At 47.7% G+C, this 71,252-nt stretch overlaps 4 protein-coding genes across 6 annotated transcripts; 2 read left to right on the forward strand and 2 right to left on the reverse strand.

Moving 5' to 3' along the window:
• The first annotated feature begins 18,584 nt into the window (after positions 1 to 18,584).
• On the forward strand, positions 18,585 to 45,125 carry LOC144098566 (EF-hand domain-containing protein 1-like). The gene is made up of 10 exons (XM_077631308.1): positions 18,585 to 18,837; positions 28,697 to 28,846; positions 33,842 to 33,976; positions 35,889 to 36,122; positions 37,230 to 37,347; positions 39,023 to 39,234; positions 40,047 to 40,187; positions 41,679 to 41,979; positions 44,840 to 44,910; positions 45,006 to 45,125. The coding sequence occupies exons 1-10, from the start codon at positions 18,604 to 18,606 to the stop codon at positions 45,027 to 45,029; spliced, it is 1,620 nt and encodes a 539-aa protein (XP_077487434.1). The 5' UTR covers positions 18,585 to 18,603; the 3' UTR covers positions 45,030 to 45,125.
• LOC144098570 (uncharacterized) lies at positions 44,578 to 52,139 on the reverse strand. 3 transcript variants are annotated; one of them, XM_077631314.1, is made up of 2 exons: positions 50,886 to 52,139; positions 44,578 to 45,980 (listed from the first exon to the last, which is right to left on the reverse strand). In XM_077631314.1, exon 2 carries the CDS (start codon positions 45,949 to 45,951, stop codon positions 45,472 to 45,474), a length of 480 nt encoding a protein of 159 aa, XP_077487440.1. In that variant the 5' UTR covers positions 45,952 to 45,980; positions 50,886 to 52,139; the 3' UTR covers positions 44,578 to 45,471. The 3 variants fall into 3 exon arrangements, with proteins under 3 accessions (XP_077487440.1, XP_077487438.1, XP_077487437.1); XM_077631312.1 differs by lacking the exon at positions 50,886 to 52,139 and adding an exon at positions 47,965 to 48,807; XM_077631311.1 differs by lacking the exon at positions 50,886 to 52,139 and adding an exon at positions 47,024 to 47,526.
• LOC144098568 (uncharacterized) lies at positions 50,303 to 54,273 on the forward strand. The gene is made up of 2 exons (XM_077631309.1): positions 50,303 to 50,771; positions 52,151 to 54,273. The coding sequence occupies exon 2, from the start codon at positions 52,217 to 52,219 to the stop codon at positions 53,312 to 53,314; it is 1,098 nt and encodes a 365-aa protein (XP_077487435.1). The 5' UTR covers positions 50,303 to 50,771; positions 52,151 to 52,216; the 3' UTR covers positions 53,315 to 54,273.
• Positions 54,274 to 54,422: 149 nt separating this feature from the next.
• Positions 54,423 to 59,720, reverse strand: LOC144098569 (uncharacterized). Its single transcript, XM_077631310.1, has 2 exons — positions 59,582 to 59,720; positions 54,423 to 56,323 (listed from the first exon to the last, which is right to left on the reverse strand). The coding sequence occupies exon 2, from the start codon at positions 56,118 to 56,120 to the stop codon at positions 55,410 to 55,412; it is 711 nt and encodes a 236-aa protein (XP_077487436.1). The 5' UTR covers positions 56,121 to 56,323; positions 59,582 to 59,720; the 3' UTR covers positions 54,423 to 55,409.
• Positions 59,721 to 71,252: the final 11,532 nt, after the last annotated feature.

A 71,252-nucleotide genomic window follows, 5' to 3' on the forward strand; every position in this document is an offset into this window, starting at 1 on the left:
TGCGCCTGTTGCGATCCTGTGTCGACTGCGCCAGTTGCGATCCTGTCTCGACTGCGCCAGTTGAGTTTCCCCTTCCGGTGGCGATGAGAGGAAACTACTTGATGATGAAATCGGGGTTTCTTGATGACCCGGTGGTTCTACTCGCAAACATTCACATTACTCAAGGAAAGGAGAAGGTTAACTATTTATTTACAACATAGGTAAAAAAACGAGAAGAAACAAAGCAAGGAGAAAACTATTTACATGACTAAATCGTGGATCGGACGAATTCGGCCCCCGCTCAACCCAGAGCGCTTGGTTTTAAACCCTCTGTCTCCGCCCTCAGCGGGGACAGCAACCAATAAGATAACAAACGACCCATCTCGCCAATCAGTGGTTAGGGAAAGGAAAATAAGGTCCGCCCACTGATCAGAGATTGGGGAAAAAGTACTGATTAAACATTTGGGAAAGGAGAGGTTGCAATCAAATAGACAAACAACACAAATGCGACTTCCGTTCCCCACGCCACCCACGGCACCACAGACGCTAGAAACATGTGCCGACGAGGCGATGACTCAGGTTGTTGATAGCAACAAAGAGAACACAGTCGTTAAGGGAAGTAGACAGTCGTTACAGGAATAGTGGGTTTCCGGTCACTCGGCTAATACTCAGCCGTATCTCGTGCGCCCCCGAAACCACGTCCACCGTTTAACAACCACATGTCGTCAGCTGTACTTGGTTCGCGTTTTTCCCGGCGGGTCATCCCCGTGACGGCGCGGCGTAAACGAGGACGTCCGCTGCACAAAGGGGAGGCAGGGACGGGACGGGTCCCTTTGTTGGGGACTTCCGACCCCGCTGGCGCGGCCTTCCTTGAGAACACAAGACCAACGAGTTCGAAGAAAGGTCAGCGAACTCCACAAGGTCGCTCTCGTATTCTCTACCACAACATATCGTGAAATATAAATACCTTAATAGCTGTCGCTAAATCTCGAGTTAACCAGTGGTAATCATCCAGTCAATTTTTTGTAGTTGTTTTTAACTTATTGTTTTTGCGCGTCCATTTGTCCTGTCCGGCCAAACTGGCAGCCCTGCAACATACCCACGACGGCATCCGCCGCCCAGTGGAGAGTTAGTTATTCAGCAAAATATACTACGGTGCTTATTTCATTGTACTGAAAGGGAACAAACTGCGACGATTAATTCCCTGTTACTACTCGCTGCTGGGTGCCGACTTCCGTCTCCTGCCTTCGCTTCCCTCACCTCTCATTACTCCTGGTGGCAGTCATTTTCTGTCTCGTTTTATTTTCGAGGCTAGTTTGTAAATCGCGTCAGCGTAGAGTGTCGTAGTCAGAAAACCCTGCTTTCCCATGCTGGACAACGCGAGTGCAATGACTGAAGGGACATGTATTGGACGCGTAGGAGACATATCAGGCACGTCATCCAAATGGGGCTGGAAAGGAGGCAGTCGGTTTTTTTTCTCTTTCTTCTCTCGCTCTGTATGCAGATATGCAGATATTAATATGCAGATTAGTATGCAGATATTAATATCTGATAATTTTGCAAGAACAAAGCTCATTTAAACCTCTCGCAGCCAGTACGTATGTGACTGGTCAGTATACGCACCACCTTTGGCCGAAGTCGGCTGGGGCAGCTGGGGTGTCTCAATGAACCACGAGGCACCAGCGCAGTCAGTGGACTGCCAGCGCCATCTCTCGGTTTGGACATGCAACGTTTAAGACAAGACTGGATTCAATGCGCTGGCGGAACATGAAAGGTGGCGCCACCATGTTAAATAGGCTAAAAGGGGATTTAGAAAATGAGAGCTTGCTGTAAGGGCCAATGTTTCCTGGCATTCCATCTTCTAGAATCAAGCCTCAATCAGCGTCGTTTTTAGAGGTACGGAATCACACTCACGGAATAGAGGAGCGCAGTATGAGAGTCAAACGATATGTGTGCCAGCATCTTAAATCCTGATGGTGCGAACCAAGGAACAAATTAAGTGTAAGAGAAAGAACAAATAAATTTGTCGAAACAAACTGAGGTCAGACAGTATACATAAGGTTTTTCGTTTTCGGGTATATATTTTTTTTTAAATTCGGGTGGAAAGGGGGGGGGGATAATGGGGCGCTATTTTTCAACTTGACATAATAGGGAAGAAATCGGGGTCTTTGTATAAACATTCCGAAAGTCGGGTTTTTTCGGGTTAAATGTACAAACTCTAATGATTTATTCGAGTTTTTTTTCTAATCGGAGGGTAACAATTAGGACTATGTTTCAGGCTGGTAAGCGGGGGAAAATCGGAGTTCTCAAGAAAATATTATGAAAATCGGCGTTTCTTTGCTAATTAATAACTGCTGGCAGTAACTCCTGGATGAGTTTTGGGACACTAAGCATTTTATTCACACAGGCTGGGCATCGACTTTTTACACGTTCTTGTTAACATACAATATCATCTGCAAGCGCAGCATTTCGGTTTCCATACGGGACCTGTCCGGTCTTTGGAGGTATCCCGGCTGAGAGAACATTGTCAACTTCACAGCTGCCACTAGCTATGCATGACACTGCCAACGCGGTATTTGCTTGCCCGGGGCAGCGCACAGTTGCGTCGTGCGACTCGTGCCAATAGCATATGACGCCAACATCTGTATTAGTGGGGCTTGCTTCCAGGAAGTACTGGTAAAAGTCTTCACAAAGCGAGCCTCCATCTTCGATCACGGAAATCGAGAGTGGTCGGCAATCATCAAGCGACCGACTCAGCAGCCGCTTCTGGAACGGATCCAGTACGTATCCCAATTTCTATAACTTATCAACTGGTTTTGGTCTTTGTCTGTCGGCCGTATCTCACATGCCCGCCATCTTGGTGCTGAGTAGTTCTGCGGGAACAGTTGTTTCAGAAATCGGGGAAAAATAGGGTTTTAGGAACATGTTCGTGGTGCGAAGATCGGGTAAAATCGGGTTTTAGACGAAAACATATATTACAACTCCAGAAGATAGTTCACTCTGTAGTCAGCTGTGCAGAATCCAGCGTGTTCTGATTAAATAGCTCACAAAGATTTCAGAAATGAGGAGCTATTTAAAACATGATACAAAAGAAGGCATTTTATCATTGCAGCCATGAAAACAATAGGTAAACTGTGCTTTTTCTGCTGTGTTAATTGTGCTGAGAATGCATGTTTGATTATCTGGTTTATGGGGGTTTAAACGCCCCAAAGCGACTTAGGCTAAGAGGGATGCCGTAGGGAAGGGCTCCGGAAATTTCGACCACCTGGGGTTCTTTAACATGCTCTGACATCGCACATCACACGGGCCTCTAGAATTTCGCCTCCATCGAAATTCGACCGCCGCGGCCGGGATCGAAACCGCGTCCTTCGGGCCAGCAACCGAGAGCAACCAGCAACTGAGCCACCGCGGCGGCGTTTGTGAATAGCTAACTTGTACTTAAATTGACTGGGCGTAGGAAAAAAACGCCACATATATCTGGGCAGCGGCATTCGGTGAACAACTCTATTAATTAAGTAAAAGACCTCCTGTTTCATTTTTGCTTGGCGAGAAAAATTAGCTTATTTTCATAATACACGACGAAGGCAACATGCATAATTGTGGAAATAGTACTGCACAGTTCAGGCAGGCTTTGAAGTAAAAAAAAAAATGACGGTCATTTGCGTAGTTAGTTCGAATACATGCGAATTAGGCGCGCTAGCGCTTCGGCTTTCACTTCGGTTCCGATATCCAGATCCATTGATAAGGGATGGAAGTTGTTCGCATAGCGATAATGGCCATATATACGGAATCGGTCATTACTGCTTACCGCTCAAAAGAGGTAAGAGAATACTTCTACTTCAGGCAGGTAATGACCGCAGATCCGGATCACGAGTAATAGGAAAGTAAGAATGGTGTGAAGCGCATTTGGCAGGTTTTCTCAGATCCTGAATGGCAGTTTACCAATATTCCTCACGAGACCAGTGCACAACTGTATCCTACCGGTACTCACCTACGGGACATAAACGTGGAGGCTAACGAAAAGCGTTCGGCTCAAGTTAAGGACAACGCAGCCAGCTATGGAAGAAAAAAGGGGCAGGTGCATCGTTAAGGGACCGGGAGCGGCCAGAGTGGGTGAGGGAACAAAGCGGGTTAATGACATCCTAGTCGAAAGCAGGAGGAAGAAATGGGCTTGGGCAGGGCATGTAATGGAGTGGATTCCAAGAGAAGGCAAGCGTAGCAGCGGGCGGCAGAAATTAGGTGGGAGGATGAGATTAAGGAGTCTGCGTGGATAGGGGGTCCGCAGCTGGCAAAGGGCGGGGTTAATTGGAGAGACATGGAAGAGGCCTTTGTCCCGCAGTGGGAGTAGCCATGCTGATGATGATGATTGAATCTTGAAGTGAGCTGCGAGGGGTGGAAGCTCTTCCACTTGCTCTAAAGGTCTTTGTGCAGAGGATTGTACGGCTTGGTTTTGAGAGTGCCATGCTGCTTGACCACCGCCCAAAGAGTATTATTCTGTAAAGTCCTGTTATACCATGGACGCCGCAGGGAACGCCTTTCAAGTTACGAGCGCTCAACGAAAATTCTGCGTCTTGGGGTACCCAGTGAGAAGAAACAAGTTGGGTCTTTTAACTCCCGAAAGAGCGCCTTCAGATTATTTTTACTTGCTAGCGTAGAGACCTATATATGCAAAGCAATGCACCAGAAACCAGCACACAAACGTCCTGGTAAGGGTATGAGTAACACATGGGTCCTGTCACAAGACGTTGTGGTGAACCCGCGATGAGCGCGGACAGTTTTTTTTTTATTATTAAGATCATAATGCTGCCGCAGGAGCGCGACCACGCCGTAGCAATTTTTTGGTACAGCACAAAATATCTCTTACAATCCAACGTGGTCGCTCCTAGACTGCAGCATAGGAATTTTAACCAAACGAAGTATCCATGCTCATCACGGCTCCAAAGCTGCGAGTGGTGGCCTGTTTATCCATTGCGGCTTCGAGAAGCCGAGTTTTAGTTTGTTGACGTCACGACACGGTGACGCATTGTCACGTGCGAGCTTTTAAATATCGTGGGTTTAATTTAAGCTATAAAAGGAAACAACGCCAAAGTTAGATACTTTGCAAAACAAATGTTGAAAAGGGCATTTCTCAACATTTTCTGCAACATGTGAATTGAATCTTTGGCGCTAACGTGGACAATACGTACGTTCGGTACTTTACATTTGTTAATGGGCAAATAAGGCTCATTTAAGAACACACCGAGTTGGTCAAGACAAGTGCCTACAGCCATGCACTAGTCGAAACATCGCAGAGTACGTTGTCATTTTTTTGAGCTTGGTGCTAGTTAGCGGAAATAGCCTGTATAGGCGCAGGGTTGACAGGCTGTCTAAACTCGAAGAAGGTGAAAAGTCGCACTTCCGAGCACACTCCACCACAACATACAAGCAGCATTCAGCGCAGCAAGAAAGCGAAACCTTGAGCGTTCCCAGTAGGCTTTCGAGATACTGCTTCTGCGCATGCGCAGTGGCATTTCTTCGTATTGTCCCTTAAAGGCCCTCACAGGATTTGCACTACATAGTGTACCCCAACTTTATGGACGAGCAAGTTGCTTAAAGCCCTTTTAGGGGCTTTATAGCTACAAAGGTACGAGCGCCAAAGTTTTTTGAAACTCATATTCTGGTACATGGCTGCGCTTTCACAGCGAGTTGCGCAGACGTGTACGAAAGTAAAAACCCACATTTTGAAGCAGCAACGCTAACATTGCAATCCTGTCTATTGTACTGAATGGGCAGCAAGACGGGTTTCTTGACAACACAGACTAAGTGAAGAATGAAGAGGGAAGCCACAGGGTGCTTAGCCACCGTTAAGACAAAAGGACCTGCCTTCTCCTTGGCAAAGCGTTTACCACTGGCGGCGTTTAAATAGGGCCTTCACTCTGACGAGGGAGGCCCGTTGAAGGGAAATAGGATTGTTGCTGATTAAAAGCCTCGTAATCAGCCGGATCACCTATTCCCTGCCGTATCACCACATGACAAAGAATGAGAAGGAACAAGCGGACACGCTTATAAGGAAAGCCTTCATAACAGCGCTAAACCTACCAAGAAATACATCAAATGAAAAACTCTTGACGCTGGGCATCCACAATACCTTCGAAGAGCTACGAGAGGCGCAAGCTGGATCGCAACTCACCAGACTCCAGCAGTCGACCACCGGCCGTGCGCTCCTCCGCAGGTTAGGGTATAGCAGCAAAGAAACAGAAGGCAGAGTAGCAAACATACCAGACGAAGTCAGACAAACCATCAGAGTCTGCCCCTTACCGAGAAACATGGACCCAAACCTGCACGGGGCTAGACGAGCCGCTAGGGCAGAGTACGTAGAAAAACACCTAGCTACCAAAGAAAACACGGTGTACACGAATGCAGGCCTGTATCCGTGGAACAGGGACACCAAAGAACATAGAGTTACATCAGTGGTCGTCAACCAGAGCCTAGAGGCGGTCACGTATGTAACAACCAAAAAGTGTTCGGTAACCGAGGGGGAAGAAGTTGCCGTAGCTCTGGCAGTAGCTGAAGGGAACCGACTAAACAAATCACTCACGATTCTGACGGACTCGAAAGCCGCGTGTAGAAGCTACACGGCGGGAAGAATATACAAGGGAGCACTGCAAATCATCCTCCGGGCAGGGCCTCCCAATACATCATTACAACACAAAATTTTCTGGATACCGGGACACGCCGGAGTGGAAGGGAACCTGAGGGCAGACAGTCTAGCTCGCGAGATGACCAACCGAGCAGACACAACGGAGTCACAGGAACATACCACAACGGTAGAACCCACATATGCAGAAATACTAAATTACCACAGAGGAAGGAGACTGACGTACCCTCCACCACACCCGTTGCTGACACAGCACGAGGCAGTGGGATGGCGAAGATTACAAACAGGTACCTTTACAAACCTACACACACTACATAAGATGTATCCAGGACAATACAATGACAAATGCACGTGGTGCGGGGCAACCCCCACGCTATATCATATTACATGGGAATTTAGACACAACTATGCTTTCCTTTAACTAGAAAAGGCCAGTGCGGAACAGTGGGAGGGCCTGCTCACCAGCAGCGAGCTGGCGGTCCAGAGCGGACTCGTGCGGCACGCAAGCGAGGTGGCAAAGCTCAGCGGGGCCCTGAAATGAAGGCACCGACCATTGGAACTCGGAAGATGAAGACGTCCAATCCGCTATACCCAAAGAGACGAAAATAAAGTTTTATTCATTCATTCATTACGGGAAATGTGTTAGAAAGGGGAGCGTGAGCTTGAAAAGCTTGTCCAGGCAGGATGGCTGCTAACAGGATTATACCGGTTAACCTGCAAAACTAGGATAAACAAGTACGCCAGCTCAGAAGAACGAAAATCTTAGGGATGAAGAAATAGCGAACATGAATTTGAAAGACTGTGTGTACAGGCATGTGGTACAAATGGGGTTGACCTAGATAAGCTGGGATAATGCAATTGAGCAGCATTACGGAAAGAAATACGGCGAAGTGACAAGACAGTGCACTGAGAGGGGGTAGAAAGATAACGACACTAAAGGAGAAAGAAATCCTACCTCTCTTACATCGCCATTGCTGCATGCGGTTTTGCATTGCATCTCCCTTTCTCGAATAGCGCAGCCCTTTAGGCCGGTTGGTGAACAATCATTGCAAGGAAAATTTTGCGCAACACTGACGGCACTTCGGAGAGGAAAAAAAAACACTTCTTTTTGTTTTTCCTTTATAAGTCCTGTCTTTTTTGCCCAAAATTTTCTTTGCCTTTCTCGAAAACCCCACTTAAGGAGGACGCCGTAAGCCCAGTATGATTTGGCTGGACGTTAAACCGCGCAGTTCATTGTGCGTAACTATGCACAGTGTACAACATTTATATCGAAGCTGCCTCTCTACGGATGGGTGGTCAAGTGCGGACAAGGACCGCAGTGCACCGATATAGGCCACACCCTTTCGTTTTAATTCCCTTCGTGTCCGAAGGCGCTGACGGCGCGTCACATGTGGCACCCCCCGAGAGAGTTATAAAAACGCAAAAGAACAAAGTAATGCACAAAACGTGACGCGATGTTGCCAGTAAGTTGCATACACGAAAGGGCGACCTGTCGGGCACGTTTCCTCGCTTACCTCACATCGTTATGAATAATGTGAGCGGTACCCCCGCGCTGTTCCCTGCATATTCGATGCGTAGCGTTGAGTGAGCAGAGAAGCCATGTCACATTTTTTGTCTTCTCTTCGCTGAATATGCCGCTCCCTCAGCCGTCTAATGAAGACTTTCTTTTTATATAGGAACGGGTCGTTGGCGTCCCTCGTAGACTCAGTTATTTGGTTTAAAAAATAGTGCTCATTCTTTCGGAGATCTAGATCTGTGTCTCTCATGAACCCATGAATGGCATTTCTGTCGCGATAAATTGACCTAGTGACATGCGTGCGTGAGCGCGCGCGTTTAATGTCGCAACCACCGCACCGCTCGACCTACCGTACGAGATCGGGAGATCAAGATCCTGACTGCGTACGAAACGTCGAGCGGCTGCGGTAATGCAAAGATACCAAATGATTTACCTGTACGGCTATAGGTTTTTACTTCATAATATCACAGAAGGGAAAGGAACATTCCTATGGTGCATGCAGAATCTCGCAAAACTAGGCAAAATGATGAAAACGTAACAGTTCCGCAGCGCCCTATATTAGTGACGTCAGGCTAATACAAACCGTGACTGATGCAGGAGATTACTGCGATTGATAGCTTTTATTTTGAGATAGATTACGCCTAACTGAATATTGAATTCACTCGTAACTCCGTCTTGAAGACAGGAAAACCCGTAGTCGACGCTTCCATATTACAGCCATACCACGCTTATCGCTGATAACTTTAAATGACACGAAAATTACAAAAGAATGCCAAATGTCTCTTCGCAGCAATTTTTTTTTTGAAAGCGAAATTTATTGTCTTAGGGCATCAATGATGGGTGCAGGTGTGATAAATGATCTAAATAAATAGAAAAAGGTTAGCTGTTTTGATGAAGTCTAGTAGAGAACGATGGTACTGTCTTTGCGTCCAGGCAATGTATGAAGAAGGGTTGCTTGGTGAAAGACCTGCTACCATCAGGTGCCGGATCCTTGTAGGCTTGAGAGCTGGGCAGTCCCACAGTAAGTGATGAATGTCGGCCTCAATGTCCTCGTGTTTACAAACCGGACACCCTCGCCGAGGAAACAATCCTCGGTACTGAGGCCACTTCCGAGTGATGGCTGTTGTGAGGGCAACCCCGACCCGGATCCTCCTAAGCGTAACCTCCTCTGCACGGATAAGACCGCGGGGGAGGGTTACCACACACGGAGGGTTGAGAGCACGTGTGCGGCGCCGGACGAGTTCCTTTCTTGATGAAAGGAAATTGCCCAAATGAAGGAGCAATTTCATAATTCAATTTCGTTGTCCACCACGCTGGTATTTTTTTCATCTAACAGATCATGCAGAGAATCGGCCACTCATATATGCTGGTAGTGTAAAAAGCAGGTGACGGTTAACTCAATGACATTATGGCTCGCTAGCATCAAGCTTAAAACTGACTCAGACCTACTATACATTGAACCACAAATGATCACGTATAGCCCCATGAGACAACCGCTTTAACCGAGCGTTTTAGCAGTTTCGTACGAAGTGAAAAGACAGGAAGAGAGAAAGCGACTCTAGGACTCTAGTGCAATGGCAACTACGCGTTGGTTAATTTCCACAATTCTCTCTCTCTCTCTCTCTCTCTCTCTCACACACACACACACACACACACACACACACACACACACACACACACACACACACACACACACACACACACACACACACACACACACACACACACACACACACACACACACACACACACACACACACACACACACACACACACACACACACACACACACACACACACACACACACACACACACACACACACACACACACACACAACTAATTCATAGAGCAGCCAACCGCATGTCTTGTCTGCATTTATAATTTCGAAATAATTCTTGCTGACAAGAAATTCTCATCGTTAGAGATATCGCGGCCGCAGCGAGTACGTTCATTGAAGTGTCCGCCGAGAATACCTACTTCTTTCACAGAAGGAAAACAGGGATGCGTGGTGCACTGCATTTAAATCGAGAGCGTTTGAACCCCGTCCCCCTCTCTTAATTGGAGAGTAACCTCCCCATTGCCTAGCTTGTTGAATAGTTCTTGTGCTATGAACATGGGAGGTGCGGGGTTCGATCCCCAGTGTCCCCGGGTGCCCACCGTCGATACAATGGGTACAAGCTTTCCCCCGTCCTGGTGATCAGCTTATTTATAATGAAATGCTTGGGAAGTAGGTTTTAGACCCCAGCTTCAGAAGACGGAAACACCTCGTACTGTGGAACTTTTTGGCCACACGATGTTCTTGCGTTATAAAAATTCATCGTTATCATTATTATTATCGTCACTCCTGTGCTCTATTTTTTAAAGCTGCAGTTTAACTAGTGTATGCTGTCATCAGAAGTTGGCGCTTCTACAAACGCCCTCATTCTCAATGCAATATCGTGTGCTTTTCGTGCTTAAATAAATCTGTTTTGGCAATTTCATTATTCCACAATCCAACCAAAATTGAGGCTCGAATACGGCATTTCATAATAAATAAAACATACAACCCTCTTAATGGATACGACCTTGACAATAACACACTGACGAGGAAAGTGAATTCAGAACGCTACCAGTGAGGGCGCACACGTACGTGCACAATCGCCCAAGCAAGTCACATGCGTGCCACTGGAAGAGCTGATCCATACAGCTAGAGACGGACACTTGGCGAGAATAAAAATAATGAAAACACAAACAGGTCACGCGTCAGGGGCAACTGAAACCAATGACGCAACAAGATCGAGGTCAAAATGTCCGGCCATGCGCATCCGCGTCACGAACTTGGTGGCGTGTCATGCGGCCACTGCCAAAGACGAAGCCGAATCACCCATGTGTTCCTTTTCGCAATAGACTTGGTACTACCGACGCCCGCATAGAAAAATAAAGAGAGTTCGAAACAGAGCTCCAGTGTTATAACGACTCCTTAAACTGACAAGTCTACCCTTGTAACCCTTTCTCCATCTACCGGCGCCTACAGACGAAGCACGAACACATGACGACTACAATTGTCACTGAAAGGAAACTCTGATCGTCCAAAGCCTAGCACTCCCCTTCGTTTCCGAAGCCTCGACGACAATGAGTTCCCCGGGTCGCGCACATAGGTCATCGCGCACTGTCCAACCGCGCGCAGTCACGACAGTGCGTGTACCGAGGTGCTTCTGCGTTGAGCCGCCAAAAAAAGGGGGGGAACGTTCTTACTTCCCTCGCCCAGTCTCCTGTCCTCCCCTTCTTACCCCGTTCGACCTGGTGCTATGACACACGAAGTTGCTTTGTGGGTGAAGAAAATACGACAAATAGGGTAAGAAACTTTCTAGTCGATTGAAAGGGGTGTGTGTTGGGGGCGGCAGTGGGAGAGGGGAATAGTAAACGATCGCAAGAAGCTAAAAACAGGAAAACATAGATGTTCTGGTACAGAGAAGATAAAATACAAGTAGAAAGCAAGCGGTGGGAATAATAAGGGAAAGAAAAAAAAGGGGGAAGAGGTCCGTGAGAGGAAGAAAGGAGAAAGGAAGATGCACCTCTCGTGAGGCGGGGAGGGTTTCGGGAATGACACGGCATGGAAAAGCATCTGCACACATACACACGCACTGACAAGTAGAGCACACGGGGGCAAAGCACGCACGTAGCCAGAGAGGAGCCGAGTCGTCATGGATACGACGCGTCCAGGCCGGGCCAAACATACGAGCCACAGCGCGCTGCCAAAAAAACGTCCCCCGGCCAGCGACTCACTCGCTCCTCCCGCGCCACCGCGGGAAACAAGGCTGCCGCGCAGCGCGCTCGCTGGTCCGGAAGACTGTGCCGCGCCGGGTGCAGGTCACGTGCCCGCGTGTGGAGAATCCGCCTCCACCGCGTGCGGCATCGACTTTGAGAACGAGTGGGGCTGACCGACAGCTAGAGTGCCGTCGACGCGCGTATTTGGCCGAAGTTGTGCGGGAACAGTTGAAAAAAGACGCGATATGCTCGACGTACGAAAAGCAGTGCAGTTACTCCGGGAGTCTTCAGCGTTTTGTGCTTCATCTCTGCCTTAAAGTTCGCTGCTCTTATTCAACGCGTCGTTCTCTACGTTCGGGTAGGGGCAACGTAACTATGTAACTTTTATCGGCTACTAAAAACCTTTTCAGGATGCAGAGGCACTCATTGAGAGAAAACAACAGTGATAAGAGAAGAAAGAGCACCATGTCCCAGTTTTAGCGCGTCTCAGCTGAATGAAGCTTTCCAGGGCACCCCCGACAAATTCTGAATCTCTGCGAGTCTCCCGCTCTAGGGACTTTCAGCGTTCTTCGACCACGGCTGTTGATCGGAAAGTGACGTCCGCTTGATCCAACGTAGACGTCATTCTGCACGAGCTTGACCCTGTGGTGCCGATCATACGCTGCGGCAGCTCGACTGAAGTGCGAACTGTACCGTCAGCACGAATATGGAGGCAAGACTTACGGACAGGCTACCCATGCTGCCGGGCTACTCCTTGCCGGTAGTGGTAAGTACTAGCGTGTTTTCCAAACTACGACACTCGTTGTATTAGTATTATTGCGCATTTCAAGTTCCTACTGTCTGCTAATATGAAACCAAACGCTGTATGTTTTCAATTCATTTTCTAGCATTAATTTCCCGAATTTTTCGTGCGGCCTTAATTTCGCGCGAATACCAACGCGCACTGCAAGGACGAGAAAAAAAAACCTTCCCATTGCTCCGTCAAAGCGCACTTTGCTGTGAGACAGTACTGTTCAATTGTGAAGCCAACTCAATGGGTGTGCGACCGCGCCATATCATTGTTGAAGCGACGCATGCAGTCAATCGTTACAAAGCATAAGCACTTTGCTGACAACGAAAGATTCCAAGAGCCTTGATGTTTTGCACAAGAGTTATCCAAAAAGCCTGCCACCGGTGACGGATGCCTCTAACACCCAAAATAAGCAACGCGGGGAAAACGAATTTAGTTGGCTGCAATATTAGTGGAAAAATAGGCACGCGAGCACTTCGACTATTCTTTTCCCTGACGTAAATGTCAGCCTGTGCTTGACGTAAAAACTGCTAGAGCCCCAGACGCGAAATTCAGAGATCGTGGGTTCGAATCCCGCTTGCGGAAAGTGGTTCTTTTTTCTTCTGTTTTCTAATAAATTTTCTTTACAATAATTACCCTATAATTATCCAACTGATGAACACCACAAAATAAAAAAAACATGCCGAATGCCCTTTATATATATAGAAGATAAGGGAAGGGACAAGAGATGATCGTTATGACATACATGAAGGAAGCCAACAGCCACCGAAACCATGGGGTATAGGGCACGTTGTTTTAGGTGCTCATCAATGAGAGATTAATTGGGTAATTATTTAATATACATAATAATTAGAGTATTTTGTGGAGGTCGTTGCTAGCTCATGTTGAGCTGCATCAAACTTTTTTTCTCCATCTTCGTTTTGCGCCGCAGCTATATTTATCAACTGTTTACTCCTACGCAAGAACGCTCGTGTCCGAGATTTTATTTATTTTTTACCATTTATAAGCACCCCTTGTCCTCATATCAGGACAGCGCATATCAGGACGCGAGTGCAACCATTAGCATGAGCTACCAAGGGAAGCTCTCCTCGCAGTCGAGATTCGAGAGCCGTGTCAGCTTTAAGCAACCAAGAAAGAAAGCACTATCTCGCGGCCTCTGTAACTATGCAAGAAGCTGGTCGGGGACGTACAAGTGCATCATGGCCGGCCGAGTTTAAAAATAAGCGCAAAACACGCCAGATGCCGCTCAATGAAGACTCTCGGGACGATTCACGTTCTCCGTGAAATATCTGACGTTTTGTCACAGCGACGGACACGCTGTTTGGCTGCTCAAAGGTTAGTTTCATATAAGAATTTTTGTCGCCATAAATTTCTGCCCTGACCTCCTTCGGTGTGTCTCGACTGTTGTCTGGTCCCGAGATTTCATTACTGACACTGCAGTTTCTTCGTAGAAATTTTGGCTGTGTAATGTTGAGTCATTGGTTGTTCTTGAGCAAGATGGAATTTTGGGCGCGCGCATTTTATTAATTGTTTTCTTCTCAGTGACACGAAGAAAGTTTTGTGATGGTCATCACAAAGTCAACGGTATTGTTTCATAGACAGGCAGATACTTCTATTCAACTGCTTCTAAAAGCGACGACTTGCCCGGGCGGTCGACACGCTCGCCCTGTGTTTCTCAGTCGAATAGAAGTATTCTACTAGGGCTACTATTATGGCCATCTGAATAATCGTCTTGAAACCGGTTATTCAAGAAGTTATTCTTATTCCTTTCTTTCCGAACGAACACATTCACCTGTGTACGGCGTTTATAAAATAATGAAATTCCAGATCAATTCTTTTCTTTCTGTTTAAGTCTAATTTCGCATTTGGCAGCAAACTGCATGCTTCCTTTAATGGCGCTTTTCTCTTCTGATATCCGATGTTTAGCCCCCGGAAGCTAGTGCAAACAAGACATTGCTATCATGAATAGAAAACAAACTTTTTCGCTTCTCTGCTTGTCTCCGCAGTTCACGAGTTACGGTGACTGATCTTGGCTACAGGGCCCCAAAATTGCTGTGGTAATGCAAACTTGGGCCTTATTTGTACAAATCTCAAACCCTCGAATTATATTGGGGAGTGTGGGCTCAGGTTTAACATCCTTCGTTTATAATCATGAAATGCGCAGCCAGTGAGATTCGAGCCATGCTTAATAATGAGCTCTCCCACAGTCTGCCAATTCTTCCAGAGTCTCGCAAAGCATTGCCCTAGAATGTTTCGTCACAAGTGTTAAGGTCAAGCTCTTGCAGGCAGCGTGTCGAGGTTCCGTAACCCAGCACTGCGCGCCAGTAATCATTAATTAGATAAGGAAAAAACTCGCAGGGCGGTTACGACTGTGTAACACGAGATTCAGTGATAGCTGTTTGTGCGTTTAGTTTTGGGGACATATTCCAGGCTCACTGGTGTAGTGGTCAAGTGATGCACCCCTGCACTGCCAGGCGGCTGTTCCAAACGGAGCCACCCGCAGGCTTATGCGACCCAGGATGACCGGCGGCGCAACCGGTGGATGCTAACGCACCCACCGGTTACGCCGACGGTGGACGACTGCGACGTGAAACTCAGGAACGGGCGCCTAACAGCTATCGCTGTAAAAGCTATCTAATGTCAATAGCTCTGGATCAAAACTACAAAATTTGATTGCCAGAGCGGAGTGCTGCGGGTTGAACCCCAGACGCGCAGCTTTGGGAAGTTAAACCCCGCATACCATACTATACCATATCATTCTACACCATTCTACCCCATGTCGTACCTTATTGTTATATACCGTTCTCTACCATGCCCTACCGTGCCCTACCATACTATACCATACCATACCATACCATACCATACCATACCGTTCCATGCCATTCTACACCATTCTAAACCATGTCGTACCATATCGTTATATACCGTACCCTACCGTGCCCTACCTCACCATAACGAACCATACCATACTATTCTACACCGTTCTACCCCATGTCGTACCATAATGTTATATACCATACCATACGATACCATACCATACCATACCATACCGTTCCATACCATTCTACACCATGTCGTACCATATGGTTATAAACCGCACCCTACCATGCCCTACCGTGCCCTACCTCACCATACCTAACCATACAATACCATACTATTCTACACCATTCTACCCCATGTCGTGCCATATCGTTATATACCGTACCCTACCGTGCCCTACCGTGCCCTATCTTGCCATACCATACCATACTGTTCCATACCATTCTAGACCATGTCGTACCATATCGTTATATACCGTATCCTACCGTGCCCTACCTCACCATACCGAACCACACCGTTCCATACCATACCGACTGGTACCGATCGTACCGTGCTGTACTGTACCATAGCGGTGTTCTCGGAAGACAAATGCTTGCATAGCGAATCACACGATGTATGTCGAAAGAAGAAAACGATAACGACACATGAGTCGCCGCAATGAAAACACGATGATGGGAATGAACGTAGAATGAACATTGACGATAAATAGCAACCTTTCATGCACTTCTAATTATTTTACGGCCTGTTTTACTGTAAGCTACGAGATAAGTCGCGTTTTAGTGTTATTTTTTTTCATCACTATATGGCCTTCAAACCACACTGCCAAGTGCAAGGTATCACGGGGTCGCTAAAATCGCAGCAACTCTGCGTACGGGTCTCTTTCTATATATGAACTGGGATATTGAAATCTCGGGCGCTCCGTCTTGCACCCTCGTGTCCGCGGCGCCGTTCGGCGAGTATTGAAGTGTGCAGCCGGCCGCAACCGTAAGACGCACCAAGGAATCTTAAAATAGAGCGGGTCCTCGTACCTCGAGCGAGCTGCCCACGCGCGATCTTTGCGAAGCTGGCATCACTGCTTGGAGAATCGATGCGTCCTAATTTGGAGCGGCGCCCACACGAATCTCGGCTCGGACCATGCGCGCGTTATCTCGCTCGCGCCGGCGCCGAACACGACGCCGGTGGTGCTGCGTTTATTCCGGCCTCTCGCGATTATTATGAGACGACGCTTCCCAGCGAAGCGTGCCTAGATTCCCTCTTTCCCTGTCACTGCGTTTGCGTCGCCTCCCTTTCGGCGTGTGCGGTGCATTCGATCCCAGAGTGACCCACATGCCTGCTCAGCTGAGGAAAGGCGTCCGGGTCACAGGCACTGCTCGGGTGTGTAGTGGTGCTTACTGCTTAATGCGCGTTGGAAGATTGGGGTCGGCGCCTGCGACAACGCGCACTCTTTGCCTGCTTCCCTCGTTTGCGATAATATGCCACAGTGCGCGAGTCAAATCAAAATCAAGAAAAAATACAAAAAGAATGCTCATAAGGAGCGGATGAACGAAGAAAGAAGTGATTTGCATAGTTAGGAGAAAACGCCTTGAATGATCCAGGATAACTCGCAGCATGGCAATAATTGGCACTGTTGTCTTTCCTGGTTTTTAACGCGATAGCGGTAAAGCTCCCGCTGTGCACAAATTCCGGCTTTGTCGACGTCGTGGCCGGCGTTGTGAGCGATAAATAGAGTGACGTAGGGTGGCCCAGGCGCCCACCCCCGAAACAACCTAGGTGGGCTAGGTAGGTCACGTGACCTTGCGGCGTCATCAAGGCCTGCCCACCAGATAGTGAGCAACTGCCCGCAATGGCAGTTAAATTAATGATTGATCGCGAGAGGTTGCTCGGAAAGAGCCACTTGGGTCGCACAAAACCCACCGGTGGCAGCACCTGCCATCTAAGGGTATACTGGCGCATGGCTTTATCACTGCACCACTGTGCCAGGAGTGGTATGATGACTCCCAGCGACATGTGAATGTAAACTTAAAAATGACCAATTCCGCATATATGGGAATTAACTCATTAACTTTATTGCGTCACACCCGTAAGGCGGAGCTTAAGTGCCCCGTCCAATTTTCTTTCGCAAAAATAAAATTGCCCCTTAAACATGTATTTCATAGTAACGTGAGGCGTTACTATAACTCTCCTATTTTTATTGTTCTAAATGACTGTTCCCAGGTCTAGGTCATTCCCGGCCCGATCCCCTCATTTTGTTCTGTTCCTGTGCAAGTTTTCTGAAAAGAACAATGAACATAAAAGAGGCGGAACACGAAGGACAAACGCGACTCAGTTGCGTTCGTGTTTCCGTCCAATTTATCTTTGTGCCTCATTCACATTAACGTCAGGCAAAACGCTAAGGCGCCCGTGTGCTGTGCGATGTCAGTGCACGTTAAAGATCCCAGGTGGTCGAAATTATTCCGGAGCCCTCCACTACGGCACCTCTTTCTTCCTTTCTACTTTCACCCCCTTTTTTTATCCCTTCCTTTACGGTGCGGTTCAGGTGTCCAACGATATATGAAACAGATACTGCGCCATTTCCTCCCCCCCCCCCAAAAAAAAACAAAACAAAACAAATAATTAGCTATTTTCCTTTCACGATCCGAATCAGCGGTCACTATCTGCCCTAAGTAGACGAATTCCCTTACTACTTCCAGCACCTCGCTACCAACTGTGAACTGCTGTTCCCTATTGTTAGACTGTTTAATATTACTGTTGAATAGCTAGAAAAACTAAGAATAGGGTGGAGCACATATGGCAGATTCTCTCAGGTCATGAATAGCAGGTTACCAATATCCCTCAAGATAAAAGTGTACAACAGCTGTATCTTACCAGTACTCACCTACTGGGCAGAAACGTGGAGGCTAACGAAAAGGGTTCAGCTTAAGTTCAGGAACGTTGAGAGACCCGAAGCGGGCAGAGTAGGTGAGGGAACAAAAGTGAGGCTACGCACTAGTCTCCATACCTACGAATAACCGGACATTGCCTGGCTAAACTTCCCGCGCCTTTCCTCTTCTCTAATCCGCAGAAGGACCGCTATCCGTTGTGCCACACGTTCGACTACCGGAGCGGCCAGCCCATGGCCCGATCACTGCCGAAGTCCGTCTCTCCGCTGCACCGAGCGCAGCAACCGGTGCAACCTGTCGACACACGGCAGTCGAGGCCGCCGTCCGAGGTCCACAATGGCGTCGTAGCGGGGAGCGGGCACACGTCCGAGGGATCCCACAGCAACGAAGAGGACCCGTACAGACACCGGCGAAGGAGGCCCACCAAGGACAACTTCCTCCCGAACTTCGCCCTCAACGACAAGAAGGTGCGCACCGCCAGTTTTCTGTCCTTGAACGGAATGCGTGTGGTATAGGCATTTTCGATATGCTGGGGCAGCAGCCACCTCGTTAAATTTAGTCTGTTGGCAAGAGTCAGTCTAACAGGTCTCACTTGCTCTCTGTAAACACGTAAACAGCGTTAATTGCCCAATCTTCAGTGCCATAACTATCACCATGATCTACCCAAACGTACTCGTGTAGGCATAGATATGAAGCTTTATTGTGAGAATTGTTAAAAATGTCAGCCGGAACAACATTCCCATCTATGGCTAATTCTCAATAGAATAGAGGAGAAAGAAAGAATGACGAAAATTGAGAGACTGGAAGTGTCAGGCAATGGCCACATAACACAACGGGCTACGCAAGTGGTATCCGAGACATGTCGCACAAATGGACGCACTCATCAAGTACACACATGCGCATCGCGCCAATCTTTCATAAACGGTCAAAAGGCAGGCGTGCAGGCTGTGATCTCACTCGCGATGTTCAAAGAAATGAGAGAATGTGCGAATGCATTGCAGCCTTGCGCACATCATATTTTGTGTGGAGCACAAAAGAATAAAGACACACAGGCAAGATGAACACAAACTCGATAAAATTGTGGCAGTACAGACATAAAGCGCAAAACTGGGAGGCAACAAGCAAACGAAGGGTACAGGACGCAGCACTTTTTTCAACTTGTTTTGTTTCAAAGTCCATATAAATGAACTGATTTTGTCGAAGAGCTTGGCTACGACTTCAAAAGTTCGCGGATAAAGTCTTAATTATTTCAAAGACCATGTGCACTGCCAGTATGAACCCCGTGGTCATAAAGTCCTACTGCAGCTTTCGTCAGGCACTGAGATCTTGTAAAGAGAGGAGCAGCTTTTCTGACTTCCGAGAACGCGCATGGCAGGTTTTTTTTTTTTTTTCTCCCCTTAGAAAAAGATGCTCTCCGAGCTCAGGGGTGCCGATTAGGTAAAGCAGGGCTCACGCGTCATGATACAGTATCTATCACCGAATGCTTGATTGAAAGCGTGAAAAACCGCAAATTTTAGGAACTGGGACAGGAGTGCTCAAAGTGGTTGGAGATAAAGGTGGTTGCCCTGATTATATACCTCGATGACATTTCGCTCAGAATATTTACGAACGAGCGAACGCTCATGTAGCGCTTTTTAGCTCCAAGTAAATTGTCTAGTTTTTGTACCATCACTGGTGGGAGGGTGCAGAAAGGGGGGGGGGTGTTAATAAAGCTAGATGGTAAAGCATAAGGACAAGTAAGTTGCTTATGTCTATTCTGTCCAAATCACATTCGCTAAAAAAATACATTGGCCAGACAAGACGCTGTCTGAACGACCGGATTTGTGAGCACAGTTGCAGTGTGCATTCAACTGAATCCGGCCATAATCACAGAACGCAGGTAGTCTAATAGCTCACAAGAATACACTCTGCACAGACAAAAATCGGATGTACGCTCTAAGAGACAAGAAAGGCAATCTAGTTACCAATATGAACCAGATAGTTGAACTGGTGAAAAAACTCTACACGGATACACAGAGTAGCCGAAATAATCATGGCGTTAAGGAAGAAGGCAGTAGTGCGTAGAAAGTGAACCTCTCGCAAGTTCTTGAAATACAGCTTCGGGCCTGCCAAAGCCAGTAGTAGTTAGCTTCAAACCTTCACTTGCAGCGCCCGGCAGATAGGCGCACAGCAAAGGGATAACAAGAGGCTGCACAGTCATGAATACATAAGAACGAGTAATATTTAAAAAAAAAATATATATATATATATATTTGTTTTGCAGTGGGTGTAATTAGGCTGATAATAATGACGACTGCATTGGCATTAACTTTCATTTATGAAGATAAAATCTCTTGATAAATGCTTGCACGGTTGTTGCCAGAAGCTTTGTTGAAGCGGCAATAATAAACCCTTTGCTTGAAGCTTGTGAGAGAACCCTCTACGACAACACAAAATATGGATGATATTTTTGTCCGCTTAGGCAGACCAGTGATCCCGCTTTTTTTTTTTTGACGCGCTTCTTGCCTGACATTATAAACACCAGAAATATTTCGTTGGAGGAAGCATCTTTGTTGAGAAAGAATCCATAATTGCAACGAGGGTCACCAAATAACCATTTTGAGAAGATAAACATTTTGTTAAGCAGCTCTTTTAAGAAAATAAAGGCAAATATACATCAATGATCAACCACTTTATGCATTAACTAACATACGCATGCACACAGACGACTGTGTGCTTTATTATACAAATAAACCAAATTTAGATCATGGCCTACCCAGTAAGTATCTCTCAAGCTTATGGTAGTGGTGAGCTGCATGGCAAATGAGTATTAGTTTATTCAAATTGCTTAAAAAGAGTTCCTAAATATAGATACTTGGGTCTTACATTCACACAAGATATGTCGTGGTATAAACACATCGATCTGACCTCTAATAAAAACTCGGATACTTGCGCCGCCCTTTGCATGTTGTTCCACCAGATGCCAGGTCACATGCATGCAAAACCCTAATCACCCGCATCTTAAAATACGGCTGCCTCCTTTGGGATCCAGTTTGTGGATGTAAACAAATTGGAAAGGGTTGAAAAAAAAAACGGCTGTCCATTCTATATGTTTAAGGGGGGTTTAACGCCTCAAAGCGACTAAGGCTATGAGAGACGCTGTAGAGAAGGGCTCCGGGAATTTCGACCACCTAGGGTTCTTTAACGTGCACTGACATCGCACAGTACACGGGCCTCTAGAATTTTCCCTCCATCGAAATTCGACCACCGCGGCCGGGATCGAACCCGCGTCTTTCAGGTCAGCAGCCGAGCGCCATAACCACTCAGCCACCGCGGCTGCTGTCCATTTTATATATCACGCATTTGACAGAAAGTTTTCGGCTTATCGATGGTCTTTGTGATATGAGTCTCACTCCATTTCCTCACGTCCTCGCACTCAATGCTTAATGTTTTTGCACACGTTAATTAACGCTCCATGATTTTAGTCACCTGGCAGCTATTTCAAATGGAAATATAGTCTACGCGCTTAAAATGGCGTTCTTCGCGCAAAAAAAAAAAAATATGACATAACATTTCACCTTTTATTTCTTGTTCTGACTTGTTTATATGCAGTTTTTTCCCACGCACTAAAAAAATTTAGCACACCGTTCCAGCCCTATACTCGTGCTCTATCTTTGAGGAAGTCTAGGACTCTGCGATCTGTAATCTTCGTTGCAATCTTCGGCTCTTTTACGGCAATCTTCGTTGCTATTGCCGAAGTTTTTTTTTACTGCTCGTTTTTTTGTGCTTTCATAGTACCTCATTTGCTGCTGATTGTTACCAACTATTCGTGCATATATCTCCTCATATTGTATCATGTTATGCTGCAGTATGTTAAAGCAAATTGACGAATTAATAATCAATACCATTAACAGCATAAAACAATTCCTTCGGTGGTTGATAACCAACCTTATCGTGCTTTATTGTCTGGTTCTGCACACAGGAAGAAAATCTCTCGTAGCAATTTGTTTAGATCATAAAATTCCTTTCCGGTGACTTTTTACGTCTCTCAGTTTTTTTCACCGCTTCTTAATGATGTTTTTCAAACATGGTGCTAATCTCTAAATCGCTTGTGAAGGAGGAGGAGGAGGAGGAGGAGGAGGAGGAGGAGGAGGAGGAGGAAAGACATGGAAATAAACCAGCCGAATAGCCGGTTTGCTACCCTGCACGGGGTGAAAGGGGTGAGGGGAGAAAAAAAAGGAGAAAAGACAGTTGCAGGAAATTAAAGTCACTATGTCATGAACTTCTACCGCTACGGGGTGTTTCCAGTAAAAACAGAACAAGAAGAACAAAACTGTTTTTATACAACAGACCTTTTCACACTTGCCTTTTTGAGCACGGCCATATTTCCACTGGTCGGTTCCAGCAGTGCTATCATTGGCGGATTTCATACATGCATCTACTGCGCATGCGCGGCACAGTCCAACGCGCACGAGCACTCAGTTAAGCTGTAAAGCGCGAAAATGTCTGTAGCAGGCAAGGTGGGTTTTCCCGCATCGTTATAAGCGCGCGAACAGCTTGACCCAGATTTCTAGCGCAGCGACGCAGTCCGTTGACCACGGAATAAAAGAGGAGACTAAACGGAAGCAACGCACGGCGATAAAAGGAGAAAGAAAATACCAGGAGGCCCAATTAGAGCAAATGTACTTTTCCTATTAGCAGCGTGCGCAATCTTTCTCGGAAAAGCATGTCGCTTTACTCTCTTAGCCCAAAACGAATGTGCGTGGGGGGGGGGGGGGGGGGGGGGGGGGGGAGCATGGCTGGAAGTGTCTATGCTGGTTTTCCCCATGACGTGGTGGCGGTAGGATAAGATTAAGGCATATAGAAAAACAAATTAAAAGCAAACTTTTTCTAGATCACGGAGGGGATGAGGTGGAGCGAAACGTAAAGCGTTTTAAAAACCTGGCCAGAAAATTTTTACTCCGAGTGAAGGGAGGTGTTTAACCTATTAGCATCCTGATATATATAAAAAAAAACGTTTCAGGAACGGCGTATGTGTAGCGGCCATCATGGTACTACTTAGAATCACGTGGCACGAAAAGATTGTTATTGCCAGGATAGTGTGTCCTGTATTCTGATTATATAGCAACGGTCAACTGTCAAGAGGCGTAGCCATAACGGTGGCCACCTCGGTTAGCAACAATGTGAAGATGGTGTGCATAGAAGTGTGGGGAGCCGCTTCACTCTGTTCGTACAGGAAATCAGAAGCATTTAAGATTTAGATTTTTTTTTTTTTGAATAAGACGAGATTCAAAGATCCTAATGTATGGAGTTTGTAGGTAAATCACTTCAAGGTCTTTATTTTTTTTCCCCAGGACTTAAAACGGTAACGTAATCGCCTATTGAAGCCGTCATGCTGTGCAGACTTCTTCTCAAAGCTTTCTGTTGTGCGGAGAAGCTCGGTGATGACTTAATGTCGAGGACGATTTCAGATTTCCGGTACTTTCCGCTCACCCATTTTCGTGCCCCGTCTGATGCCGCCAAGCAACGCTCCGCTGCCTTTACCTTCGGTGGCGTTTGGTTGCTTCTTTCGAACAAGCGTTTCTGCCTTCAAGATGACGTCATCATGCATCCCCTACCGGCTGCTGCGCAGCGCACAGAATCCTGAGCACTGCCGTGGCTTCAAATGCCGATTACATCGCCATTTCCAGTGCTAACACAAAAAGACCACTTGCTTCCGCTGCAAGTTTCACCCATTTCATCCGTTTAAGCTCTCTGATGTATGAAACATCTTAAGTGTCCTTTTAAGACTGTAAGACGCCGCAGGTACGTCATCTGGTGGCAGCGGCTGCATTTCGACTTCATCGAAATGCAACGAACACCATGTACAGAGCCTTTTACGCAAATCCAGGAATTTCAGGTGATTGAAATTAATTCGAGGTCTTCTATCGTATGGAATGTCAACTTCACCGCCGAGTTGTTGGTCTCAAACCGGAGAAATGCATTGTTTTGTTTTACCAGCGTTATACGCGGTATACGACGGGCGGCCTCGCCTTCCGCGCATGAAAAAGAGATCAATGCCTCTCATGCAGCCATGCAAGGCAGGTCCCCTGCTCTGACTTTGTTGTGTAAATGACGCCGACGGTACCGGACAAGCGCTATTATAGAGCTAACCTGTACACGCCCGCTGAATTCTGAACGAAACGCGCGAACACAGGTCACCCTTTGCCGAAGGAAACAAAAAAAAATTCACATCATCCCCGGTGTTCCCAACCTTCAGTCACATCTTCCCAGGCAATTACCGGAAGTGCTGAGCCAGGAACAGCGCAAACACCGAGTTATGGGCTATTTTTTTTTTAACATCGCACCTCGTATTAACGCAACGCCAATGACACTGAGGTCATTTTTTAAAAGTGTGGCGAGAAGCGTTAAGTAGCGCTGTCATGTGTTTGACTTATGTCAGAGTGCACGCGCAGTTATGCAGCTCATGTGGAGGCTATACCACATTCCTCGAAAAGAAGGAAGTCTATAGCCGGTTGTACGTTAGGAGCTTTATTATGCATCGCAGCGCAAGCCAGTACGCCAGTGTTTTCTTGAGTAACGCGAACGGCAAGCGGAACTGGTCATAGCGACATGACCGCTTACGTGGTGGCGTTCTGCGAGAGGCAAGGATAGGCAACGGAATTTAAGAACTACCCAGCAAAGACAGGAGCTGCTGGAAACTTCGAGGAGGAAGGGGAGAACGGAACGCGAAAACTTTCAAAAAATAAAAAAAGAGCGCAGACTCAGGGGTCGAAGAAAGGAAGAAAAAACGCAAACGTAGTGGACAGGAAGCTGAGCTTCGGAAGCAGAAGGATGTATTTGAAATCAGGGTCTCAAGTTCATGCTAAGCACTGACAGGCATCGGTTCTTAACAGGCGCCAGAAAACTTTCTATGGAACAATGTGGTTTAAATTCATTAATCAACTTGGCTCTTCTCTGCCTATTCGCTAGGCACACAAAATCTTTCTTCGAAAGCAACCACAAACCAGACCTTCATACGTCGGTACATGATTTCATTCACGGTTATCTTTCGAATCCATAACATCCCTAATTATTTCGCAGCTAGCGTCGAATAATTTCGAAATCGCTAGTCATTTAGGCTGCTTAGTGTAAAACTTTAGTAATTTACCACATTTAATTACCATTCATTCTATGTGGCAAGCAGATAATGGAGCAAAAAAGGCCGCCGTGGTGGCTGAGTGGTTATGGCGCTCGGCTGCTGGCTTGGAAGACGCGGGTTCGATCCCGGCCGCGGCGGTCGAATTTCGATGGAGGCGAAATTCTAGAGGCCCGTGTGCTGTGCGATGTCAGTGCACGCTAAAGAGCCCCAGGTGGTCTAAATTTCCGGAGCCCTTCACTACGGCGTCTCTCATAGCCTGAGCCGCTTTGGGACGTTAAACCCATATAAACCAAACCAAATCAATGGAGCAAAAAACGGATTTCTGTGTCCCCTTCGAAGACTGCTGTGTTTTCACCTCACACTAAGTGAACCAATAGCAACACTACGAAGTTCGTCACTTGCGTTGCTATGGCCCTCGACCGTACCTCTCGTCGTGTCATTGGCAATGCACATAAATGGTTTCTGCGAGTAGCCTGGAACCACTCGCAGAATTGCCGTTAAATAGGAACGCTGCGAGCGTGCGCGTTGCGTGTGCCACCGAGCGCACTCACGCATGAGTGAGCGCATACGCGGGCAGTCGTGCGGACAGGTGATCGGGCGAGGTGGGCGCTTACGCGGCATCATATTCTGGCAGCGCTCTGCTTTCGTGCTTGTTTCCTGGAAGCGAATGGTTGACGACCCTTCGATCGACGACCTGCTCCTGTGCGGAGAGGGCGCGCTTCGCCGTAAGGGAACGCTAACGCGAAATAAAGTGGCCGCCGATCATTCGTTAAAAGAAAACTGAAGAGGTTTTAGAATTCGATAAGTTTAAACGAGCCGAATGTGTGAAACTTGCAGGTAAAGCACGCGAAAACTTTTTGCGGTAGCATTTAAAGTGGTGCCGTTATTGCCGACTAAAGCGGTATCGGCTCTCAGGCTTCTCTGCAGTGCACAGCGAGAGGCAGAGGACGCAATGATGACGTCACTTACGGCGGCGCTAAGTTTCCAGCCGTAGAGTTTCTTACTATTAACTAGAGGGAAAGCTGGCGTACCGCCTATGGGAGTTTTCATGGGGGTTGCTCGAGGCCACCTCAGACACCGTGGGCGCTCTAAGCATGATGGGGCGGAGAGCTACCGGCTGCAGAACCACAACTTTTGGCCAAAAATAGAGAAAATACAAACGCTGTTCGATAATCAAGAAAGCCCTAGCGTTTAATAGTCTGTCTATAAATTGCAACAAACGAACAGAAAAGCATGTAAATGTACAGTTTGACCAAAATAGGCGATGGCTTACTCTCCCATTGGCCAAGTAATGCAGACACCAAAAGCCAATATTTCGTGCTTAACAGGCGCACTTTTAAGAAGAAATTTTTTTAAATTTTGTCGCATAAACATTGTAAGAAGTTTTTTGTACATCATTTCGCAAAACAAAAACCTTTTATTGGCGTCGTGTGCTATTGCGTTTTCGCTACTATGGCTTTTGAGCACTACTTTTACGCCGAAGTCGTCTGCGCGCGGGGCGCCCCGTGGATACAGAATGGGACATCTCAGTAATACCACTCTGTGTTCTCGAAAAAGTCTTGACTGTCCCACACCAAGTAGCTCATCGCCCCATGATGCTTTGAGCGCCCGTGGCGGCTCAGGGGCAGCGCCGCCAGCTTTCCCTCTAGTTAATAGTAAGAAACTTTGTTTCCAGCGAAGCAGCCGTCGTTTCAAGGAATAAAACGAATGCGGTCGAAGGCCAAGCTCACGAAGCATTGTCTGGTGGCACCAGATGGCGCACGGCAGCGTGTAGGCGAAGGCAGCGGGCATCTGAAATTTCGGCAACTATGATGTCACCACGACTTTCCCCGCACTCCACCATCGCAGTGAGGAGAAGTCTGATCAACGTCGCGGTTTTAATCGGTGATTACGTCACCATTTTAAATGCTAGCGCAAAGCTACTTTGCACGCTTTACCTAGAAGCTTCGTAGATTCGAATTTTTTAATAACATCGAATTCGCAAAAACATTTCACCTTTCCTTTTAAAACTTATCGACAGAACGACGTGAAGCTCAGATGAAGAAGGAAGCTGCCGGAAGCTCGCTGTAAACACGAATACGCCTTTATGGGAATAAAACGAGAGTAAATTGCCTTCTAGCGCACTCTTTTTGTAAAAGGGAGTGCTATAGAGGACAACTTACTCCCTCTTTACTCCTTTCTGAATTGTTGAGGTAAATATACAAAAAGGACCGGAAAAGAAAGCATTTTGTCCCTCCTTGAATTTTTTTTTCTTACACACGGCCCCGCCCAAATTTTCAATGTTTACATAAAGTCAGACAAAGAAAGCCACGTGACTTCAACCACCCGAGAGCGTTCGGTCTTGTTTTCAAAGCCAAGGACGTTCTAACTTTTTTTTTATCGTGGTTCCACAGAGTTCTGTGATCGTGGTTCCTAGTATCGTGGCTCGTGGTATCAGTTCGTGGTATCGGTTCGTGGTATCGTGGTCCCACAGGGAGCTGACCTCGCGGTTTTAACTGGTTATCGCGCTTTCTCTGGGAAAGTAAACCTTTCCGTCCATTTTTTTCGTTGTGTCAGCGAGGAAACGGCTCACGGTGGTCTACTAGCCACACGCAGTTCGCTGGCCTGTGTTTCTTTCAGTTGCAGACCTGCGCTCTCCGCTTCATTTTCCTCTTAAACCAGCAAGCCTATGACGTACCGGACGACGAGCTGTACCATCAGCGTCAAATTAAACGCGGATACGACAACTGAAAGGCAAACATCAAACCACAAAAATACCACCTGCCGGTCCTCATATAAATATCTTAGAACTTTTCATAGACTTTTTTGTAGGCTCTATTGGCTTCTTACAGATATTTACTTTCTTTATTCATAGTCTATAAACTCTCCATATAAAAAAGTCTACTAAAAGTGTATGGCCATAAATCTGTAGATTGTCTATAAAGTTTATTGGCAAAATTCTATTGACACTCTATAGACTGTCTAAAGAAATTTTTGTAACAGGGAGAGGAAATATAGGCGGAGCCCATTAACACTTTCAGGCAGCGATGTTCACAGCGTTGAGTAGAACATGAAGTGATCTAGTATTCAGCCCACCTAGAATAAAACCTTCTCGTTTTGCTCTTCGCGTTTCATTTGACGCTGACAGTGTGCACAGAGTGTTCGGAAGCGCAATGACTGAGAGTTTTGAATACAGCTATGTTCCTGCACTGTCTCCCTCTTTCCAGGTGTTGCACTTTCAGGCCTACTTCCGGGAGGATGTGGACAACTCCCCCTTCGAGCAGTACCGTGTCCGCCCGGTGGACATCTTTTACTTCCTCGAAGATGACAGCATCTCTGTCCGCGAGCCCAAGCAAGAAAACAGCGGCCTCAGCCAGGTATGCACGGCGCACACTATTCTTTGCGCACATTTATTTATTTATTTATTTATTTATTTATTTATTTATTTATTTATTTATTTATTTATTTATTTATTTATTTATTTATTTATTTATTTATTTATTTATTTATTTATTTATTTATTTATTTATTTATTTATTTATTTATTTATTTATTTCAGAAGTGAGTGGAATCGATGAAAATTATCTATATGTATGTAATTATAACACATGCATTGCGGCAATACAGAGGGAAAAAATAGGAACAACAACAATAATGCGGTAAAATGCAGATTTCTGGGAGCATATTTGAACAAAACAGAGCCGGTAATTGTGGCAATTGAGGTACCGTATAACACGGGCTCAGTGCACTTTGGAATTTGAAAAACAATACAGCGCTGGGGCTTTTACAAAATGAAACCCTGTTATCCTCAATGCAAGCATGTGAGCTGCTGAAGCTTCTTACCTTCGTCGTGTTAGCGCAGTCACCCTCTTGGGCACTAACAGTTGTTTTGTGGCATACATGTACAGTCTTTGTCAATAATATGCAGGCCAATGGATTTGCTTCCAAGCCGTCTAGCGGGGCTGCTGAGCGCATTTCACTGTCCTAAGCTTGGGAAGGTTGAGGACTTAAGTTATTCCCGTATTCGTGAGATTAGGGTTCCTACTTATGCAAGAGAATCCACGCTATAGGGCTCAGAAGCAGACCGCTTGGGCTGCATACTTTTGACATAGACTGTGCCTGGCATGGCTGTCCTAAAGCATTAAACAATAACGTTGTAAAACAAAATAAAATAATTGCGACCAAATATATATACTTGATGAGGTTCACTGGTCACTGACCAAGGTCAACAAAAAAATGACGTTTCGGGAGCGCTACGGCCCCCTTGTTCACAATGAGCAACCAGCTGGACGTCCCGGGCTTTTTGTAGCGGTTACTATCGTTCTGGGGCATTTCGCGTAGATAGGGTGCAACGTGCCTTCATTCTTATTTATTGTGTTGGGCGTAGTCTGGATGATTAATGACTCGAGATTTCGGCGTCCATGTTGCACATGTCCCAACAAGCAAGATAAGAAATGAGCTTGTAAACGTGAAAGACCAGCTCCCTCGTGCCAGTTTTCCCGGCGTGGTTTACAAGATTGCCTGCGCCGACTGTTCATCAGTTTACATAGGGGAAACGAAAGACTTCAAGAGACGCCTGAAAGAACATCAGTACGATGTACGAAAAGGAAAAGTGACAACGAACGCAATCGCGGAGCATGCACAAGAGACTGGTCACGAAATTAACTGGCATGAAGCAGATATAGTGACAACGGAAAAGAATGTATCAGCCCGCCGAAATCTCGAGTCATTAATCATCCAGACTACGCCCAACACAATAAATAAGAATGACGGCACGTTGCACCCTATCTACGCGAAATGCCTCAGAACGATAGTAACCGCTACAAAAAGCCCGGGACGTCCAGCTGGTTGCTCATTGTGAACAAGGGAGCCGTAGCGCTCCCGAAACGTCATTTTTTTGTTGACCTTGGTCAGTGACCAGTGAACCTCATCAAGCCATGATTCCTGACCAGACGGTATGCCGTCGAACCCTCGACTACATCAAATATATATACTGTTAGCACTCATGCGCTATCAACTATATTTTCTGACTATACAGGAAGCGCGCTTCGTTACAGGACATTTGTGCGGTGTACTTCCTCTGTATTGCCGCAATTCATCTATTATAATTACATAACCAGAACGCCGTCCCTTCGCCTGTTCAGTTTTTTTACTGATTTACGACATTATAAGGAGACCACTGTTTCTTTTTTGGTGACGGTGATGGAAGTGGACGCTGTTGAACTTCAGTCCGGTCGGTCAGCCGCTGTCGCACAGAGGAAACGTCTTGGCCCCCGGAATGACGCAAGCAGCCAAGCCACCGTGGTGTACTCGGCCCCTAATGAGGACTCTTCGGCTGACGACGGCTTCGTCAGAGTCCTAAGCAAGAAGGCCAAACGGAGACTGCGCAAAGTTGAGGACTCGTCGTCGTGGAGTACGTCCACAGTCACTACGGAGCGAGGATCATCGGCACGTACTGTCTTGTTTGTGCCAGAGACTCCCACCGACAATCTCAACCACATCAATAGACAAGCCACGCCTGCGTTCCTGGAGGCTTGCGTCCCGAGAGCAATTAAAGATGTAAGGGTGAATCGTTTTAGCAATGTCGTCGCCATTGATGTCATAGACCGGAACGCGCTTGAGTGTTTGAGCAACGTCAGAACGCTCGGCGGCATCAGCGTTCGTTCTCATGTCTTTCTAGGCAGTGCCACCAGAGCAGGCGTCATTCACGACGTCGACGTAGCCATCCGCGACTCTGATCTGCCCCTTTTGATTAAACCAGCTACCGACGGTGTAGCCATACTGCAAGCTCAGCGCCTTGGGAGGACAAATTCCATCAAGTTGACCTTCTAAGGGAACTGCATTCCAACATACGTGAAGGTTGGGCACTTTCGGCATGCAGTTAGGCCTTTCGTCCCGAAGCCTCTCCAGTGCCGGAAATGCATGAAGGTAGGAGACGTGAGTAGTGTGTGCAATTTCCCCATCGTGTGCCCACGGTGTACTCAGCTACACAGCGGCGATTCTTGCCGGGCAACAGTCCTTACGTGTGCCAACTGCCGCGGCCCTCATGACGCTGTCTCAAAAGATTGTCCTCGCCTGAAAAGGGAAAGGGCGATACTCAAACAAATGACAAGAGACAATTCCACACACAGAGAAGCTGCAGCTAAGGTGCCACGACGTCGTCGCCCTCGTCACAGACCTTCTAAAAGTGTAGCGAGCATTGGAAAGGATCGTCCAAGAATTTCCGCAAATTGTCCTCACCCTCCGCATAATACTTTAAGGATTGAGAGCAATATGACTGGCGAGGCACAGACGGTTGTCGCAGGCGGGCCTTGGCCATCCCTGCCTGAGCTACACAGACCCGCAGTGACCAAGCAGGTACTGACTACTCAGAGTCCGGAGCCCATTGCTAATCAAGCACAAGTCACACCTCCGCTCCAAGACCGCGGGACCGGCAAGTGACTTGGCCATCGCTCCCGAAGCACTGCACACCTTCAATGATAGAACAGTCGCCGCGCACCCAGTGTGTTGCGCCTACTGCTGGTCGGCTAGTAGGCCAGAAACCGGACCAGGTAGCAGACGAGCAAGCGATTGCAATGCTGAAGCCAATCGTGAATGCCATGCGTGTGCTGCTTTCCAGCATGCACATTCCAGCTGCACAGAATGCACTGCAGATGCTGGATTGGTTTAATCCAGTGCTTGCAGCTGTCCAATAGCTGGCACAACGCATCCTCCAGCCTCATCCTTCCGAGAAGAAGTCCGATGCTTACGTTGTCATCAACATTATCATCCGCAACTGCAAGCAGTCTATCTTGATACTGAAACGTCTGCGCTGCCTTGTGATGGAGGGCCCTCGATCTGTTCTACTCAGGTCGCAGCAGTCGGCAGCCCTAAAGATGTGCAGGACACAGCTGCGGCGGCCTGCGACTTACAGTGCTCGCGTCATTGCCTGTCGTGCTCGCTACGGACCGCATTTCTCTACTTCTTATTCTTTTATGCCCCCCTCATCTCTCTCCCCCACTGCAGGGTAGCCAACCTGAACATTTTACTGGTTAACCTCCTTGCCTTTCCTCTACCACTTCTCTCTCTCTCCCTCCCCCCCTCTCTCTCTCTCTCACTCTCTCTCTGTGCGGTGCAGGTTCTTTCCACCGGACGCGTATGGCTGCACGTACTCTGGTATCTTGATCAAGGCCTTCGGGTTTTGTCGTCAGGCAGCAACGTGATGCCTTAGAATATTTTTGTTTCCCTGATTCTGGCTTCAAGGACAGTATGCCAGCTTTGTCTTACTTATCTTGTTGACAAGTGGCACACCGAATGGCCATATCAACACAAGCAAAAAATAACGTACGGGCGTTACTGATAAAGGACAGATAAATGGGAGACAAATAACACAAAGGCAAAAGACAGAACGCTAACAGTAACAGTCTGCAATCTGACATTCATACTCTGTCATTCCGCATAGCTTGGCGTAACCGAGTCCATGCTTGAAGCATAGCTGTGGGTTGTTCAGAGCCGCGCCCAAGGTAAGGAGGAGGTTCGGGAGCATTAATATGTCACTCGCCCACGCCTAGTTTCAGCTCGCGGTGCAAGACGCCTCCTTGGTCTCAGCAATTCATGCGTATGGGAAGAGTAACGTGTCCATCTTCGCAAGATGTCACTTCTGCGCTTCTCGACAAAATCAGCCCATGGCTGACTTCTCCACTGTGTGTCTCAGAGAAGCTGCGCAATATTCGTCTCAAATTCGTCCCAAAAAACGTAACCGATGTGTGTACCGATGCAGGAAGCTATAGTACCAATAGTTTGTTTATTTTATTTATTTATTTGTATCCTAAGGACCCTTTCGGGTCATACGGGAGAGGAGGAACACGAAAGAGCACCTCCGTGTTGAGAAATTTGCACACAGTACAAATAATAAAATATAATACACGGGTTCAACAGTTTGCTGAAAGAAGGACACTTAGAAGAAAACAAAAATTAAGGATACCTTATTAAAAACAACCAATATTACACAGTATTAATAAATAAGAAGAAAAATATAGTTTAATAACAAGTTTTGTATGTGTGATCTGAGAGCCGTAATAATGTAATGGAAAGATGTGCACCCACACAGTTGATGTATTATTTACAGAGAAATAGCTGGTAACCGCGCAGCCGAACACCTAGGGGCAAACGGAGCCAGGACGAAAACACACCTCGTACTTTTTCGTTGTCCGCGCCTACGGTTGTAACAATATGTAGCCAAGGAGGCGTTCATAACATACAGCTTGACGAGAGTGCTTTCCAAGAAAGAGCTCATCAATGCCATTAAATGCTGCGTTCCGTTCGTGACGCGGCAAACAACAGTCGCGTGACGTCGTTGCTCACACGTCCTAATTGGGCGGTTCTTTGTGCAGGGCTGCGTGCTGCGGCGGCACCGAATTCGCAAGTCGGACGGCCGCTGCTTTCACTGGAGCGACCTGAACGTGGGCATCGCCATCTCGCTCTACGGCGTCACCTACAGGATCGTCAACTGCGACAAGTTCACCAGGGTGAGCCACTTGCGCGCCTGGGGCTGAGGGTCAATCAGTCGCGGTCAGCGCTTTACTCCCGAGACTTCTGTTCAGTTATTAAAATGGCGGAGGTTGGTTAGGAGAACCCCTGCTTTGTGCAGTTCTATGAACGTCGTTCCAAGTATGCTGTCTGCTTATGAGGTGTTGCCGACATACCTGCACTTGTTAACGTAATGCACACACACACACACACACACACACACACACACACACACACACACACACACACACACACACACACACACACACACACACACACACACACACACACACACACACACACACACACACACACACACACACACACACACACACACACACACACACACACACACACACACACACACACACACGCACACACACACACACACACACACACACACACAGAGAGAGAGAGAGAAATATTTTGACCCGCTAGAAACGGTTTAAAAATCGAGTGATATTCGGGTGTTCTCTCCCCAGGATGATACGTCACGGGACGGGTCATCAGTGCAGAAAGCATCATGAACCCCTATTAGAAACGACGGCTTTACGAACTTTAAGTTGGCTTCTCCGCAATACACTTCGCCCACCGAACTGTGCTATTGGCCAGAAGGAAGACAGATATGAAGTATTGATTACGCTTTCTTGCGCCTGAGAAATGGCATGAGAACTGCCTATTCGGGCCGTTTTCCAAGCAGTCCGCGCACTTTGCGTACCGGGCCATTAGGCCAGAATCTCCTCGGGCTCGTGCCGGTTCTGGGCTATGTATTAGAGAGACAGGGTCGGCTCGGGTGGCCAACGAACGAGGTTGCCGAGACAGGGTCGGGCCCGGACCAATATTTATGGCTCATACAGTACTCTAACTGACAGTAGCTAGCTCTCATTGGATATCAGTTGAACAGAAGTTCGATACTTCGTGGTGGTCTCGAAGTCTCATTTAAGTGTTTCTCTGCTGGAGCAGGACAAATGCTGAGCGGCTGAGGTCAGGGTGCAATGGGGCAGACTGTTTAGGTTTATGTGTACGGTTAAATAATATGTATGCGAACGCTTCTTGCCCATTCAGCGCCTGTTTGCCACTGGCCCGCACACGTGCGCCCTAACGCACACACATCCACCAGTGGCCTGACCGTTTCAAGGGTTAGCTGTCACTAAGTCCAGCGAGTCCGACGGTCCTTAACGACCGATATGTTGAATTCCAAGTCCTCCTAGAACACGCGAAATTTTGATTATCATGTGGCGCCGCAAGCGAACCTTCGTAACGTTGACGTTACCCTGTAGCTCCGAGACTGTATACTGAGCAGATCTCGACGGGCAAGTAGACTACCGAACACCTGACGACAAAATGACCCGTACCGGTCATCATTCGACGCAACTGCATGAGCGGTTGGAGTAGGCATCTCTCTCTGTTTTAGTGCTGGTATGTTTTATGACGTGTTGCGGTAAGTTTCGTGAGTGGCCCAGCAAACAACGTTTACTGCGCATAGCTCATCCAATCTCTGTGTACGTTTTAATTACCGATCACATGACTTCCATTCTGAGCCAACACTCGATAGTCCCGCCGACCTTTACGGAGCAGCCGACACGCATCGCCAGTTACGTCACGTAAGAGTGGCGTACTTTTCAGCCTACCTGGACTCCGTGATCTGTGGTTAATGTCGCTGCAAAATTTTCGATCTGTGCAGGATGATGGCGGTGAGTAGGCAGTTGTGAGTGACTCAATATGAGTGGCTTTTCACGAATTCCTAACCACTCCATGCTTAGCACTGCCTCAAGCTACGGGCAAGCCTATTTTGTTCATTTGCTTCACACTGCAAAACAGCATGTAGCAGAGTAAGAGTACAACACCATTGCAGTCTACCAGATAGTATGCAGCCACTCCGTGCTCACAGGTACTACGTGCCTATCGCAGGACTTCCTCAGGGGCCACGGCGTGTCGGTGCTCGCCCCGGAGCCCCTTCCCGAGGACCCGTACACGGCCGCGCGGCGCCACCTGTCGCAACATCAGCGCAAACTGCACACCACCAAGAGCCAACGGGACAAGCTGTGGCGCTTCCTGAGATACGACCGACACGTGCTGCGCTTCTTCTGCGTGGAGGACGGCGCAGGCGTGGACCCCAGGCGCCGAAAGAAGCTCGTGCTGCAGGTAGATACACTATAGTTCCTCTATACGGGATACTAGATATAGTAATTTCGCTGTACAGCAAAGAAGAAAATTACCTGAGACATGCGTGCATCTTGTGAAAGTGCAAGTCTACCAGGAAGTGCACAGCGTATAGTGCAGTCACATAACGTCATCGCCATAACCATCATCCACCTTACTACCCTTAGCGGATTACAAAGAACTCTTCTATATCTCTTCAATTAACTCGGTCCTGTGCCATTTGAGGCCACCTTATCACCGCAATCTTGCTATCTCATCGGCCCACCAAACTTTCTGCCTCCACCTGGTACACTTGCCTTTGCTTGAAATTCATTCCGTTACCCTTAACAACCATCGGCTATCATGCCTTCGCATTACATGCGCTGCGCATGCAAATTTCTTCTTCTTCTTCTTGATTTTACTTAGGATATCATTCACTCTCGTTTGTTCTCTCACCCACTCTGCTTTCTTCCTGCCTCTTAACGTTAAAGCCATCATTTTCATTTCCATAGCTCGCTGCGGGTCCTCAATTTAAGTTGAGCCGTTTTTGTTTGTTAATAAAATGTATTCACCTAAGAAAGTAATTGGGACATGGTTCCTTGTACGTTTCCTGCAGTTTGTGGCGTTTGTAACGCCACGCAAAATTGCAATAAAAAACCAACACACAGTAATGTCGGTGAAGTAGCATTGCAGTTCACACTCTGAGCCGCTGTACGCGCCTTGGATAGTGCGTGACTGTTCAGATGCGAGCAACTCGACCAGGAACACAATCGACGTTCGATACCACTGAAGCAACACTGAGCCCTAATGCCAGATTTGGTGTTGAATGTCATTTATCTCACTTTCAGAGGGAACACTTGTAGACTTGAGCAATATTCTGGAGCGAGAGAGCCATTATAGCTGCTGCTGAGCACCCTAATCGATACTGAACGGAAGTAAAAATCTTAGTGTTGCCACTAAGTAGTTGTGCATTATAAAACCTTCACACGTTTCCTTCCAAACTACGGTTACGTGAGCACTGTTTCTCGCCGTGCCTCAATATGCGTCCGCTTTTCTTAATGGAGTTTGAATTATTACGTGCCTTCGCATGTGTGCTCGTTAACCTCGCAGTACTTCCTGGTGGATGACACGCTGGACCTCAAAGAGATGCACCGACCCCTGGAGCAACGGGAGCTGGCGCCCATTCTATTGGGCCGTCAGAGGATTCCCAAGGTGCAGGAAAGCAGAGGTGCGTGCCGGTGTATACGAAGCACGATTATGATCGACAGCATGGTTTCCTGTTATGCGTTCTTTTGCGCGAATCCACTGTGTTTTACTTCGTATTTTTTTACCGGTATGTTGAAGAGAGAAATCTGCAGAATAGACGGTTTTTTTTGAAGTTGTAGTCCACGCACATATTGCAAAGAGAACTTGCACAGGCATTATGCATCGGTCGTATTTTTCCCACTTCCTCTGATAACGTCGATAACGATAAGCGCAGAAGTGATGCATGAGTAGGTTGTTCCGGAAATGTACTGAAGGGCTACTTCATGGAAGCTCTGATAGGTCTTAGAGCTATCTAAGCTTATGCAACTACAATGTGGCGATCTGAATGATTACATGGAAATTAATTATCCAGCACGACAAACACTCAAGAAGAAAGACATGCATACGTGTTCAACTTTGTTGCTTCTCGTCTTTACAGATATTCACCCTCGACATTGTACTGGGTTTTGAGTGTTGGCTGCTTGATCTTGGTATAATTTGTGGCAATGATTTTATGACATTCTTTGATTTACTCATATACAGGTGTTCATGGCTCTGTTGATTTTGACAGCATTTCAATTCAGATTTTCAAAGCCTGGCTAGGACACGAGTGTAACACTACAAGTATAGAGTATTTGACTAATTTCATTTTCAATTGTGACTGCACAGGATAGCCCAAAAGCTTAAATATTCACCCGGGCACGATGAAATGTTTGTAATGAATGTAGATTAAAGTACAAATGCAGGCTGCCCGACATAGGCCAAAAATCTTAGCATACCTCCCTACTCATCTGCTCTTGAAACTATAGACCGAAATATCCACAAACTTTTTGTTTTTGAAAATTTATAGTCATTCTCAATTTAGGTGATCGACATCAATCTTAAATCACGTTCAAGTCGAGATGTTTTCTAGGTAAACGCTGCAGTCAGTCCACTGTTCATAAGCTTCGGTTTGTAGCCTCTCCAGTTCTGTCATAAGTCATAGAAACGACCTCACACAAAAACCTACTTAGAGAAACAGCAGTTATCAACACTGACCACGTTCCGCAGAGTCTTGTATTACTCCGCTAGCCAATCACAACAGTAAATGAAATCAGCTTTTTCAATCTTTGACTTTATTAAACGAGCCATTTATCAAAATTTTAAGTTTTTTTTTTCTTGTGATTGGCTTCTTGTTTAGATAACAAGTAAAGTTTTAACAACGGACTGCTTTTTTGTCGCAAAGGAATTCTGTGCGACAGCCCTGAATGGGGAAGGAGCTTCACAGCAGACTTGAGTTGTATCCGACTATAGTTTCTAACTTTCGTCACTGTCGCCGTACCTCTGATGTGGCCACATTCAAAATAACACTTCCAAAATAACAGCGAGTTTTAGCTTAGTTGGGACGTACTCATGAAAATTTATGATTGGGCGCGCAGTTTTCACTGCGCATGTGTGTAACAGCAAATCGGTAACCAGGCATACGCCTACATGAGTACGTCCTCGCAAAGCTAAAGCTCTCAGCGCCACATATTACACAAGTTATGAACACTTAATTGAGTCCGAGTAGACGGCGCTTGAAAGGCTGCTTTTTATGTAGCCAACAATTATTTACACTGCGACAGTAAAAATCTCAACTAGGTAAGCATGAGCTGTGTTTCTCTGCACGACGCCACCAGGCTTATTCTACAAGTACGAAACGGATGGTGAAGGAGAGGAATTCATTGGGCCCGAGGATTTGCAGCCGGGGCGGCGACTGAACATATACGGACGCAGCTTCCTCATCTACGACTGCGATGATTTCACCAAGAACTTCTACCGTGAACAGTTCGGCGTGGACCACTTCGACGTCATAGACGTTGACGTCAAGGAAGAGGAGAGGGCCCAACAGGTACGAAGCTGCTTTCTTGTGACGTGTCAAACTTCCCACGACTGGTTAAATTTTAATTCACGCATAGATTAATCTGTCCAAAAAAGTTCTCACAGCCTGGCTGCAGCTAAATTCGCATTTTACTTGACTAATCTGGGCAAACACCCGCAGAAATTTTACTGTCATCTAGACTGTGCCTAAGTCATCAAAGGAAAATAAATTTTACATCAGCATTTTCATCACCCATTGTAGAGAACAAGCTGCAACTTGCAATCGAACTGCCGATGCAGCTCAAATTTCATAAGTTATTCTTACATGCATATTTTTCGTAATGGAGTAAAACGGCATAACTTACTGTCTTGATTCGTGCTGTCTTGGCAGTCACAAGATATCCCTGACTGAGCGCCATTTCACTGACGCCTGCCGGACACAGCCATTCTCAGAAAAAAAAAAAAGATGTAGTTTTTTGAAATCGCCTGTCTTGGCGTTGAAACTGGACGCTCCTAGACTGTAGCCTTTGTAGTTAGTGGGCTTTCTTTCAAAGCCGATTAAAAGAGCTGCATAAAGAGTGTGCTATTGCAAACGCTCGTACTGGATGTTTCACAACGTTGTCACAACGTTGTGCTCCACAGCTTTACTATCTGCGTCTTGTTCTAAGCCAAGAGTTCAAAAGAAAGCTGATTAGTCTAAATAATTAACTCTGAAGGGAAAAAATTCTGTGTACCACGTCAAGCGACTTCCAACAGCCAGTCCCTTACAAACTTGGTTACATTTAGATGTTTATAAAGCCTGCCGAAACACAACGGTGGCGACTTTCTCCCGCGCACACGCAGCCCATTCCTCCGCACAACGGCTTCGGCTCCCCCGAGGACACCCTGCAGTCGGTGCTGAGGATAAACCCGCGGAGAGCCAGGAGGGACAGCCGACAGGTGCTGGAGAAAGAAGGCATCGTGCTGCGCTTCCAGGCGGCGCTCGTGAGTGCGGCCCCGCACCTGTCGCTCAGAAAACTTCACGGATGGCACCCATTTAACGACAAATGGCACGGCGTCATATCACTGTCTTGTCATCCGATTATTTTTCGTTTTATAGAGCTAGCTCTTATTAGCTCCAGGGTAATCTGGATATGAGCTAGTTTGTTCAGAATGCACAGCAGCCAACGAGGGACAGCACACAGCAAGGAGATTCGTGTCTGTTTGCTGTGTGCTGTCCCTCTTTGGCTGCTGTTACGCGACAGCGAATACAGCTCGTTCGGTCGAAAAGCCGTAAGCGTAATAGTACTCGGCCCCGCATGTCGGAAATAATCGGGGACTGCGTACAAAAAATCGTGTCATGGTAATTTGTGGTTCTAGTGATTGATGATTGATTGGCGTGTGATAGGCGATACATAGTTAATGAAATCATCGTAATTAGTTCATTAACTAAAGAAATGAGAAATTAAAAAAAAAGGAAAAAGGGGGGTTCAGGTGTGTCGAAATGTTCACAATGAACAAGCCAATGCTTGACGATGATAATTCAGTGTGTATTTGATCAAGAAGGAAAAACCGCTTCCCAATTTTAGGGGACAGGAAGGAGAGAGAAGAAAGTGCGAGGCAGTGGGTGGAAAAGTGAAGAGAGAGAAATCCTCCTGTTACCTTTAGGGAGAGTGAAAAGGGTGGGATAGGACGGGTGGCCTGCTGGCTTGACGTACGCCTCAGATGCGGAATGTGGTTGGTTTGAAGCCCACCACCGGACAAGGATGGATACAAGCGCCTCCTGGCCTAGCGTCTTTCTTTGTCAGATCGTAACTAACGCCCAAACATTCGCGTTGCACACTCGTAACCGTTATGTGGTTTTTTTATTCCTGAGATAAAAGTAAGCGCTTTAAGTTCGCAGTACTGTGTAGTGCCCAGCGAGTATTGATCAAACAAAGCAACTACAGAACTAGCATGGACATGTCACTAAATTCTGACGTCATATCTTGGATAGCATTGATACTGAGTGACTTTTTTTTTTTACGGAGTTTAATGTCCTAAAGCGACTCGGGCTATGAGGAGCGGCGTAGTGGAGGGCTACAGATAATTTCGATTACCTGGGGTTCTTTAAAGTGCACGGACATGGCACAGTACACGGGCCTCTGGTATTCTCCCTCCTATGAAATGCGACCGCTGCGTCTGGGATTGAACCCGCGTCTTTCTGGTTAGCTGCTGAGCACCACTGAGCCACAGCAGCGGGGAGATATTGAATCTATATAGGCACAGATAGCGTCATGCACAGGAAATGACGACGCGGTAATCGCATGCATTAAGTGCGCGCAGATGTCAGAACACCTCCTCTTCGGAAAGTTGCATGCAGGTACGCGAAGTCCGCCCTGTCACTTTCCACCTGAGCTCGGCGTGAATTGAGGTGCACGTAACAGCCCCCCCACCGAGCAGTATGGCGCTGCGCTCTTTCGGGACAGATCTACATTGCTTACCGGTTGCCCGCAGGACAGCACGCTTGCCCTGGACAGGGAGCGCAGCTTCGTGGTGTGCTTCTACCCGTCGGACGAGACGGTGTCCATCCTGGAGAGGCCGCTGCCAAACTCCGGCGTGCCCGGCGGGAAGTTCCTGCGACGCATGCGGCTGCGCAAGCCGCTTTCTTCCACGGCAGAGCCGCGCTACTACGCACTGCCCGACCTCCGCGTGGGCAACGTGCTCGAGGCAGTCGGCAGACGCTTCGTCATCGTCCGCGCCGACCAGTTTGCGGCCAACTACATCAAGCGCTATCACAGCGAACCGTTCGCGAATGGTAGGCGCATGTCCACGCATGACTGAAATGACGTAGCGCTTGCGTCGTCTCGGTCCCGTACTCTTTTCCGTTGCTTGCGAGCGCCTTAGCCACGAATATGTGACGATGATGGTTAACTTTCATGGCGGAAGGGCAGCTTCGGCCAAAGAGCGTCACGGCACAAGGTATTCTAAGGCGAAAGCCTTTCGTGCCTCATGAGTGTGCGCAAGACGTGTCTGCAGGAAACGTGTACAAACGTTCGCTCCACCTGTCAATTAAATAAAATGAAATTTCGACGAGGATGGGATTTGAGCCCACGCTGGCAGAGCCCAATGGATTAGCAGTCAATCACTTTAACCCCTCGGCCACCTAGCCCGAAGGAAAGGCGATGTTTTGGAAGGCATATGTCGTAACTTGAAACCAGATATAGCGAACACTTAGGGTATAACGAAGGTGTAGTATGTCGTAACTTGAAACTAGATGTAACGAACAAACCGGATACAGCGAAGATGTACTATGTCGTAACTTTAAACCGAAACTAAATCGAGACGCGTGAGGCGATCGTGTTGTGCTGGAGAGCTCAACAGCACTACACAAAGGCTCTCGCCTTGATGCATGTAAGGTGACCTAAGTGCGCCCCTGAATTTTTTCTTCCCACGATGAGATCAAAAGCCCATTTTCTCAAGATAAGCCCAGCGCCAGGCCATGGGAAAGATTGTACCCATAGTTATCCCTGGTGGGTTCCCGGCGGCACTGGGTATCGAAGCCAGCACCTCTCGCATGCGAGATAGATGCTCGACCTCCTGGGCCACCACTGCTGTCTACCACGAATATGTACCAGATATTCCACATACTTACTTCACAACAGTACACAGCGCCTGCGCAAATGACCTCGAGGGATCAGGTGCGGCAGCATCTGGCCCTGAGGAGAGTTCTGTACATGCGGTGTTGGCAGTAGTTGTAGAGTCTAGCGTGATTTGAAGGTTATCGCGCGAGCGTCGACCGAAAACAGGAACAGCGCAATGGCCCAGAATGCTCTGCCGTGGCGCGGGAGGTATCAAGCCAGCTTCCCTCACTCTCATTGCTGTTTCTTAAGCAGCCGCCCCTCCCTTCTTAGCAAGTAGCTTTTTAAGGTTCTTTTTGCTTCATCGAACAGGCAGTGATGGTATTGCGCGCGACGTATTCTTCGGTTTTATCTGGAATTGGATGCTACAAAGGTGCATCTGGCGTGTGCAACAAGGTTGCACCGTCCTGCAAAAATCTTTTCCGAAATTTTATTGACGGACAAAGACAGTATGACGAGGCGATTTTGTGATGGCATATTTTTTGCAACTCAGGAAGTGGTTCGAATGAAGCAGTGCTAAGGCACAGCTTTACCAGATCTTTCCCGCCAACATTCTTATCGTCCGCGAAGATAAGAGGTAATCAAGTCCACACTTGATTGCAAAGAATGGAAAGCTTAGAATAAACAGGAAGGGTGATAACTTCGTCACGGAGATGATGGTTGTAGCATGGAACAGCGAACGAGGGAGAGAAAAACGCGAAATCGGGACTTTGTAGCAAAATCGGCCGCTATAGGAGCCTGGAACGCTATGCCGGTCGACGGTCGCGCGAAAACCTTCAAACCGCGCTAGACAGGGTGTGGACCATCTAGCGCTAACACTTACAGCGGTCGCATTGGCAGCTCGAATTTTACTGCAGCGCACTGACCCCTGAGTATTACCCGCGGACGTCCATTGACCGTTTATTTCTTAATACAGCGGGCCTCACTGACTGTATAGGTGGCTTATTATATGCGCATTAGAAACAGCCACTCAACATGAATGCTTAGCACCGAACTTCTCAAATATTTAACTGGCGCATTTTCGTGAATTGTAGATAAAGAAATTTTTCTCGGCTCATGCTGTGTTTGAAGCCAGTTTTTATTAACAAACTGGCCACGTTACGAAACTACTGTGACTATAATATACTATCATAAATAATCGTGTTTCAGCAAGCGCTGCGACGCACGTCAGCACAGGTAGAAGTCCTATGTACAGTCTTTGTCAAAAGTATACAGCCCAAGGGGTCAACTTCCGAGCCCTCCAGCGAGACTCTTGTTGCGTACACAGGGACTTCAATCTCACGAAGGCGGTAGGAATTTAAGTCCTGAACCCTCCCAAGCTTACGGCTGTCAAATGGTCTTAAGAGCCCCGCTACATGACTTGGAAGCAAACCCCTTGGGCTGTATATTTTTGACAAAGGCTGTACGTATTTCGGCGAAACCAGGTGGAGTAGATTTCATTTAGTAATTACTCGTCTGCATCTCAGCGCAGCCGTATGGGTACAAAATTCGTCCTACTCTGGGTATCCAACCCGGGACCCCGCCTGTCCTTCCTTCAATCGCCCCTTAGTTAGCTTAGTTGCTACAGCGAGTGTCCCTGACAGACAGTTGGTGTCTGGTTCCATTCAGCTGCAAAATTTTTCCTTTGCAGCCGTATGATTGCGTTCAATTTGATGGTGATGAGTAATTACTCCGACAGTGTCGCCGCAAGTGAACTGAAAGATGCAAAATGTAACACTTAACCGTGCCTCCGGCACTGGATTTTCACGAAATAAACAATGCACATAAGATATGCAAGTATTATGCGCAGCAGGCGTTTATTTAACCAACTTACATTGTGCGTCACGCAGCAGATGAAGACGACTTAAGAGAGCGCACTTGGTTTTCAATGACATGGCTGAAGAAAATAAGACGAGATTAAGCTATAAGTGGAACAATGACAAAGGCTGAAATTTTTTTTGAGCTTAAGCTATAACATAGGTAAAGCGCTCACGCCTCGTAATCAAAGAGTAGGTTTGGCACTTGCTAACAGCGCCCGATAATCGTTGTTGCTTACAGGAGGCGTCGACAACCCAGCTGTAAACGGAAACATCCGAGCCAATGACGAGCTTCTTAAAGATCGGCGGGTGGTAAGGAATGCTTTCTCTAGGTACCAGTCGTGAAAACACGCTAAACCGAAAGGCTTCCCCAGCCGCTATCTGAGCGGATTTCCGTTTCCTTTTAGGTAGAAGATTCCGGACCACCTTGAACAAGGACTGCCACGAGAAGTCGGCCGGCATACAAGGAACCTCAGTGATTACAAAGGCTGTCTTTTACTGAGAATATACAGCACCGCTTGTTTTCGGCAATGTTGTGAGAGATACGAACCTGCAATGGGAACAAAGTCGGTGATAAAAAAGAACACACAAGAGCATGACGCAATGCAGACGCACGTGTTGAAACGCACACTGACTCAACACAGCACTCTGTAAGAAGTGTATGAAAGAGCCACAGTAGACTACCGCTAACTTGACCACAGAAGCCTCATAGAGCATATATTGCGTTTTCGACTTAAATGGCATGCCATTCCAGCTCCCCCCGATACCGGAGTGAATGCAACAGATGCTGCTCACGGCAGTGTGTGGGCCGGTGGCGAAGGACTTTTCAGCGCGAACACCGCACCAGGCCAAACAAACAGGAGAGCGCGCGGCTCATATGGTGGTGTTCCATTCGCCCAGGTCATTGACCTTGATCAACACAGGCACCGCCGACACGGTGCACACGTTACCGCCGCCGGCACCAGCAGCACCGTGGAGTGGCACTGTCTGGTGCGCAGTGTTCATCTGTGCTGTGGCACTGTTCAGCAGAACGGCTGCGTTGGGCGCGCCTCCGAGTTCCTCGGGGTAGGTCATGGGAGAATGCGCCTGGAACGTGGTCATGGCGAAGCCGTAGGTGGGGGAGGGATTGCCGGCGATGAACCAGGGCACGTGAGACTCCGGGCCACGCCGAGGCTTCTTGCGGAAGCGGGCGATCAGTGCTCGGCACACGTCCTCCGCCTTGTCGGTGATCCAGTAGAACTCGGTCCTCTGGTACGCCACCACCAGGAACAGGAACAGCGAGAAGCCCACGATGGGCAGCAAGCTGTACCAGCTGAACGGCGTCAGGATCGAGTCCACGATGAGGCCACCCATGACGCCGGTTCCTTACTTGGCACGCGGGCCTGTGTCGGAGACAAGACGCGCGCGCGTGTATGTTTCGGCTTGGCCGAGAGAAGCACTGTCTGGGAGCAGGAAGCGCGATCCACTGAACGTCGCGTCATGCGAAGCGGCGCGTTCCGGCATGCCAACAGCGTCGACAGAAAAACGAGCCGCCAGGGTAGCGCGTTCCCGACCACGGTACGTCGAGCACGCTTTCAGCGGGACGACACGCGCAGTCAACATGGATGGATGGATGGATAAGGCTGAACCCTTTAAATCGGGCGGTGGCTCAAGCCACCTAGCCATGACTTAAGAAATTTTACTCTTGTCTTGATTTTAGCCAACAATCAGATAACCTTCGCTTGGTTACTTCTACCCGCTTAAAATCTACTTTCCCTTCACTGTCCTTAAACCCCAATGCCTTGGATAAATCAGCCCCGCTGCTTTCCACTGTAGGGTGAAGCCCTTTACAGAGAAGTATCAAGTGCTCAGCCGTTTCCTCCTCCTCTCCGCGCGCAACGCACAACGTGTCTATCTCCTGGTACCTGACTCTATATGTCTTAGTCCGCAAAACTACCGCGAAACACAATGCGAGGAAAAGCGACATACTCTTCGGTTGTTAATGGCATTGCTAGCCAGCATATTTTGACGCGGCTTCTTCATGAATTTCGAAGGCCTCTATGGCCTTGGTGTGCTGGATATGAAACGCGGTTCATATCAAGTGTCCGCAAAATTCCTGTCATGTCGTCCTGCTCTATTCATTCTATCCGTTACACCTAATGGCCGGCGAAGGCAGTAAACCGCGGAGCGGCAGCGCTAGAGACAGCAGCATACGAAAATCACAAAGGAAAGAAGTCGGGCTTCAGTGTATATAACAGGTATATTATGCCGCCCCTACTTCCTCCCTGAATTATATATTCGGGATGCGAAAACCCTCGGTTAGAACCGCTGGCCTTTAATCTAATATTGGCAGCGCATCCAAAAAAATCTGTTTACATGCGAAACATTTAAGGCTGAAATGAAGACATGAAAATGCAACGAGACGATTAGACAAAACCGTACCTACCGAGATATCCGCCGGTCCACACCTGTTCAGCGAGCCGCCTTGCACGCTGTACTACGGTAGGCCTCTGAAAGACACTATACACGCAGGGCAGCAGATGCTGCTACACCGCGCAGGGCCTCGCGCTGTTCGATATCGGCTGCCGGACGAAGAAGGGGGTGCGTCACCAGCTCATGCGGTCCACCCACTTTCGTTTTTCGCTGAATGGTGGCGGCCCTGAACAAGCGTCTCTTCTGCCACAGTGCCAAGCAGTAAGCGAAGGGAAAGGGGGATACGGGAGGAGGGCATATCACAAAGGCGTTATCTTCTTATAGATTCCTAAGGAACTTTTGGTCCATCTGTAAACGAACAAGCAGCTGTGAACCGCCTTGACCGAACGCGACGTTTTTCAGACAGCAGTCTTGTGATGAGATAACCAAAAACAAAAAAGAGGGGGTGAAAGCAAAGTTTTGCACATGAGAAATTGCTGCTGCTCCCGTAGGCGAGGAGAAAGCGCTGCGGTTTGCAATATGAGTGGCAGCTGGTTTGCGTTTTTATTACCCCTCCCCCCCCCCCCTTTCTTTTTTCTTACTCGCGTTAAAGATCTTGCTTCCTCAGCTAAACGTGTGACTCGCGGAACCTTACCAAGGACGCATTAGAAAACTCGTCTCAAAAATGCCCGTATTTGCCGACGCCCGTACTCGCAGAAGTGACTTCAAGAAAGAAAAAAAATACGCCGAAAGCAAAAAACTCAGCAAGCTTTTTTTTGTGTGTGTGTGGGTTTCTGTACACGAAGCCGATATAAGCGACAACGAAAGATGATAAAAGTATCACTTCGCCCCGAGGAAAGGCGGAAAGTTGGATAGCCGTTTGTCTGTTCCTTGGCGGGACTGAAGTTGAAAAGTGGTTTAGCCCAACTAAATGACAGCCGTAGTCATGCCCTGTCCTGACAGTAGTTGACTTACCGCTCGGATGCATAGTAATGCATCTTTTACTTTTGTCTTATTCATCTTCTTTTTCTCAAGGAGGAGGGAACACCCGGACAGGACAGCGAGTATTCCGTAATCTTTTTCTCTTTTCATGAGACCTGCAACATGTAAAATCATCCGTAAAATATGCCGCCCGACTGTGTGAGCAGCTTGAACATTTGACAGGACCGGACCTGTCCTGGCAGACGTCGCCCGGACACTGTCCACCACCATCAGATAATAGAGCTGAAAAGACCACAAGGCGCTTGGCCGAGCCCAGAATGAAACCACCGACATGTTGATTCCAAGGCAGGGCCAAGGCTCCGAGAACCCGCCGGTTCCGCCCTCAAGGGATATGCGGATGACGGCGCGGTGCATCATCAGTGAAGAACACGTTGACAAGACTGCCTAGGACGAGTCCGACGTACGCAGATAACTGTCATGCGGCAATTAATTTTGCGACCGATGCAATACGTGTAGCGTACCCTGAACACAGTTCGCATTCTGCTGATCTGCATCGATCTGATGGTAGTATATCCCTGTGATTAATCGCCTCCTGAAATACGCGACCTACGTACCCCCCCGCCTTCCTTCACAGTTTTCGTGCGCGTCGACACTGTGGTGAAGCCGAATTCCAAATCCGCTACGTTACGGTTTATGGAAGCCATGACAGAGGCAGCGAGTGTACAGTGATGAAGTTTATGAGAGTGAACATGAGAGCGCGTGCCCGATAGCCCTTCGTGGCGATACGCGGCGGCCGCTTTCATCAACAAAGTGGAAATGGAGGTATGTCCTTCCGCTCGCCGGAAGCAGGCAAGGCGGCATAACCCTCTCCACCACGTTGCGGAAAGCAGCCGCCACGTAACTCCGCTAATAGAGCTCGAGGCTATCTGCCACGCACTCTCATGTTCACTCTCATAAACTTCATGACTATACGGCTACAGTGCGGCGCCGGGAACCATCCGCCTTTTGGCTCACACTGCATCACGCTTTGAGCGGTTATTCTTTCAAAAAAAAATAACAAAGACAGCGAAGAATGCAGAATTCCTTCCTGGTACAGGCGACGCCAAGGTACAGAGTCGATCACACTTGTCTAGAGCGCTCCAGCGGTGCAGTCTAGTGAAAATAAAGCGAAATTAAAAGTAGGTATTGACATTCATCGATAATAATTGCGTTGGAGAGCAGCCTATTATTCATGTGAAACGCACACGCACCAGCGCCTTATCTCCAGCAAACCAGCTGCGATAAGATTTAACTTCATTTGCTCCGCAGCGCACTGCTCGAGCGCTCTAGACAAGTGGGATAGACTCTGTACGTTTTCCACACGCTTCCGCGGGTTAAAATTTCCGCTTCAATCCGCAATGTATTCACAACTACAAATGAAAAGGATTTTTCGCACGTATACTTTCGTTGAAATTTGTAATTGCATTTGAAAGGGAACCTTGCGTTGAGCTAATCCTTAGCTGAGGAAACGGCAATGCCGTACCATTTTTGCAAGAATCACGTAAGCATAAGTATAACTTGCCTTCGACGACGGATGAAGCAACTGTCTTCTTCGCCAAGCAATCGGAAATTTCGTTTAGTTTTTTTGTCACTCTTGCATTACCTGTAGTTCTGGAATCAAAATACAGCGACAATGTTCAACTAAAGTGGCACATCGTGCGTAGAAAAGTGCGAAATTTGAAGGCAATTCGTTCCTGGACGATCAACTTCCCTCTTCCATTAATAATTGGGCCGCCGCGGTAGCCCAGTGGCTATGGCACTCGGCTGCTGCTGACCCGCAAGACGCGGGTTTGATCCCGGCATCGGCGGTCAAATTCCGATTGAGGCGAAATTCTAGAGGCCCGCGTACTGTGCGATGACAGTGCACGTTAAAGAACCCCAGGTGGTCGAAATTTCTGGAGCTCATGGCTACGACGTCCCTCATAGCCAGAGTCGCTTTGAGACGTAAGACCCCATAAACCAAACCTTCAAGTGACAATTATTCGTTACAAGATAGGTTAAGCATGCAATTTCTTGAATTTTACGTGCATCGAGTTTTTATTGAATAGCTTCGCATGCAAACCGGGGTCGAACCGAGTTGGGTGAATTTGTGTACAGGAGTGGCCAGTGCGTTCCTAGTCCCCACTTCATACTGGTCATAATAAGACAAAGGAAAGACACTGCATAAATGAAAAAAAAAAGTTACTGTAGGCTGAGCTTGCCTGCGGAGAGCTATAGCTTGGCACTTAAACATATAGACTGTGTACAAAAGAGACATTGTAAGAAAAAAAAACAGCAAAAAGTGTGCGCCTTTTCTGTGAGCAAGTTCGAGACGTGGGCGTTCATCTGATAGGTTTCACAGCTTTGAAAGCGACCCGCACCCATCGTGGCAGGTCAGATATCTCACTCGCGCTCCAAGCTACGTGTCAATAACTCGCCAACACTTCTCCGTCCAATGCAACCTTTTCACGGCGCCACTCCTGGGAGCCCCCGAGTCGTTATCGAAGGCAGCCGCCGATAAGAGCTGCCGTGTACGTGGGTTTGTATTGCAGCCAGGCAGCCATGGAGCCTTGTCTGCTATCGAGGCGCTGGGAGGCTCTTTTATGGAGTGCGAAACGGAGTAGCCCCTGCCGCCGCGTTTTGTGCATTAGCGGGCCCTTCGAGCTTTCGGTAAGCAAGCGGCGTCGTTGACGTCACAGCCTGGACACCGCGAGATGGCCGCTCGGTCATGGCTTGCCGAGCAAAGGCAGGAGTGAAATCCTGAAGACTGCAACGTTTCCTGTGGTTGAAGGTCGTTACAGTGGAAGCGGCCAGTTAGCGAGGTGAGTGTCTTTTGCAGCACGGTCGTGATACTAAGCGGAAGCATCGACATTGACGCCGATCCAGCTAATGTCTACCCGCAGTTAAAGAAATATGCTGCCAGTAGGCTTACTTACAAGGTGTTCTGTATCCAACTGCGGGAGGCGAGAATGTTACATACCGCGCAGGTGTATCAAGTGATAACACCTCTATGCACGTGAAGTCCGCCCAGCAGGACGTTGCCACAGCATTGATTTTGAGTGTGAGCGCGACGCGACGCCTTTCGAACTTCCCCCATCTTTTTGCGACCGCACTGGGAGGACATCATGGCCTGTGAGCATTTCTCGTAACGTCCACGGCAGGCAGTTTTTTTTTATCAGAAAAGGACATTCTCCCTTCTCTTTTCTGCGCACCCGCGCGTTTTGTATTAACGTCTTACGAAACCTTGGCGCGGACAGGCTAATGCAAATATTTCAGAACTACTACACTACATTTAATTCGCGGAGTAGTCAGTAGATAGCAGGAGTGGTCTCTTCATATCTTGCTCTACGCATGATGGTTTCTGGTGCCTCACAAAAACAATGTGAGAAACATAGTTTGTTTCCTTGTACACTGCGACCGATCCCGAAGAGTCTTCTAATACAAGAAAACCGTGACAGCCGCCATCACCGTTAACGATGTAGCGTTAACGAGACAAAAGTTACGAGGGGCTGGCATGAGTTTCGCTAGCCGTCAACGTTACCGTGTCTCTTTCTATGAGAAGATACAACTTAAAAAAAAAAATTGGTAACGGCAGCCGGTGGCCCGCAGCTATGATCTTTAGTACGCCCTTAGCCGATTACAGCAGTGAATTAAATCAACATTTTAATGCTTCACTCTGTTAAACAAGTCAGACATCAAAATTCTGGTGCTTAGAGTTTCGTGCTGTTATTACCCTCTTAAGAAAAGCTTTAGCAACAAACCATTCCCTTGACTAGTATTGCTACGAATGTGGGCGGGGCTTCACTGCAGACTTAAGTTGTACCCGATTACAGTACAGCATTAAATTTTCCGGGCATAAGTCGGGCTCTCGTGCGCCGCAGAAGAAATTGGTCTCCTTGTTTGTGTATGCTAATTACTTTTTCTTTTTTGGTGTGTTGTCAAAACCTCACTTTGATAAGCGCACGACACCACGACGGGACGTTTGCTCAAGTTGACCAAGTGAGAGCGTTAGCCATTTGCTCGTGGTAAAAGTAATGAAAACGACTGATAGACGCTGTGCATACAAAGCCAGGGTGATAAAACTTTGTAAATGATACAAGTCTCTATGTGTGCACGACTGATATGAGAGAATGCAGTTCGACTTTTGTCTTTTACTTTGCACACTTCCCATCTTTTTAAATTCCCGCATCTTTTGTTCCAGAAAAAAAAAAAGACAGGGTGTTCCAAGCTCCACGAAAGTGACAGCATCTTGCGACAGACCACCACCATGCTGCCCATAGCGGCAGTGGTGCTGGCCGTCACTGTGTTCCTGCTGTCGGTCGGCACTCTCACCTGGCTCTACTTCAGACAGATACGACAGATGACCTGCGCGTACCACAAGGGATCTTACAAGCCATGCAAGACAGAAGAGCTGGTTCTGGGCAGACCTGTAAGGCTTCTCAGCGGGTCGACGAAAGCCGCCGCGTCCGACGAAACAGACACCAAGGACGTCGAGGCAGGCGGAGAGACCACAGCAGGCTCAGGCGTCGTTCTGCTCTCAGTCACGCCACGCAAGCCAGAAGCTGAAAGCTCGCAACACAAAAGTGCCACACAGTTTGATCAGTCCAAGTCGGCTGCCGATGGGTATTCCCCTGGGAGCTACCCGGTCACGTCAACCACTGCAGACATTGCTAGCGCATGCCCATCTACAAGCCCACGAACGCAAAGAGCTAATGCAGCGCGTGAGCTGATCTACAATTCAAGTCCCGAAGCTGGAGCCACCCAGGATCATCACCAGCCATTGGTAACGTCCTGCGCTGGGATTCCTCGATGTCAGACGACGTGCCTGAACGAGAAGACAACAAACGACACTGTCTGCACCAAGACAGATGTAGCGCACCATGGCGAATCGGAGAACGACAGCGAAGAGCAGTCTTCGTCGCCGATGCTGTGGGACTACGCCGGCTTCAAGTGGCCCGGCAAGAACAGGGAGGACGTGTTCACCATGGACGAATACGGCCACACAGACTCCGATTACAGCGGCACGAATGACTACGAGGAGGACTCGGACTGCCACTCGAGCACGTCGGGTGTGCATCACTGCCTCCGAAAGACGCAGCGCTCGAACTCCTGCTATTCATTTGTAGAACACTGCCCGGAACAGTTGCAGAACCATAGATGCGTCCAGCTGGTGCCTCCGGAATGTACCATGTTGCATCGCGGAGCGGCCTCTTCAGGGAGTCTGCTAGTCTCGGACGAAGACGAGGCCGACCAGGCCTTCTTCGGCAAGGCCCAGCATGACGAGACCTACAGACAATACCTCGAAAGTATTATTCTAAAGCGCAAAGCGAGAATGTACTACGGCCAGTATGCCTACTACCCGTAATCTTAGAAACTATACATTTGCTGATGTGTGGAAACAATGATCAATCCGTATAGAAACGTTGTAGTGGCAACCATATATGTCTTTACACACTACACTAATGAGAATCAAAGTCAGGAATAGTTTTATCTTATTTCTGAACGAAATTTCAGGCATTTTCTCAAAGCGAAAGGACCTTCTAGACCGTAATTGTTTTTAGAGTATGACGTACAGCAAGTGTCGGGAAATATTGTCCAAATTACAAGCCTTCATGTATACTTCCGAGGCATTCATCAAGCTGCCCTGAATAACTTTGCTTTTAACAGTCGTTAAACGAAAGTGGGATGAAATAGCACACCATGACATGCCTCTTCACCGTTCCTTGTGGGTGTCGTTCGGTGCTGTTATAAGATAAGACGCATAATATAGATAAGGCCGTGATACAATCACAGCCATCACTGCCCAGCATCGCATCGTTCAAGAACGCCCAACATTTAGAATAGATGACTCTCGCGCTGCGAAGTGGTCATAGCATGTTCTATCACCGTACTCGAACATGTTGAAAACGTGTCGCGACGCTTCCTCAGTTCGCACGGATGTCGTGGCGAGGTCAGGCATCAAGAAGCGTTTGTCATTTGCTTCATGCACAAATTCCACTCTTGCGTGATGTTCGCTTCCTAGCAGCGAAACCGACGGCCGAACCAGCGTAGTGACCGAACCGACGCCATGCGCACTCTTCAAACAGCAAATAAGCGAACACTCTGTGTAACACATGGTCAGCGTGATTGCTGTTACTTGAACGCTCCACAAAAGGTGCACCGCATCAAAAACCTGTCTCGAAAAGATATTTTACCGCCGATTTCCGCTACTATGCTATATTAGTAGTGCCGTGTTTTCATCCAGTCGCCCTGCTCTGAGTCACAAGCGGAAATCTGTATCACTGTACAAGACTGTGTAATGAATAAACTCCAGTAATCATAAAATTAGATTTCACTGTTCGAGAACGAGAAACGCGTCAGCATTTAGCTTCGAAATTCATCATTCATCTCACTCCTTTCGCGTTACTGCGGAGGTTGTTGCCGTTGACCAGTTTAACTGCTATGTACTGCCTACGATAAGAGATTATTCAGTGTTTGGCAATGAAAATCAAAGGAAGGGTTAAATACTTGCCGTCTTGCAGGTGCGTGAAACGCAACTAGAAAAGTGGAAAGGAGGATGAAACTTGAAATAATCTTGAAAGAAGGTAGGCAGAAGTTCAAATGAGTTATTGAATGTGAAGGAATTTTGAAGGAAGATTTAATGAAGTTTAAGCGAAATCAAGCAAACAATATATATGCAGGTGGCAACTATACATTTAGCTTATTCTTTTTCTTCCTTGAATTAAACCATCTTTCCTTTCTTCGGGCACCCGGTATGCAGCTCTTTTCGCGGTTACCATGCATACGGTTTTATTATACGTTGAACAGTTCCTTGGTAATGCACACCCTACGCGTTCCAAATGAGCTGTGGTTAAAATGAATTCGTGCTGCACAGTGTTCGCGCCCTACCTGAGTAGGCGATTGCATTCCTCACAACGAAAAGTCTGAGACCGTCTCCGAAGAAGAATATGTTGCTCTGGTGCATTTGTATATGCGAACCCCTCAAGTTTAACGCGGTAGCATACACACTTCCCTTTATGGCACACTTGAGACACTACGTCCGTCTTGTATTTTGGAACTGTATACACTGAAGTGATTGCAGTGCTATACTTCATATACCACTGCCTTCTGTAAAATAAAAACAAATTAAAAAAGCCTGTGCTTTGATTTTGAGCGAATAGACTGTGCACATCCCCGCCATTCATAGTTCTGTTAGCAGCCACCTTCACTACAAAGGCCCCGACAGCGTGCTTTATTACTTCCTGCCATAACGTGAGAAGCCATGAACAAGCAGTCCAGCAGGTGTCCAGGGCAATCTGGGCACTCCAGTTGTCACAACCACAGCGGCAATGAGTTCTTTGAAACTGGTAGGTGCGGCAAAGAATAAAAACGCTCACACACTGGTCGGCAAGCAGTACCAAAGGAAAGAGATTCTGAAGACCTGCAACTCTACAAACTCGTCAAACAACAGCAGCACCAGATCACGAACCGATGGGCGACACTTGGCGGCCACGAGTACTTTCTTCCAGGAGGCTGCAGGACCTCATCTCCAAGCGGAAACAGTCGGCAGCGTCCAGGTCAGTGTAAGGCGAACACGAATGCCTGCGGTTCCAGCTGCCGCCCTTGAGGACGCTGGGCAGAGACACAGCAGCGCCCGCAAACCTCGCACAGGGCAACGCGCCGTTCATTTTGTCCCGGGGCTCCATGAACAGCATCGAAGAGCTGCTGCAACCAGAGTCGAGCTTCTCCAGCGTCACCTGTCCGTGCACAATGTCTCCTTCGAGGATGTCTCCAACGTAACTCCGAGGAGCCTTGCAGTCACGGTCTCCGCCCTGGGTGCGATGGGTGGATGTCTTCACGCGACACGGGGGGCGAGGAGGTGGAGGCTCTTTAATCTGCCACGTGCTGTCATACAGCTCGATGGTGCTCGAATAAGAGGAGCCCTGCTCGGCTGGGCAGCTGGGTCTCTCCGCGGGAGCAGTGGCCCCGGAGGAACTGGCGTTATTACGTCCACTGTTGTCCACCCCAGGATCGGCGTAGCCGTTGTACAGTCCCGCCACGCTGTGGGCGGCGGAGTTGAGCTTGAAGGCTGCCATGCAGGAAGCTGTGTCGAGTCCGTAGCAGAAGCAGACCGCCAAGCTCACCACGACGAGCGCGACGAGTACAATGGCCATCAGAAGGAGCAAGTGCATGACCGTCCAGCCAGCCGCATTCCGCCCGAAGCCTTTGTGTGCGCGGCGCTTGTGCAGTATGGCACGATGCACGGTCTTCTAGTCGACGGGCGTGCCTTGTCCAACGCTGTGCATTCTGTCGACGGCCACAGCTCCGCTTTTCGGGTCTACGGAATGTGCTACATATGGACGGGCAGTCGTCGTTGATGTCCTAAAGGCGTGACCTGCGTTAGTGAGACCGCCACGTTAAGCCGAAGTGAAAAAAGAAATAAAGATTTTGAAAAGCAACTAAGCACTGGAATGGCGTGAACAAGGGGCGCGTGTAAAAAAAAAACCGCTCGGGATCATGCAGACTCCCTGGGCGATGACAATAATGGGGGAGCGTGAAGACAATTGGCAAAGAAAAGAACAAGACGAAAAGGCTTTACCTCGAATCTCTTCGCATTCAGGCGACAGCACGCACGATCAATCGCAACGAAGGTGATCTAACCCCGAGAGACACCCGCTGCTTACGTCGTAACATAAATCGCACATGACCAGCATCTACCTCCATGATATCATTGTGAACAAGGATCCTGTAGCGGGACCGAAACGCCTTTTTGTTCGAACGAGTGGTCATATTTCATGCATCACTTTTCCCTACCACACGAGTACGCCAAACCTGCGACTTCAAGAGGAAAAGAGAAAACAGTGCATCACTCTGGATTGTTTGTGCTAGGACGGCGATATCGACGCTGTAACCCGCTTCAAGCTAACATCAAGTCAGCAGCCCTTGTCGCTATCTTCTCAACAAAAAACCCCGTGCTGCTGGTGCTGCGTTGGCCTAACGACACTCAGGTGTTTTTGAACTGGCCGTTAACCACCTTCACCCGTCTACAGGACGCGTAGAGGAGATCACTGATATGGTCACTAGTTGAAGCGGGCCACTTCTTTTTTCATCCGTCATACAGTTCATAGCGCACACAGACTTACAGGCCAACGAGTAAACCACAGCCGCATTCTGTTTGCAGTTCAGTGCAGTGGGCTGGAAGTCAAGTAAAAAAAAGATAAACAATTGAAAAATGAAGTCAAGTCAGTGCCATATCTGGACAAAAAAGAAATTGAGAGGTGATCAGTTGGGCTGATACGGAGGAAATGCGCGAACATTACTTGTTACCTTCTCTTCCTTTGTGCTCTCTTCTGCAGTCTAGAGCACAAATTGTACTAATACACCCCCTACCGCTACTTGCAACTTCACTAGAATTCATTCACAATATAACCTGTCACTGAAGTGTCCTTACAGTTTCTATCACCGGTGCGGCATTACGGCCGGTGTTCCATTATAGCCGACGTGTCATCATAGCCGGTGTTTCATTCTAGCCGGCGTTATGGCAGGTGGCATTTAGAAGGAGTTCCTAATCTTCGCCTGCCACGGTTGGCTGACGAAGGTTTTACACAAACGCCGGATGCCATGGCCCTCCTAATGTTCTCGCATTAATATTAGGAGAGACAACCCTGTATCTGAAAGGCAAAATGCAAGCTCAGATGAGCTGCAGATGTCACGTTCCAGTCGTAGTTCGAGTGCACGGTTACGATGTGAGCATACCGAGGACATGCCCACTTGGCCGCTTCCCGGCACCGTGCCTGTGTCAAAGCTACGGCGATATTGTGCCCAGTACAGCTGTGTGCAGCGCAGCATCTACAAACTCGCAGAAAGAAAAGGGGGGAGGGGGAACAAGCATCGCACCACCGGGGCACGTGTCAGAGCCCACCACTTCCGCGTCTTAACAAAGGCCAAAAAAGAAGGGCAAGGACCGATTGCAATTAGGGTCGGTCTGCTCATCCCAACGAATTCGCATATCATATAGAGGGTTTCTCTAAGGCGGCGGTTATCTTCGCAGCTGCTCGTTAACAGCGGGAGCAAGGCGGCAATTAAACGCGCCCAGCGTTGACAAGGACGCAGCCATGCGCTGCTTTTGTTTCCTGGAAGTAAAGCGAGCGAATACTCCCTTTTAAACATGGTCTATGGACTTTCTATAAACTCCCCCCCCCCCCCAATTGCCTTCTTGTAGTCATTTCTTTTCATCTATTCACAGTCTATAGACTGTCTATTACAAAAAAATTACTCAGTGAATGGCTATAAATCTAAAGATTGTCTACAGACTGTCTACAGAATTTGTATTACCTATAGACTAATCTATAGGATTTCTTTGTCTCTACTGACAAAATATTGTCTTCATTGACAAAAATGTATTGTCTTTTTTGACAAAATTCTTCAGAGAGTCTATAGACTGCCTGAAGAGGTTTGAGGAGTCTCATGCCTATCGGCATCGATTTACACGACGGCGCTGAACAGTACAAGAATATTGATTAATCATTCATAAAGGCAGAGTGGATTTCTTTCCATCCGTTGAGTAGGAGCTCCACAAAGATGTTTCACACAGAAGCAGAGAGGACTTCGGCCTGTCCTTCCTGTTTCTGTATCATTCGTCTTTGAGGTGCTCCAATGCAACGGACCCTTAGCAACTCGCCCAGATTTCCACCCTCTTGCAATTCTTTTTATCTGTACTTGAGACACGCACTAAGCGTACTACTTCCGCGTAAAATCTGACAAGGACACGGACCTGTAACAGCTTCGTAAAGTTAACGGTGCACTGTGATTGAACTGTAAGCTAATAAGCGATGCATTGTACACAGCAGCCAAAATGAACGCTAACGGCGGTCTGTTTTTCGTGGCAACAGTAGCAAGGAAGCTTTCGTAACTACGATGTGAAAGCTGCACTGGCCAATGGCCGCATATAACTGAACGTCGCAAATCAAAGATGAGGGTCTACGGCTCAAAATTTGCGAATCGGGTGTGTCAGCATTTTTTAAAAGCTTCCTACATGAGAAAAGTTCCGGAGCAAAGTGACCGTCCATTACAAAGATTTCTTGCAGGCCGTATCCCATCAACCTATCAGCGTTAAGAGGCGCAGTAAAATGTCTTCCGCGTTATGCCTCATCATGAGCACAAGCGGAAAGCAACGTACGTGCGTTCTACTTATGTCAGCGCATTCCACATCATACAAGCTGCAGCAGGCGCGTGCGCCTTCTCCGACTCGGATTTCAATATAAAAATAGGATATGTGTGCTGTCAATATAGTTCCCAAACATATGAAGATAACCTGATGTGGACACAGGGATTAAGAGAATCCTCAGCGCTTCTTATAACACGGCACGACCAATCTTCTCAGAAACGCCAATGATCATTTTGTTAGTGTGTCCCTTTAGAGCTAAAGTGGGTGTCTGCCTTAAGCTTTCGCTTCCTTTGCTCCGCAGGGCACCTCTTGAGTGTTCTATAGACAAGCGTATTCATGTATGGACAGTTTTCTTGCCCATAAAGTGGTTCGCATAAACCTGCTACAGAGTAAATTTAGATGGACAATCAGCCATGGACGCAGGCGCATTAAAAGCGACGGCTTCTTGATGCAAACATGCGCACGCTGCCCACAAGATATACGAACCTTGGGTCGCAAGAGCATCAGAGGTCCTTGCAACATCAGGACTGGAGTCTCCTCTTCAGGACCTGCACACCGACGCCGTCTGGCAGGGTTGTCATCGGTGTTGAGGGATTGCGGCTGGATGACGTCTGGGCGCCGGAACAGCGACTGACGGCGAGGCCTCCCAGCGTCCCCGACTCCTCAAGCGCGGGAGGAACAGCGGACGACATAAACGCGCCTTATCTAAGACCACGGCCCAGCGTCAGGCTTTCGAGCACGCGGCGTTCCTCCGCGCCATGTAATCTTATCGCGGGGCCGGAGTGTCGCTAAGCTGACACGCGCGGAGCCGTTGTCATTTTCACTTTGCCAGAGCCACACCTGCAGCGCTGCTACAACCTGCAATGACCAGCATCTCACTTATCGGTAGGTATATATGCAGACCCTTTTGTCTTCCAGATATCCAGCTCGGAGGGGGATTTCTTCGCAAATCAAACAGTCAAGCGAATGGCCTCTCTCTCGAATTTTTTTTCTTTCGCAAAAAGGAGTTTTCATTTCTATGTGCACGCGCATTCTTTCTTTGGTGGCACGGAGGTGGATAGTCTCATTGAGGCAATACAGGTAGTCTAAAGGTAAACAAAGAGAGCAACAGAGAAGATTAATCAGAGACGCAGTAAAGCGGAGACCAGTACATATAATGTACCCCGACAACCCGGCATTATATGACTCTCCCACTGGGACTGCATACTGAAACACTGCGACCGGACAAACAGCCATTCCACGAAAGTTTCCGAGCCAAACGCAGTGTTGCAGCCTCGGAGGAGGAGCGCAGCCACCTTCCGCTGCCTCTATCTTTTACTTTATCAGAGGCACTCCTCCTTTTCAGGAGAGTCGTAGCTGGTGCTGGCTGGTAGGAACAAAGCGACAACAAATCCCGCTCTCGGGACGTGACGGATAGTTGAAGGATAAACATTTTCGTGTAACCAAACTTGTAGGACTTGAAAGACACGGACAGACACGAAGCAGACAACACGTATCTGTCCATGTTTTTTAAGCGATGCAAGTTTCGTCATGACGAACCAACTCGTCCGTGCTGCCACCCTGATCACTCTCACATGCCCCGCATCCAGCATTCTGAATCTTTGCTAGAATTATGACACAACGGCCCCTACTGTACAAAATGTTCCCGTTAGAATTTGCTCATCTACCTCCTTCCCCCGCCGCGGTGGCTCAGTGGTTAGGGCGCTCGACTACTGATCCGGAGTTCCCGGGTTCGAACCCGACCGCGGCGGCTGCGTTTTTATGGAGGAAAAACGCTAAGGCGCCCGTGTGCTGTGCGATGTCAGTGCACGTTTAAGATCCCCAGGTGGTCGAAATTATGCCAGAGCCCTCCACTACGGCACCTATTTCTCTTTATCTTTCACTCCCTCCTTCATCCCTTCCCTTACGGCGCGGTTCAGGTGTCCAACGATATATGAGACAGATACTGCGCCATTTCCATTCCCCCAAAAAATCAATCAATCTACTCCACCGATCAATAGAAATGCTGCACAGAAGACTTTGCTTCCAGTGCACGCTACTCTGAACAAGGGCACTTCTAGCTCTTGCTGTTTCACGAAAGCAGAGTCCGCGCAGCGCTGAAAGATACTGTTGGTTGCACGAACACATCGACCGTCAAAAGTAACGGAACAAATTGAACAGTCTGTCAAAATAGTACCCTGTTCTTGCGCCTCAAGCTTCGCAGAACACCAGCTACGATGCAGCGGGTTCATGTTACAGCGTTGTTGCTTTCTGCGGCCTCAAATCATCATCCTCATCCTGATCTGCTGGCTGTTCCCGTACGCTGACATCCCTGGACGGCGGCGTGGTCCATATCTTCATTATGACCCAGCAGCAGCGCATGCTGAGGAGAACCATCGCCACGCCGATGATGATGAAGGCTATCAGCTCGGCCTCCATGCTCTTTTAGTCATCTTCGAACATCCGTACAGATCCGTCTGCAGAGAGGGAACGTCCACATCTACAGTCGGGACAAAAGACTTTAGGGCGCTCGAATGTGATTCAGGAGTATAAGTGCGACATGTGCGAACGGGAACCTGATTCAACTAGTAGTATGTGTTAGAGAAAGAAATGTATCACATCTGCAGGTATAGTCTCGATCCATCAGACAATCATTAAGTTATGCGTTTCAGTGGTTTCTATCGCTGTCCTGGAGGTTTAAGTCCCCGACAGTACACAGCGATGGCCGTGATGACCACTCGGTTGAACGGTCAGGAACAGTGAAAGGCTTCTACTCATCTAGCCAATTTTTCAAAAGAAGCTTCGAGCACCTTTTAAGGCAGGGCTTGTAGATCATACCAGTTGGGAAACTCCGCTTCAAAAATTGACTAATCCCATGGGCCAATTTCCGACGGGTTACAGATGGCGGCGCCATTTGGGAGCGGCCAATAAAAGCTTTAGCCAAACGTCGCTATTATCTTCTGAAATGTGTTTTTCACTCCTTTATTTTTACTTCTTTTACCTTTTAAGTTATTTCCCGGACTGATGTAAGCACAGGTTTTTGCTAAAGCATCTGTTTTACTGATTTCGTTGTCAGGCGGCTGAGCATTCGTCAACAATCTAAAAGTCTGAAATTTGAACACAGTTCACTTTATTGACCACGGACGCTGCTACAGACCGTAAACCGCCGCAATTTGAACCAATCACATCACCGTTATTTGATACATGAACCCAATGAGATGTACTGCAATTGGTAAGATAAGAGCTCTGCCTTTTAGGCGGGCTGTGACGTCATGTGCAGGCCATAACATCGCCAATTTGTTTCATTTTTCGGCACACTAACGCGCGTGCCGTAGATATCTTTATAGTGCCGATTTCCTCCTGCTGTGTTGTGTTGGGTTTAATGGCGCATAAGCAACCAAGGCTATCATGCGCCAAGCTCAAGGTATACGAAATTGTTTTCTGCAGATTTTTACAAATATGTGAAAAAAATATGGCGGTGTGGAAAGCGTAAAAAGTTATTTCCCTCTATCTAGTATTAAAGGCAAAAGCAAGATTATAAATTGACCACCATTAAATGCTTTAAAGGAGGTCGGGTAACCTCAACAAATCAATAAAATCAATCAAATCATTCACGCCGCCAAGGTGGCTCACTGGGTATGGCACTCGACTGGTGACCGGAAAGACGCGGGTTCGATCCCGGCCCCGGCGGTCGAATTTCGATGGAGGCGAAATTCTAGAGGCCCGTGTACTGTGCGATGTCAGTGCACGTTAAAGAACCCCTGGTAGTCGAAATTTCCGGAACCCTTCACTACGGCGTCCCTCATAGCCTCAGCCGTTTTGGGACGTTCAACCCAATAAACCAAACCAAACCAATCAAATCACATCAGCCGTCCTTGGCTGGGCAAGGAACTGGAGGCTCCCAACCAGCTCAAATAAAAACCTATGCCTTTTTCTCGGGAATGAGAAAGTGGCTGAGGTGCATCAGGCGTAGCACTGGGTCACGATTTACATATTTTGAAGAAAATCTGCTTCTGTTACAAATCCAAAAACACAAGACATGTTCACAATTGCATTTCCACCTAAGAGCAGTGCTGGGTGAAAAGGGATGCATTGGTTGCAAAACGGAGGAAAGCACTTTTTCCTCAGATTTTCTAGTTTGGAGCATAAAATAAAATGTGATTAACTATAAGTTCATCTCCGCATGTACAAAATGGTTTGTCTTTTTTCGTTAGCAGAAAATTGTGTGCAATGTGTGCGTGGCCTATACGGAAACGGCAGATAATGACTTCCTCGAAACGTTTCTTATGCACACATGCATGACTTCCATTCACCTAGAACTTGTTTCATTGAGTGTAGCTTGTTATTTACTTCGTTGTTCCAATCGTACTGCCATTTTGTTTTTGCATTACAATGTAATAATTTCATGCAATCTTTATAGGGCATATTTACGCATTAAATTTGCTTGCCACAAACTTCAGCAGCGCCCAAATCTGCTCTCTCGTTGCCTTTTATGCCGACATGACTCGGGACTCAGCACAGTTTTCTGTTTTGTCCTAGAGCTGTGGCTGTTACAGCGTTGTGTATGATGTCACCAATCATAGGAGTGCTTGCATTTATAAAGTGTAGAGCAGTAAGTAAACTTAAGGAGTCTGTGTAAGTAATTGTGAGGTTCTCGTATACTATTTGTTCAACGGCAACACAGACGGCGTAACATTCGGCAGTGAAAATTGATGCCCACCGTGGAAGCATTACGATTATCTTGCAGTTCCCGTGTACTACTGCGCTTACAATGTAAAAATCTGTTTTTGAGCCATCCGTATAAAAAGCTGAAAGTACGGTATATTTCTTTGAGTGCAAGAAATAATATAATATTCGTATACTATGTTGTATAATATTCGTATAATATGTTGTTGCGGAGTTTGTTTCCTATGGAACTGTGTAAGAGTAAAATCGTAGATGTGAGGAAAATGATACCATGGAGGCAAGTGTATCTCGTCTTCGAGCAATGGCATGTAATGAGTCCAGTAGGCCGAGGTTTTGGCACGTCTCCAGTGGCCTAGTAGTCTGCGGTTTGTTGTTGAATAGTGTTCTAGATGGGCACTTTGCTACTATTGGGTGACAGATATATTGTTCAGGTAGTGAACGGATTTTTAGAATGTGTTAAGACGTGAGTATCACTCTCCTGTCTGTAAGTGATGCTTCGTTAGTTTCTACATACAGACTGTTTGTGGGTGGCGTCCTGCCAGTGGAAAGACACAAGCCTAAATTATGTAGTGGATCCAGTCGCTTAATATATGATCGTCTCGCTGACTCATAAACTATACATCCGTAATCTAAGGTAGAGCGAACAACAGACCGATAAATTTGTAAAAGGTATGTCCTATCAGAACCCTAGTGTTTTCCGGAAAGTACTTTAAGTATGTTCAAGGATCAGGAGGCTTTCTTTTTTTAGAGCGGTAGGAATGTCAGCTTTTTGTCAAAAGTAATGCCCAGAAATTTTCCTTCATTTTTTATAGGCAGTTCGATTTTGTTTAGGTGTAAGCTGGGGTTGGATTGTGGACCTCGTTTTAGCAAGAACCAGGGGTGGGCAACCTCATGACGTTTCGACCTCATGAGGTCGACCTCAACCTCACGCCGTGAGGTGAGGTCGGCGACGGCTCTAAATTTTATGAGTGAGGTCAGCAAATCAGACCTCAACCTCACGCGTGAGTTTGAGGTTGAGTGGGTTCTTCATTCAGTGAGGTCGAAATTTTGAGGACGAGACTTCTTGCAGTTGCCACGTCTTACTCCGACGAGTGCAGCTTCCGAAGCGGAGTTGCAGAGCATCACCGCAGTGTTCATGCAATGACGCTTGGTGTTCGGTTACCCCTGTTTGGACAACCGGATGCCACAGTTCCCTCTTAGCTTCCTGTGCTGCGCCGTGATGTCCGTTCAGTCCGAGCCTACAGGAAGACGCACGCCTCTGGTCTTCCCGGAAGGAGTGTTACTGTCACAGCACGCCACTCTCCCTCCCCCTTGCCCCGCTGGCGTAGCACCCGTAGCTGCCTGCCGGTCGGCTCGAACTCCCGGGAGCGTGCAAAGCACGTAACTCACGTTTACCCGCGTTTGACTCCGCAAACAAATAAGTTCAATCCAACAAGCACGCAATAAATTGGTCGCAGCGCGGATGGCCCAAAGCAAGACTGCTTCGTGTTCATGCTCGTTGTCGGCGCTGACGAAATGGCTCTTGCCTTGCAGTCGAATAAAGGGGATCCTGCTGTACATTACAAGCTGACTTAACAGAAACTGGAGTAGTCGGCACAGGCGAGAGAATGTGACTCAAATGGTTCCTAACAAGGACACCTGCTGATTTGATTAAAAAAGCACGAAGTCAGAAAAACATGTATAACACCGTCGAAGCTTTTGATCGGTGACTTCCCTTTTCGAATTTCACACTCATTCTGTATATTCCCGTTCCGTAATGCAAGCAGACGCAAATATAATTTCATTTTTTTATCCTTCCGAATAACCTCTCTTTTGGTCTCCGGTTCCTTGTTCCTTCTCGGAAATTCGCTTATTAGGCCGACATACCGCAGCACGGGGCGAACGCACCAGCATAGTGGTGGTACAGCGCTGAAAAAATCGAAAACTATAATGAATGAACATACATGATGGTCGCCGTTGGCTAACTTCGTAACCTTGTATCCGAGTCCTAGGGCATCTGCTAGACTTTAGAGACAATGAACGGTGAAATGATTGGGGAAGGTTTTTCTGTTTGACAATGTACCCCATGGTACATTGGGAAAACTTATTTTGTTCTTTGAAATAATTTTGCAGTCACATCGGTCCGCACCTTTTTTCGAGGGCGACCATTTGTTGCATCGGAAGCCATGAAGATTGCGCATTTTTCGGCCACGGTGCCAGCAACCCACCGTGGAGCCTAACAAGGGGACGGGACAGGAACTTGCACGCAACTCCTGCCCACGCCAGCTGTACACCACTGCTATAACCAAACATAGGTAACTCAAGGTATTTACACCACACAAGATTAACCCTAGCCGCCTATGAAAAAAGTGTAATAACAAAGAAGAGAGGAGGAGACAGGATAGTTGTGAGAAATAAGAATGAAAAGTGAAGGATGAAGGAGGGTAGGAAAAGGCGACTGTCGATTTCCCCCGGTCGAGTCAGGCCGGAGGTGCCGTCTACAGGAAGCTGGGGCCAAAGTGGTGTGTCGCCTCCGCCTAGGGGCCTTAAAGGTCCAGACGCTCGGCATCGGTTCAACCACCACGATCCCCTTTTCCCCAGACAAGGCGATGCCACGCGCGGCTAGGCGCGGGTGCTCGGGTCCGTGGTGACGCACTGCTCACCATCATCCCCCTGCGGGGACGTCCCTGCGGATGCTCGGGAACCCGTGGTGTCGCCACTTACCAACGTCTGCATGAAGCAGGCGCCCCCCTGCGGGGTGATTTCCTCCTGCTTTACCGCATTATTTTTCCTTACGATAAAAGAAACAGTGCTCGTGCTTCACAAAACTAGAAATGCTAAATTTATGAAAACAAAAAAGGCATCATTAAAAAACGCCTTCCAACTCTCATAATTATTATTTCGTGCAATTTGTTAATTTCTGAAAATTTTTTCAAGTGCATTTTAATCATCATCTCCAACACTTCCGTGTTCATACCAATTCTGGCCATTTGTACATGCCCGCTCTTTCCGGCCCAACACATCCGTAGACGTGGCATTCATGAATACGCCTCTTTGAAGAACTGTTTTATTAACAGCCGCCGCGGTGGCTCAGTGGTTATGGAGCTAGGCTGCTGACCTGATAAGACGCGGGTTCTATCCCGGCCGCGACGGTCTAATTTCGATGAACGCGAAATTCCTGAGGCCCGTGTAATGTGCGATGTCAGTGCACGTTAAAGAACCCCAGGTGGTTGAAATTTCCGGAGCCCTTCACTACGGCGTCCCTCATAGCCTGAGTCGCTTTGGGACATTAGACCCCCCTAAACGATGTTTCATTAACTCTTTTTTGTTCTCATGGACACAACAGTGAACAACAGAATTTTTCCGCGACATCTTCAACAGCAAAGACAGGGAATCTCAGCAATCGCATTGTCGCCGGAAGGTCTTGCTCCAGCTCCGGTTGCGGGCGCTTTGGCCTTGGAACCACACCCTAACAGATTGTACTTTAATCTTAGATGATATTGCTTTAACATTGCAGCTGCTGTCTGCAATGCGCAACAGCCTTGTATGCAAATTCGTTCGGTGCCCGAACCAGCAGTAATATTTCAACTGCGAATAGTTCGGAAAGCTCCTGAGCTTTGTTTCGAATGGGCGCGCCCTTGGGTAGATGCTTAATGATATCACACACTCATTTGAATTCGATTCTACCTCTAAAGCTTCTCCTAAACACGGACTAACATTGTTCCCACTGGGACTTGTTGATCCATTGTAGAGCCACTGGAAAACTCCAATCAATTCGATTAGGGCTTGACCTGCCATCTGTTAAAGCCGTCCCAATCAGCGGCGCAGATCCGCCACATCGACTGCCCTGGAGTGGCATTGGTGCTGGGTTCACGTCCTGAACCAAGACAATTTCTTTTTTCTCGTAACTATGAAGAAACGTACAGCTTTCCTTTGTACTGCTGCGCTGGGGTAGACGTTAACTGTAGGTATTCCTCAGTTCGAAACAGCACGCGTTAAGGTGGGGTTGCGGCAATAAAATCATGCCAATAAGACATAAGTTGGCGTTTTGTTACCTCGCATATAACGTCGTACATCGTACACAGAGCATCTCATAACTTATCAATGCTTCGCTGCCGGTGTTCGGTACGCAGCGGGAAAAGGTTCCGGATTAATTTCGGCCACCTGAAATTTTTTATCGGGCAACATGATCTCGTGAAGGAGCGTTTGCTTTTTTCATTTCGAAGAAATGAGCTTACCTTTCAAGCCGGCTGCAAGACAGCTTGTTTTTAAGTTCATAGATTATTCGTACAGAGTTTTCATAATGAACATATCTCCAAAATTATTTATTTGACAACTGGATAGAAAACTTTCACAACAGGCTTCCAGAAGGAAATTTTCTAAAATGGCTTACGTTGTTAGCGGTGAGAAATGATAACGTCTTTCTTACGGCAGGTACGATGTGTCAAGATGCATAGGGTGACGACGTACATTTTAAACCTCACGAACCTGATCTGAGATACGTCGCATGGGTACATACAGTGTTTCACCTAAGACTTATAACATTGTTTAAAAATAGGCTTTTGAGTTGAAATTGGTTTTTGGGGAAAGGAAATGGCGCAGTATCTGTCTCACATATCGGCGGACACCTGAACCGCGCTGTAAGGGAAGGGATAAAGGAGGGAATAAGAGAAGAAAGAGGTGCCGTAGTGGAGGGCTCCGGAATAATTTCGACCACCTGGGGATCTTTAACGTGCACTGACATCGCACAGCACACGGGCACCTTAGCGTTTCGCCTCCATCGAAACGTGGCCGCCGCGGTCGGGTTAATAATAATAATAATAATAATAATAATAATAATAATAATAATAATAATAATAATAATAATAATAATAATAATAATTGTTTTTGGGGGGAAAAAGAGAGAGAGAAAGCACTTTATTTGCACCCGTCAGAGAGTATGGGTGATCGGGTGAGACGCAGCTCCCTCTTTCACCGTCTGCCTCCCCCCTAGACGTCAGCCGTAATCAGTTGACTTCCGGCGGCGGCCTGGGCTTGACCGATGACTTGTTTTTGGACTTGTTCTTCCTGGCTATGGAGGGAGGATTCCCATGACTCTTTGCTTCCATGTAGACAATTTAGCGCTGGGCAAGCCCACAGCATGTGATTTAGGGTCGCTATGCCTTCACAGTTTTTGCATTTGGGAGAGTGCACCTCAGGATGCCATTTGTGTAGGATATATGGGTTTGGGAAGGTACCCGTCTGGAGTTTTCGCCAGATTACGTCTTCCTTCTTTGTGAGAGATGTATGGGGGGGGGGGGGGGGGGCAGAGTTCTCCTCCCCATTCTGTAGTGTTCTAGAATTTCACTGCATGTGGTTAAGTCTCGCTTTTTGGACAGGAAGTAGTCTGCATGCGCTAGGGCCCGGTTTGTGAGTCCTCGGGCGACCTCGTTGGCGATCTCGTTCCCTGTGAGTCCACTATGAGCGGGTGCCCATATTATGCTAACTAGGTCGTTAGGTGCGTTCTCCTTGCGTGCTTGCAGAATTCTGCCGGTCTCTTTGGACAATTTACCGTTGTCATAGGCTTTGATTGCAGTTTTAGAATCGGTGATGATTATTCTAGTTGATGGGTTTGCGATTGCCAGGGCAATCGCCGCCATCTCTGCCTCCTCTGGTGAAGAGTGTCTTACGCTACCGCTCGAGATTAGGTCGCCTTTGTCGCTCACTACTACTGCAGCGTAGTGCCCTTCTGAATACTCTGCCGCATCGGTGTACACTACCTCTTGTTTTTGGAGAAGGGAGCTTTGGAGTCTGGACTCTGCTTCTCCTGCGTTCCTCGTTGTGTATGGGGTGCATGTTTCTTGGGAAGGGGGCTATTCTTAATTTGTTGGCAATTTCTTTGGGGATGGTGGTTATCTCCTCTCGTGATTCTGGGTTTTGGCAGCCCAGTTTCCTAAGGATGGATCTGCCCGTTTTGCTGCCAGTTAGTCTGACATATTGTGCCGTGAGTTTAGCCTCGCACATTTCCTCTAGGGTGTTCGACACTTCTAGGTTGAGGATCGTCTCGGTTGATGTGGACGCTGGTAAACCTAGGACTGTTTTGACACCTTTCCTGGTGAGAATGTCTACCTTGTCTCTCTCGGCTTAGTTGTATTTAAGTACGGGATAGCGTAGGTGATTCGGCTAATGATGAAAGAATGGACAAGCCTAAATAGGTTCACCTCCTTCATTCCCGCGTTTTTGTTTGCTATCCTCTTGAGAAGCCTGCATGTTTGGTTGGTCGTGGGTTCTAGTCGGTTTATTGTCTCGGTGCTTCTCCCATTTTGTTGTATCCACATACCCAGTATCCTGATCTTGTCCACCCTTGGGACCGGGGTGTTGTTGACCAGGAGCTGGATATTGGTCTGCTGCTTGCTCATGATTAGCATCTCCGATTTTTCCGGCGAGCATTTTAGCCCTATGGGTCTCAGATAGCTTTCAGTTTCCCATATTGCCATTTGTAGGGTGTCTTCTATTTGGCCATCGCTCCACCCTCTGTCGACCCAAAGGGTGAGGTCATCAGCGTAGAGAGTGTGGCAGAGGCCCTCTAGCTTTCTGAGTCGTTCTGGCAGCCCGATCATTGCAATCTTAAAAAGAATAGCGGAGAGCACCGATCCCTGCGGTGTTCCCTTGTTGCCTAGCTTAATGTTTTCCCTAATTGTGCCCCGATTTCTATGTTCAACGTTCGGTCCGTGAGGAAGCTTTTGATATAGTTGTATAGCTTGCTTCCTACATTTAGGTAATTGAGGTGCGACAGGATCGCTTGGTGTCGGACGTTGTCAAATGCTTTGCTGACGTCCAGCCCCACTATGACTCTCGAGCCGCTAGTCTTCCTTTCCAATACTTGTTCTTTTAGTTGCAGCATGACGTCGTTTGTGGACAGTTGTTATCTGAGTCCAACCATGCTGTCTGGGTAAAGTTCCTTACTTTCCAAGTATCCGTTGAGCCTATTCTTTATGACGTGCCCCATGAGCTTGCCTACACAGGAGGTTAACGATATTGGCCTAAGGTTCTCAAGTTTGAGTTCTTTTCCTGGTTTGGGGATGAGGACAAGATTTGCTGTCTTCAACTCCCCGGGTATCTCCCCCCGTTCCCAACACTTTTGAATGAATGCTATTAGTTGCCGGAGGGAGTTGTCATCGAGGTTTCTAAGCATCTTATTGCTGATCCCATCTGGGTCAGCCGCGGTTTTTCCGCTGAGCTTGTTTAAGGCAGCTTGGACCTCTCTTATGGTGATTGGTTGGTCTAGCTCCTCGTTGTTTTCGCCGCTATAGTCGGGCAATGTTTCGGTGTTTGTTTCCCCTATGTACCTCTCTTTTATCTGGTTGGTCATATACTCGTCCGACCCCTGGAAATTGTGGGTTAGTCTTTGCATTTTTCTCCTGGTCTCAGCTTTGGTGCTGTCTGGGTCCAAGAGGTGTCGCAATAGTTTCCAGGTGGTGACGGAGCTTAATTGGCCGTCTAGTCTATCGCAGATGTCGTACCAGTGTTGTAT

This window comes from Amblyomma americanum, chromosome 7 (genome assembly GCF_052857255.1).
Source record: "Amblyomma americanum isolate KBUSLIRL-KWMA chromosome 7, ASM5285725v1, whole genome shotgun sequence".
NCBI classification, from domain to species: domain Eukaryota; kingdom Metazoa; phylum Arthropoda; class Arachnida; order Ixodida; family Ixodidae; genus Amblyomma; species Amblyomma americanum.

What these genes read in the sequence shown, in the direction of transcription:
- LOC144098566 (XM_077631308.1), top strand. Translation starts at nt 18,604, where the DNA reads ATGGCCCGATCACTGCCGAAGTCCGTCTCTCCGCTGCACCGAGCGCAG. An exon ending in GAAAGAAGCTCGTGCTGCAG is followed by an intron (nt 36,123 to 37,229) that starts GTAGATACACTA and finishes TTAACCTCGCAG; the next exon opens with TACTTCCTGGTGGATGACAC. An exon ending in TGCGCTTCCAGGCGGCGCTC is followed by an intron (nt 40,188 to 41,678) that starts GTGAGTGCGGCC and finishes GGTTGCCCGCAG; the next exon opens with GACAGCACGCTTGCCCTGGA.
- LOC144098570 (XM_077631314.1), bottom strand. Translation starts at nt 45,951, where the DNA reads ATGGGTGGCCTCATCGTGGACTCGATCCTGACGCCGTTCAGCTGGTAC.
- LOC144098568 (XM_077631309.1), top strand. Translation starts at nt 52,217, where the DNA reads ATGCTGCCCATAGCGGCAGTGGTGCTGGCCGTCACTGTGTTCCTGCTG.
- LOC144098569 (XM_077631310.1), bottom strand. Translation starts at nt 56,120, where the DNA reads ATGCACTTGCTCCTTCTGATGGCCATTGTACTCGTCGCGCTCGTCGTG.